General features: G+C 42.4%; 1 protein-coding gene across 1 annotated transcript; it reads right to left on the reverse strand.

Annotated features, from left to right (window-relative positions):
- Positions 1–688: 688 nt before the first annotated feature.
- On the reverse strand, positions 689–59,738 carry LOC111154950 (tripartite motif containing 2). The gene is made up of 12 exons (XM_022514917.1): positions 59,525–59,738; positions 50,558–50,742; positions 46,661–46,898; positions 33,423–33,574; positions 32,055–32,235; positions 30,217–30,940; positions 16,966–17,069; positions 16,578–16,745; positions 10,901–11,069; positions 9,729–9,799; positions 5,545–5,685; positions 689–1,790 (listed from the first exon to the last, which is right to left on the reverse strand). Exons 1-12 carry the CDS (start codon positions 59,525–59,527, stop codon positions 1,638–1,640), a joined length of 2,289 nt encoding a protein of 762 aa, XP_022370625.1. The 5' UTR covers positions 59,528–59,738; the 3' UTR covers positions 689–1,637.
- Positions 59,739–72,089: the final 12,351 nt, after the last annotated feature.

Below are 72,089 nucleotides of genomic sequence, written 5' to 3' on the forward strand. Positions count from 1 at the left end.
AAAATTAAACAGTGGAAACAGACCACATCTTATGTTACAGTATCAGTGACAGATTAACAACTGACTAAATTCTTCACATCTCTCCAAATGCATGTATACTTAAATGTAACTCAATTCATCGTTTCTTTTTCTTTTGACCTGTTTTTGTTTTGTTTTGTTTTTGAAAGCACAGAAGGCTGTTTTCTGGCTATAAAAGTTAGCCGGTATCATCATTACTGGAAAATGGTGAAAATTAAACCTGTTTTCAGGCTTACTCTATGAGGACGGCTTTAAATTGCGTGGTAAAGGAATGTGCTGGACAATGCTTCTGTCTTTCAGAGTGCTGCCTATTTCAATACACCAAAGATTCAGCCATATATATATATATATATATGTGTGTGAGTATGTATGTATGTGTATATATGTGTGTGTGTGTGTGTGTGTGTGTGTGTATATATATATATATATATATATATATATATATATATGATACATTCTACCTTACCCTAATCATGTATACATAGTCCTTTAATGCCTCTACTATTCATTAGACAATGATAAATAACCATAACATGCCCTTACCTGTAATGCTTTTGGGATAACACAACTTTGGTAACACTTGCTTTCTAAGGGGAAACCATTAATCATTCACATGCCTTTGGTCGACACCATCAGTCCTCCAAAGGGCTACTTATGGCTCTCTGTCCTAGGATACTGGTGTCCTACTACATGTGCTGACATTTTGCAGGAGGTAAAGCTTTCGCTTTCAGGAAGTGGAAGAGGAGAGACACGTGAGAACATTGGCACATAAAATGTGGCTAATTTTTTCTTGATTACATTCTAGTGCATTAGTCTGGAGTTGAGGGGGCTGTTTGTTTACTAAAAGGTAGCATTTGCTATTGTAATATGCTTTTCAAAGCATTGGGAATTTCAGGTTTCCCTGAAAATGGACTTTGTTTTTTGATACAAGGTGAGTGGGAGAAAAAGGTGAAAAGAACACACAAAAAGGATCTTGGATCTAACCCAAAAAGGATGGGAAATTTGCAGTGGTTTTTAAGTGCTAAACTCAAGAGGACTGCCTAATCACAGCTGGGAGGATTCTGCAAGACAGTCTTGTTTTCCTCCTAATGTATGTGTAATTATCAATAACCCAAAAAATGTCACAGGAGTAATACCTACTGTAAAAGGGAAGTTAGAAGATCCCCCGGGTCTTGTAACCAAAGTTAAATAAAGTATGTAACTACAATAGATTTTGTTTTGTTTTTGGAAGCTCTGCACAAAAGCTACCATTCACAGGATTAATGAATACCTTTAAATAGTCCAGGTTTTTTTTGTTTTGTGTTTTAGTGTCTGTTCGATTTGCAAAATCAGTTCAACTACATAAATCCCTGTCCAATAAGCCATAGTTCACAGGTGTAAAACTTTGCCATTTCCATAGATTCAGTAGAAGGAATTTTTTTTCTTTAAACCCTAAAAGGTAAATACAGAAATCAGATATGCAGTTTTTAAGGAAATAGTTACATTCAGAAATAACCTTGAAAAGTTCACCAATGATTCCTTCTAGCAAGGAAAGTCTAGTGTAATCTGGTCCCGCGTCGAGAAATCCATTCCAGTTTATAGTGCAAGACCTTTGTAAGGGGCTGTCCGGCTGCCCATCATTACTGTAAGTACCGGTATACCTTGAAACAGTGGTTTCCAGAGTCTGCAACCACGACATGGCCATCTGAAGTTAGGGCCAGGCCTTGGGGGCCGTAGAGTGGGTCAGCAGATGTGTTAATATAGGACAAAAATGATCCGCTTCCATCAAAAACCTATAAAAAAATAAAAAGCCAGAGTGCTATAGAAGTTATAGTAATATGATGAAATAGAGGAGTTAGAAAACCCTTGATGCTAATCTTTTCAGTATAAAAGCATGTGTGTAAGAGGCAGGTCAGTTAGGCATCTAAATCTTGGTTTCGGCTCAGGTGGTAATCTCAGGGTCGTGAGATCCAGCCCCTTGTGGAGCTCCGCACACAGCACAGCTGCTTAAGACTCTCTCTCCCTCTGCCCCTCCCTCACTCTCCAAAATAAATAAAAATAAATCTTTAGAAAAACTATGCATGTAAGCCCACAGGTTTGTTTAGGTCACTATCACATATCCACTCTTTCCCTCTACTTAACCTTGCTTTTTCTCCTCTAATTCTCTATGCCCCAGAGTCACTGACAAGGAGGATGCCACTGGCCAACAGATTTCACTTACATTCTTACAGTGGTCAGTTTGAGGGGAATAGCCTTCATTGGTACCTGAAAATGAATGACCCTTGTTTCTTTCTCAGTTTTCACTTTCCCTCCTTCCAGCCTCACATCCCTTTTTTATTCCCAATCATAACAGAAAAAACAGCAACAGAGGTATGGTTGCCATAGTATACTATGAGAAGATCATTTATTTTCCTTTTCAGAAAAGAGGAGTTTTAAGAAGTCAATGGTTTACTATGTACATTTGTGGGGTTGTTTTTTTTTTTAAGATTTTATTTTTAAGTAATCTCTACACGCAACATAGAGCTCAAACTCACAACCCCAAGATCAAGAGTCACATGCTCTAACCACAGCCAGCGGGACATCCCACAACATGTACATTTGTTTCGCTTTGTTTAGTTTTAGGGGGAGAGAGGCAGAAGGAGAGGGAGAGAGAGAATCTTAAACAGGCTTCATGCCCAGTGCGGAGGTCCATATGGGGCTTGATTTCACAACCCTGAGATAATGAGTGGAGCCGAAATCAAGCATCATAAGCTTAACCGACCGAGCCACTCAGGCGCCCCATGTATATCTGGACATGAAGTAGTCTTCTTTTGGTCTGTAAGCTTCTGCCATGATGAAATAAAAGGAACCCTTCTCTTTTGTAAGGCCCAGGCTTGTTTCTTTTGATCATTCTGTTAGGCCCATAGGTGTTTTAAAAGGCAGTGTGATGAGGCAGGTGCTTATGAGGGCCACAATCCAAACAGCTTACTATCTGTGGTCTTATACTGAACTGCTTTGTGAACGTAGTTCCCTGTCTGGCTTCTGGCTTTCCATCACATACAGAATGCCTCTTTCAAATGTAGATGTCAGCTGGCATAATTAAGCAAGGTAAATATAATAATATAATAGAGAAATAAAAACATTTAGAGTTTCATTTATAGCCTCAATCTTTCTTCTTCCTTCTTTTTTTAAGATTTTTTTTTTTTTTTAAGTAAACTCTAAACCTAATGCGGGGCTGGAACTCACAACCCCGAGATCAAGAGTTGCATGCTCTAGTGGCTGAGTCAGCCAGGTGCCCCTCAATCCTTTTTCTGGGAGGTAAATACCTATACCAGATTCAAACTGCTGACTACTGCTGTCTTCACAAAGACATCTGGATGCTACTAGATTTAACCAGTGCATTCTGAGGTCCCAGGAGCTCTGCACAGGGCCACATTAGCAAGGATAAATAGGCCCGTCTGCAGACGTATGTTTGGATTCATGGAGGTGTTTACACAGAGAAATGGGGGGAAAGAATAATCTTTCTTTAGTCTGAGGATTCAAAATCTTTGTTCTTAATTTTTAAAAAAATCATACATTTTTTTGTCTAGCAAAGACAACAGACCCCGTCTGAAAATAGTGTTTTACTATTTTTTTCTAGAATGTAACCACTTTTATTATTCTTTTATACCCAAATAAAATGCCAAATGCCATTTACGGCACCATTATTGCTCAACCATGACAATGTATTTAAATTCATTATTATTTTTAAAGTTTATTTTTGTTAACTTTTATTTTTTTAAGATTTTATTTATTTGAGAGAGAGAGAGAGAGAGAGAAAGAGAGAAGGGAATAAGACGGGGGAGGGCAGCAGCAAGGGAGGAGACTCCTCACTGAAAAGGGAGCCTGACTTGGGACTTGATGCTCCAGGATCATGACCTGAGCCACACAGGTGCCCCGTTTTTGTTAACTTTTAATTTTGAAAAAATTATAGGAATCTGCACTGATAGTACAGAGAAATCCTGTGTACCTTTCATCTGGTTTAGTAGAATACTCCAGTAAAACCATCTGAGTCTGGAGATTTCTTCTTGGGGAGTTTTAAAATTATGAAATAAAATTTCCTTAGTAGTTTTTGGGGTATTCAAAGTATTTTATATTGGGTGAGTTGTGGGATTTGTACTTTTTGAGGAATTTAAATTGTCAAATTTATGCCTGTAGAGTTGTTCACAGAATTTCTGTATGACTGCAGAGTCTGTAATGGTATTAGTGTCCTGTGTCTTTCCTTTATCAATCTTGCCAGAGGTTTTCAATTTTATTGCTCTTTTCAGTGAACCAACTTTCTGTTTCACTGATTTTCCATATTGTTTGCCTTACATTTCATTGATTTCTATTCCTATCTTCACCATTTCCTTCCCTCGGCTTGCTTTTAGCTTGTTTTGCTCCTTGCTTTCCAGCTTCTTGAGGTAGGAGCTCAGAATATTGATTTCTGACTTTCTAATGTAAGCATTTAGTGCTGTTAATTTCCCTCACATGTAGAATGATGGTTACCAGAGCTGAGGAGTGAGGGAAATGGGGAGAAATTGATCAAAGGGTATAAACTTCCAGTTAGAAGATGATTAAGTTCTGGGGATCTAACGCACAGTGGGGGAATTATAGTTAATAAAACTGTCTTAGGTACTTGAAAGTTGCTGAGAGGAGATCTTTATGCTGTCACCACAAAAAAAGAAATGCTAACAATGGGATGGTGATGGAGGTGTTAACTAAAGCGATAGTGGTAATCGTTTTGCGGTATTTATCAAATCAACATGTTGTACACCTTTAACTTACACAGTGTTGTATGTCAATTATATCTCAATAAAGCCAGGGGAAAAAAATCTCCCTCTCAGGATTGTCTTAGCTGCACTCCACAAACCTCGATATGCTGTTATCTGTGTTTTCCTTCAGTTCGATGTATTTTTAAGTTTTCCTTGAGGCTTCCCCTTTGATTCAGGTTATTCAGCAGAATAATGTTTTTAAATGATTAAAACAAAATACATGGGGTTATAAAGGAAAACCATTATATTAAAATATAGTTATCAAAATTTTACAAAATGGCAATATAGTAATATGTGTACTTTCTTAACACAATAAGGTAACAAGAAATAGTGATATGTCTAATATTGACTATTTTCAAAGAGTGATGAGCACAAATGGTAATTTGAGATCTTGCAACTGTAATATGGAAATTTCTGTGATTCCTCGTGGTGACAAAGTTATAGATATTACTAAAACTCCTGTGACTGTTGCCTATATTCATTGTTAAAGAAAATGATAGTTTTTAGTTAGAAGCTAGTAGAACTAGTAATATAATATTTTGGTTCAATGGACCTCTTGAGTTCTATCCACTACACACTTTAGGATTCACTCTGGTAACCTGTTGATGTTTTTCCTACTCTACCTTCCTTATTTCAGCACTTCTGGTGAGATCAAGTGGTCTATGGAGAATCTAACCCATGAAGAATGGAACACATTCCGGTTGGGAGACAGGCAATTCTTCACTTTCAACAAATAACAATTTCTCTCCACAGATACATTAGCATTTCCAGTTACCTGGATCCTGCTGTTTCCCCAGTCCGCCACAATGATGTTTCCATTTGAATCCACTGCTACACCTGTTGGAGCATTAAACTGCCCATTTCCTTCTCCATTTGAGCCGAACTTCAACATGAATTCTCCCTCCTGATTAAACACCTGTATGAGATATTTTTAAATGGTTTTATTTTAAATCGAGAACAGCTGAACCAACATTATGAGTTATAAAAATACGTATAGAGCAGGTTTTTTATAATAAGCCCTATGATTTAAGACATTCTTAAAAAAAAATCTACAAAGTAGACCCCCACATCATTTATGCTTCCCCAATTTGCTATATAAATTTGATTTATTATTTATTAAATCACTTATTTCTAACTTAACATCTGGTTTTTGAATACTTATATGAAAAATGCTTTTGTTATAAATTATAAAATATATACAAGTATAGGGTAGGATGAGAAAGTGGAGCTGTAATTTTCAACCATATAATTCTTTCTGCCTTTAAGTAAATAGTTAGTCTCAAGGACAGGCATCGTGTTTCTAAAGGATGGGTGATCAACACTGGATCAGGACCTAGGAGTTTTCGTTAGGCCAGATGCTCAGATTTTATTACCATTTTGCAAAGTCGATGTGAGAAAAGAGTAGGCCGGACTTCACACCTACAGCAGGGGAAATGTACAGGTGTGCACATGCGTGTGTGTGTCTGTGCTTAATGGCAAAGGTGAGGAATCAAAAGAAAGGCTTTTAATATATTTTTTCAAAATATATACTTAGCTAAAATAAAGAGTTTATATGACCATAAGGCTTTGCTGGATGGAGTATACCAAGGGGAGGCGGGTTGACAGAAGTGGGCAAAACCCAGAATTCTTTGGCAAATTCTCTAGTATCTGATATGGAAAAGCAATGGGTTGTTGTGGTTAATTAAAAATGCGTAAAAATACTCATTAGCAAATGAAAAAGTATTACATGCAAAGCACCATGGAGAGTAACGGTTCCTAAAATGTGGAACTGAGGGATTTCACTACACCTGAGTGCAGATCTAATTGGAAAATGATCTCAGGGTCTTTTACAGATTCTCCTGTTGCCACCTCTGTGATCATGAAAGATGAAAACGACTCTTCCTTTTAGTTATATGTACTGGGAAAGTGAAGTGAGACACTTCCATCTCTAAAGGCTAAACTTCATTTAAGATGAAAAAGAAGCATGATTGCTTCTTGAATTGCCTAACTTGCCAAGTAAGCAAGCCACCTCTTTGGTTCTTTGCAAAGAATAAAACAAGAACCAGCTTTTACTAAGATGTTATAGCTTAAAAATCTTTCCTGACTACTTTTCTCATTTCACACAAAACATTCTTGTTTTAAAGACCAATGAGAGTGTTTGCTGGCGAGGACACAATCTATTATTCTCTCATCTTTACAATTATCTTCTACCAATAATCTTTTTGTTTGTTTGTACTGATCTCTCTGAGTAAGTATGTTTTCCTCGGTATGATCCAAATGGCTCAAACACCTCTGCTCTATTTTGAAATGATAGAGAATGCCAAATTTAGTCTTACTTGTTTTGCAATGAAAAGAGAATGCATGCTGAAGGTAGCTAAAGAACTAGACCATTTGTCAGCCCTGACCTATAGGCACAGTTTTCATACTGACCACCAGAGAAGGGCCTGGAATCCAGAACCACTTCTAACTGCCACGTGTTACATGGGAAACTAAAGCCCAACTATTCCATAAAAGCTACATGGCAACAGCTATCAAAGAGAAGAGAAAAAACAAAATAGACTGGTTTTCTTAAATACGAGGAAAACTGAATTTAAATTACTAAAATAGTCTACCTCTACTGTACTGAAAACCTGACGTATTATCAGAATCTTAGGAATTATAAATTTCTCATAGTTTATTTTTCCCGCCTAAGACATCATTTAATTGCTTATAAATTATTCAGATGAAAACATATTAAGAGGCAGATGTGTGAGCTGAAATAGTTTTCACAGCGGTGATATAATGGCCAAGTTTTTTGATAACTTTCATAATCCTTTCCTGATTTCAAAATCCTACTCACCTTAAATACCACCTCCACTTGGAAGTCTTCCCTGGTAAGTCTTAGTTACAGAAATCTGCTCTTTGTTTTCTTCTGGATACTTAGAGACCTTTATATGTACCTCTTTTAAAGAAATCGCTCAGTGCTACCTGCCTTGCATGTTGATTACTTACATCTGTTTTATTTCCTTCTACATTGTCAGCCAGGGCTGGTAAATAGGAGTCCTCCCACATACCAATGCCAGTTGGTTCATAGAGGCTGCCTGGAGCACTGGGACGGAAAGGCTCTGAGGCCACAGTTGCGCTTAGTAGAAAAGAGCAACTTGATTAATAGGACTGTCTTCGGGGGTGGTGGGCAGCATCTATGCCAGGCGTTTGCTGGCCTTTGCTCATCTACACTGGTTACCTTCGGCTTAAATGCCCTCTAGTTAATGATTCCTCTACAAAGAGAGGGAAGGCTGGAAGCGTGTTACCAGACTGTGACTCCTCTCGTTACTCTTCTCACACAGGACTGTTACAGCCCTCTGGGAGGCCAGCCTAGAGCCCAGTCCCTATGGCCCCTTTGAGGTCTCCCTCCTGCCCACCACTACTTTTCTCACAGTCCTCTTGCTTTCACGGAGACAGGTCCTATAGAGAGAGAGACTGAGGGCGGTGAGGGGAGTGTGGATAGAGGTCTACCACTGTGGCAGCAACTCGGGAGAGACAACACACAGGAGGCAGCCTGAGAAGTAAGCAATGGTGGGGGTCCCTTCTCCTCCTCCAGCCCCATCACCACAGCCCACCCTGCTCTAGTCTTTACACAGGGACTTGGTAGCCACCAAAAAAAGCTCAAAACCTTTCCATCTTACTCAGGTTAAAGATGCCTTCAGGGCAAACTGGGGAAATGGAGCAGTGAAGGACTCAGAAGATGGGTGTTGAAATCTCATCCCTACGTTATTATCCCTACACTATTCCAGTTATCAACAAGAACAAACTATTTTTTGCTTTGGTTGCCCAATGGTTGTCTCTAAATACAAACTTCAGTCACTGGCCTGTATCACCTCTGCTGTTTCCTTATTATCCTTCCTTTAAAAATGCCTCACTTTAGGGGTGCCTGGGTAGCTAGGTGGCTTAAGCGTTTGCCTTCAGCTCAGGGCATGATCCCAGAGTCCTGGGATCGAGTCCCACAATGGGCTCCTTGCTCAGCGGGGAGCCTGTTTCTCCCTGGATCTGTCCCTCCCCCTGCTTATGCTCGAGTGCGCGCTCTCTCTCCCCCAGACAAATAAATAAATAAAAGCTTTAAAAGAAAAAAAAAGCCTCACTTAAAAAAAATGTAAATGAATTTACTTACAAGGGAAACTTTCTATCATTTCTGTAAGAGTAAAGCAGTACCACTTGATGTAAATAGAAGGTAACCCTAAAAATAAACATATAACTCTCCAAATAAAAATGCCTGCCAGTGCTTGGTCCGTGCCCACTGGCGTCCCTTCAGGGGAACATGCACCACACCTTGAGAATTGTGGTCTAGAATGTGACAAAACATTTCCTCTTTTCAGTAAAATGACAAATCTGTTCTGATTCATTTTTATACGTCCTGACTGGATCATAAACATCAAATTTTCCCTCCCCCCTCCATACCTAGTAAGGAAAATGTACCACACTGTTCCAGGGAGCTGAACGGGCACTGTATTCTGGGGAACACCCACACTGTGTGAGGGCATTCTAAGTATGAAATAGCTGTAGGAATGTATACTAGGGCTATCTCCCTCCTCAACTCTGGTTGTAGCAGAATTCTAATATCTAATTTTGTTTGAAAGGCATTATGGTGCAGATAATAAAAAAATGATCTAGTTTTAATTTATCGAATAGCCAAAAATATGAAGCTTCAGAAAGTTCTGCCTAAGTTTAAGCGACTGCTTTTTCAAATTTCATTCTGTAGTCATCACCATTTACGCCCGTTTCAAATTAAGAAACTCACCAACCACCCTATTTTGTTCAATTTTCTGACTCTCCAAAGTCTGTATGTCCAAATTAAAACCTGCACCTCAGGGAGAAGCAAAATCTACTCTTTGAGGTTAACTCCTTTAGTTCCTGTGCATATATATCATTATTATATTATCTTCTCTGATTGATTTCCCAATAAAAGCAGTTAAAAGGTAACAATAATTGATGTGCTGATAGTACCTTGACAGAATGATTATGGAAATCCGTAACAATAATCTCATTATTGCTATTTACAGCTGCAAAATGGGGACCTGCAATAAAGGTGAAAAAAGTAAGTGACGACTGTAATGATAAAAATGATTATAGCAACACAGCAGTGACACAATTTAACCTATTTGATACTTAAGAAAGCACAAAGAATCACAGTCTCCGTTCTTCAAAGATCATTCAGCCAGAATTCTGGCTCGAGATCCCCTGGGTCCTCTACCCTTCTACACTTGGGACTATCCACTCTGGCTTCTTTTAGAGCAAGCTGAGAGCACCAGCAGCCCTAATGAAGTGGAATGACCAGTAAGCATCAGAATTCATCCTCCAAGCCACCATCTGAAAGTCACATCTGCCAGCTTCCCTGAGGACACTTTAATCCTTTCAGGGCCCTCAGGTCCCCCTGAGGAAAGATGTGGTGATTCTCGGTCCTGAGAAAAAGACTCCAATATTTAATATTTTTTAAAAAGTAGAGCAGAAATCCATACTCGGTAATTTGGGGTGACATTCAGAACCTGGCAGCACTGGAGACAAAGCACAAAAAAAAAAAAAAAAAAGATGATGCAAATTGTTGTCAAATGCCAAAAGCATCCTCTCAAAAAGAAAACATAATAAACTGCTTTCAGCCTCTTCTTGCAGATTTGAAAAACTAAGCAACTTGTGCTTGCAAAAGGGCTACGCCAAAAAGAGAGGTAATAGAACTGCCCTTCCTGAACATTCTAAAGTCCTGCTCTCCTATCATCACCTATCATCACCTAGGAAAGTGAAAAAAATTCTCATCCAGAAGCTCTTTAGACAAAGCTACAGCTAGAGAGAATTAGGAGGAACACTACTATTCGTCAAACATCTTTATTTTTAAAATATTTACCTTAAAATTTATGTTTTACTTAATAATAATATTCAAAGATCAGACTTCTGAGTTGCACGCGGCTGCCAACAGAAATCGCACGTGGCCTGCAGCCCAACTTACTGCCGGTAGAGTCACTGAGAAGCATCCCACCATGCTTTCCTTTAGATTTCATCCCCAGTGTCTTTCCCAAAGCCGGCAAACACTGGGGATTGAGGCAACTTCCACATGCTCCAACATCATGCAAATGTGAGCAGAAGAAGCATAAAAAAGGGGGTTTACATATTACCATTGAGTGTACCTGCAAACTGCCTGTCCCCATTTCCTCGGCTACCAAACCTGGTGACTATCTTCCCATTTGGCTGGAAGATAAACACGCAGCACGCCTTGTTGTCCACCACGATGATGTGCCCGTTGCGGTCCACAGAGACTCCCTTGGGCCCCATCAACTTTCCGGATCCAATTTTTGTCTGTTAGAAACAAGTACAGAGAAGGAGGTTTAAAACACTACGGAACATGAAGGCAGACATCTGTTTTAGTGCAAATGTACCTGAATATTCAAACGGGGGTGGACAACTACTCAGAGGTCATGGGCTTCTGTTTTTGTCACGTCCATTAACTGCTACTAAGATTTATGCGAAATCCTTACTTTTTAAGGGGATCACCACCAAAAATGTTCTTGAATCCCCCTGGCTGAGGTCACCGTTCCCTTGTAGAGATGCAGTGTGGTCTAGCAAAAGATCACAGGATCAGGAGGAGGGAGACATTCTACACCTGTCGCTTGCTTTAGACACACCTAGAATAGCACAAGTACATTTGATTTCCTCAAGCTTTGGATTCCTTATACATCAAAAAGTGTATTAAAAAAAAAAAGACTTTAGTAACTACCAGTGGCATTTTTGGAATATGTACAAGTAAAACAATGTCAAAAGGTATTTAGTGTATAATATAGCCCGTATTAGGCAGTCGTTAAAGGGAAGCTATCATTGTCATTATTGGGATCATAATTAATATCAAAATCACCAAGCCTCTGGCATTGGACTTCACCAGTGTTAAGTTCCATGAAGGCAGGAATCATGTCCGTTTTATCCACTACCGTGTACTTAGAGCCTAGTGTACTTCCTGGTGCCCAATAGGGACTCAACAAATATTTGCTGAATATATTGACTTCAAGAGCCTAGTATTATTTAGGGTAACCATGATGATTGAATAGTTCCGGTTTTCAGTATTTTAAGATGGGAGAAAAGCATTTGATTTCTCTCAAACACATACCATATTCATTTTAAATCTTATTCATTTTTCTGAGTAGACTATATAAATGCCTGTTTATATACTTTTATAGCAACATTATAAAGAAATATTTTACTCGTGCTCCCATTTATTTACTTATGCTTTATAGCATAAGTAAATGGAGCACCAACTCTGTGGCTGAGGGTTGCAGGCATTGAGTAGGCAATGCCAAGACCAGCCCCTACCCTGGAGATGTCTCTGTCACATTACAGAGAAAAATACGGTCACTGGGTCCTTTTTAAAGTGCCTGGTATTGAGTGTCTGATTTGGGAGACTGGGAGATTTGGGAGAATTCAAACAGGCGATGTCAGAAGCCAAAGAGAACAAAAACTTATTACCTATTAAAAACTTAATAGGATGAGTCACTACAGAAAGGAAGGAGAGGGAGCACCCAAGGGGAGGGAGCAGCCAGGCCGAGTGCCCAGTGACGGAGGAGGCAAGAGCCGCCGCTCCCCTAGGCACTGAGGCTTAGAGGGTAGAGTAGATCTCTGTGTGTTTTTATAAATGCTTCCTCAAACATATTATTAAACAAACCAAGGTCCTGAACAATGGGTATAGTCTGAGCCCACCTGATTTAAATGGGTTTATGTCTGTATATGTATTCCTGGAAGAGAAGGTAAGAAGCCAGCGGTATTACTGCTGGCAGAAGAAACTCTAACTTTTCATTTGATGCTCATCTGTAGGGTTATTTTAAAAACCTATCTGCATGTATTACTTTTTAAATTAAAATTTTTAATCCCCCCAAATTTACATTTCCATAGGTTCTGTTTTAGTCCTCTTATTTTCTCTCTCTGCCTGGTAGAAATATAACATAAGCCATATCTGTAATTAAGATTTTTCTAGTAACCAACATCGGAAAAACTAAGAAAAAAAAGGGAAAAGTATGTAAATCATATATTGTATTTGACCTAACATATGATAAACAGTTATTTCAGAAGGTAATCAATATTAAAATTAACGATGATATATTTTACTTTTTTTTTTTTTACTAAGTCTTTAAAATCCAGTGTGTATTTCACACGCATAGCACAGCTCAGTTCAGACCAGTCCCATTTCAAGAACTCAGCATCCACTGTGGCTAGTGGCTACCAAACTGGACAGCGTAACTCTCTACACTTCTTCTAAGACCTCATTTATGCAATGGCATCAACCTTCACCTCTGTGTGTAAGAATCTCAAATCTGTATCTTTAGTCCTGACCTATTTTACAAGTTATTACCCTAAACTCAACCAGTATTAAGCCAAATTTATCTCCTTTCCAGCACTTAAAAAAAAAATTAGCACCTCCTGATTTCCTAGTTTCTTTTATGATACCACAGTTCATCCAAACTCAGGATCAAAATTTCAGAGCCAAATTTACTCTTTTACCAGTTGGAACCTCAGTTTTCTCACCTGTAAAATGGTAGCTATTGCATTTACCTCCTGGGTCATGCAGATTCTGAAGGACAGTGCGCCAAGCACAGCAGATGGCACAAAATCTCCTTCTCTCCACCCATTCCATTGCTGTCATACCTGCCACTCAAGTGTTAACAGAGACATGCAGGTATGTGCAGAAAGAGGGTATGGAGAGAGGGATAGGGACTTCTTCATAGTGGGAGTTCAGACAGTGTGGGATTTTTCATTCTTACAAGCTTATAGATGAGATTCAAATTTGTTGTCTTGAGTACGAACAGACACATTTACTTAGGAAGGAAACAATGGGATTCTTCCAAGGGAATCTGTTATATAAATTTGATTCTGACTTTGTAAATTAGCTCAGAGATCAAAGAGGCTGTACCATAACGATCTATAAAGATACTGTATTCTTTCATGTTGTAACGGAAGATATGTCAGTAGAGATCAAAAGGAAGTGAGGACCCTCTGATTATTACAGCAAGAATATTATTACCACGTAACACTATGAACACTAGCTGTACTTTAGAATGCCTCAGTCATATAATACCAAATAGATGGCAATTACATAGAACAAAGACAGAAAATAAAGGACTGTTGCCATTCCATCATGCAGTAAGAGCTACAGCAGGTCTTAAAAAAAAAAAAGGGCAGAAAACCTGAGATGTTGAGTGCAAACCTCTTTTTCTTCTACTTTCATCACTCCCAGCATAGCTGCACCAGATTTTACCATGTTAGTGTGAATGTGAAAGTAACATTCGCATGTTAATGTGAAACTAAGAGTCACTGCACTTGGCCTGACGTGTTCCCTGTCTTAAACCCAATAGTGAGCAGAGGTATTTTAGACCCTGACTTTGAAACAGGTAAATAGAAGTATTTAACTCAACAAGTAGATCCTTAGATTGAAGAAGGAAGAGATGAGATATTTTAGGATATGCTGGGGCCTCTGTGTCTGTTCTAGGGTTACAAAAGCCTTCTGGGATGGGCTGAAAGATGTAAATCGACAGAAAAGATGGCAAGGAAAAAATCAGAAGCAGAGAGGAATGAAAATTAGGGCTAAGAATTTGGTGAGTAGAAGAAAGAAAAGGGGATAAGCGGTTATGTCTCTAGAACTAACTAGGAACAAACACAAAGAATTCACCTTTGTGTTGAGGGTTTGTCTTTCTGAGCATGTGTTTAATTTTACTTAACACCATGAAAAGAAAATAAGTATCTTTCAGTAAATGGTCGAGCAAATGGTAAGTCGGATGAGCTCCCATTACAGTATTAAAGCATTTTTACTTGCTATCCTTTCACTCCCAATCAACGCCTACTGAAAATAAAAGGGTATGCTGAAACTCTACCTTATCTGTCCTCTAGAGGGCACAAGTGTTATTGTTTATTCCAATTACTACAACAGTATTCCAGCTGTGAGGATCTGGATCTCCCAGGTTAGTGTCTATTACATACAGACTATCGAAAAATTGAATGAAAAATGCGTAATTCAGGAAGGCCTTCTCTCCTAAATATAAAACTTCAGTTTCAAAATGTCTTAATATAGTAGATATAAAATATTTCAGTATATTAGACATAAAACTGCTGCCTTTATACTTGTTTTAGCATCCGTTTATGAAGTTAGAGACAGGTCATGATTTTGCTAGAGTATGTAACACAAGGAAATGGGTTGTCTCCAAATTAGACGGATGTCGCTGAACAGTCTTCCTTCTGTTCATGTTAAAGCTGTTGTATTTGAGTATGTCTTACTACAAATACAATTACAAAAACATAAAAAGAAGGGGAGGAAGGTAGAGATCTAGAAAGGCAAGAGACCTTTCTGTGTATGTGGCCATCATATGGAGTCATCAAATTTGTGGTGGAACAAGAAAAAAAAACCTCAAGGGCAGTTGAAGAATTGTGTGGCATTTGAATTGAAGAATGTGGCGGAATTAGAAACTACAGCTTTTGAGTCTCCTAGATTGAAAAGATGCTGCCCCACATAAAACAGAGGCTCCCATCTGAGGGTTAGTAATAATGGAAGTAACTTGTTTTAATAAAAATGAGGGGGTGACTGTAGTGATCCAACAACTTTAAAAAGGGAAATATAAATTCCTCCAAAAAGAAACTACTGAGTGAACTTCATGTAATCTTCAGGATTCCAAAATAGATTATGAAGAGCATCAATCTCTCAACAGATGGAAAAGGAAGTTCTGACCAAGTGCTGGCAAGTCCTGGAGTCCAAATTACAGCTGATCAAACAGACTTCATTTCTTGGACAGGGTTACTGGACGCAGATGCCTTTTTCATACAAGGCAATATAAAATCCAAAAATAAATCTGTAATCCTTACCCAAATCCCATAAAATATATATTTTTTTAATCCAACTTTGACATAGGAGACTATTGAGGCTCAGGGAACTTATATCAGTAGTTCATAAGTTGCAGACCTGGGATTCCCAAGGGTTGATTTGTCTGAGTGAAAGTACATGAGAAGCCTCTAGCAGGCTGGACAGGGCAATACAGGAGGCACAGTGCTGACAGACTTCGAAAACATGTTTGACAAAGTGTCTCAATCTTCGTGAGAACAACAGAGAACAGGCTGCATGATAATATTCTTTGAGGACACCTTACAAGAGATTCCTGGTACCCCTAGCAGGCTCTCTACTCTTCAGTGACTTGCTGAAGAAAGAGATGATGCTGGGGACAATAGCAAATATGTCAAGTGATGGAACCCCCCCCCCAAAGTACAACTAAACTCCCCTTTTCTCTGTGCTGCCAGCCACCATTTTCTTTTCCTCCCAATTCCTATTTACACATTTCACCAGTAGGTTTTCAGATTGCACCAAACAATGTATGACTGATTCGAGGCTGACACAAATTGTTTTGTGTCATTCTGGTGTCGTTTTTCCTCAAGAGGCTTGTAGGTTTTTCAAACCAGGTCTTACAATTCTGGTTCTCCCATATCATCCTCTATCACAGGCCTGAGACAATAGAAGGCAACTTCATACATGCCAATCTGTGGGTTAAGTGGGGAGATACCAGTGGCCCCTTCGATACCCTTTTCTAACAGCTATTCTTCATTGCATTTAGGTAAATATGATCATACGTAAAAAGAAAGTGACTGAGCAACCTAGCAGCTTGACAAAATGAAGCCGCTATTTCCTATATATAAGATTTAGGACAATATCACTGTTCCTCTCCATAAAGGTTAGATGGAACAATGTGAACAGGTCTTTGTATATGAGAACTTGTCGAAGTTCATCTTTATAGTTCCTATTTCTTCTCTCTACTGTTTAGCAGCCCCCTGGCAGCTTAATCTTACCTTAAACTTGCCATCAGAAGAGAAAATGCTAACCCACTTATTATCATAGTCTGCGATGATTATGTCCCCGCTGGGATGCACAGCCACTCCTGTGGGCCGCTGCAGCTGCCCAGGAGAGCGCCCTCGTATGCCAAACCGACTTTTGAACTGGCCGTCATTGGAAAATATCTGCAAAACAGATGACATTCCTTGGAACGTGAACTTGCACAGAAATGAGTGAGGGAGAAACAGTCAAGAACACGCCCATCATATGTACTACAGGCCAGGACAAGCAAATCCCATTTGAAGAAAAGCCTCTCCACAATTGTAGGCTTCTCTTTCTTTGTACTGTAGATCTGAAGTCTTAAGAAGGAATATGCACAGAAAGGTATATAACAAGGGGCCATACCTGTACACATTGGTTGTTGCTATCTGCAATTAGTATCTTTCCACTTGTAGACGCAGCCACCCCTTGGAGATTTGTAAATTCTCCTTTATTTCTTCCTTTGGTACCTAGAAACAAATTATAAAACCACAGAGATTAAGCAACAGAGAATTAGATCTTCCCGTTTCTTCAAGAGAATTAGCCAGGCTTCCATAGGGAACCTGAGAATGTACTTTTTTAAATTATACTTGAAAAAAAAAGCACCTCTCCCACCATGACCTAATGCATAGGCTCCTAAACATCTCTTCCAGACCAATGAAGTTTTTGTAAAAATCACTTTTTTTAGGCAAATGCAATCTTGTCTTAAGCTGTAGCTATATAGTATTTTAATATTATATTAATAATCATATTAAAATATATGTAAGATTTCACAAACAATAAAAAACCTAATACTACAATCAATGATACGCAACAGTAGAGGGCCTTATTTTAGAGTTTTGCTGAAACCCCACCCTCTCACTCAGCAGCTTCTGGAAGAAACCGGACTTGAAGAAGCTTCTAAGCAGCAGCTTTCAGTACATTTAACAAACCACAGGGCCTCAGATGTTATAAAACTAGCAGGCTGATGGTCATGTAATGATTAACTTACGCATTATTTTCAAAGACTCAGTATCTCATAGCGCTTTCTGGATTAAATAAATACAAAAGGGGAAGGAAAGTTAATTAATCCAATAATACGCTCATCCATACTAGGCTTTTCAATGAGAGATGAGGCAGGAGGGAAGAAAAAACGAGGGCGTCTGTGGGTTAACAGATGTCTCTTTTTGTTTTAAAACAAGTATTTGTAACTTATTTCAATAGGACCGTGTAACTATTAAGGGACAGAAACAGACTGAACTTTGCTCAGAAAGGACCAGGAAGGAGGTTTCGATTTTCACAATTAGACAAAGCTACATCTCAGCTTTTCGGGGGGGCACTTTTTATCATTTCATTTCACCCTATCATTTCATTTTTTATCCTACTCCAAAGAGCAATGTGATCTTTTGGCTCTAGGCATGAACGCGGTGCCATAGGCACGCGGATGGTGGCTGGCGTCAGACACGGGCTTATGCACTGCTCAGAAATGGTTAGACTCTTCTGAAACAGATCTGTGGGCTTAGGAAGTGACAGTGGCAATGGAGTTCAGCTCCGAATAAACTTGACAGCAGAACTGCCGGGCAAAAACATCTTACTTGGATCACCTGGTCCTCACCATGTAACGGAACCCAAGTTCATTTGCCTGATGTACAGCAAAGACAGACTCCGAGACATGGGGTAAGCCACAAGGAAAGGGCTTACTCTAGAGGCAGCCATTGGAGGGGACGGGGAGGACAAGCCTCCAATCTGCCTCCCTGAAGGAGGAGAGGCAAGGAAATTTAAAGGCAAACAAAGGAGGTCTGGGGAAAAGTTGCAGCTACACTTCTTAGTCTGCAGCTTGGATCAGTCTGGTGAATGCTTTGGTTACTGGCTTCAACCCAATCCACAGGGCAGTTTGCTGTTTTACCGAAATCCAGGATTCTGCCAAGTTTACTCACCACCTCTATGTCTCATCCACTCTTACTAACACAAAAGAAAAGTTTGAGATCCAGATTCTCAAAAGAACATCTTCCACGTTGTGGAAGAATGAGTTCTGTTTGATATCAAACGTATCAGAAGAGATGATCTTTTATACTTGACCTTCGGAGAATCCCTACAGTAAGCATGTTTATGATAACAGCTAACGCTCTCTTAAAATGACACGTTGCTGTCTGTTGTTGGCAGGGGAGGGGGTGTTTAACTCTTAAGGGAGGCATGTGCCAACATGGTATTTATTAGCTCCTGGGCATTCCTGCTGATGTCTGAATTCAGTTTATATATATTTAAAAATTTTATTTATTTTTCAGAGAGAGAGAGAGAGAGAGAGAGAGCAGGCGTGCACAAGCAGGGGGAGTGGCAGGCAGGAGAAGCAGGCTCCTTGCCCTGGGACTCGATCTCATGACCCTGGGATCATGACCTGAGCGCCAGAAGACGGACACCTAACGACTAAGCCACCCAGGTGCCCCATATACATACTTTTTAAAAGGTATTGGGGGCAAGGTCAAGAGTTTCTCAAGAATGAGACTTAATTTGTCAGGAATATTTGATAAAAAACAAATGTTTTTATGAGCAAGAGGAAGAACTAAGGACCAAGTAAAGAAACACAATAAAAAAGCGAGGTCCTACAGCTCAGATTGGAACATAAACAAAAGAAGTGCCTCCATAAGGAAACTCCAGGCTGTTCTAGGTCCTTCCTTATGTAAAATGGGAAGGGCACCCATGGCTTGGAGGACACACTGGGAGGGGAAAGAAATACTGAAAATGGGGAGGGGAATAAGAAACACCTGAACAGGGTAGATGGACTCTGGTGCTGTCCTTCTGGCCCAGGCAGGGACAGAAACCTGCCTGTTGCCCTCTTTCATCTAACCGTTTGTCTGACCTGCTCAGGACCAAGCCTATTCTACTCAGAGAAGGTTCTGCAGGCAGCAGGTTCATGTTTGAAAGGAAGGGAAAAACCATGGGAGAATAGAGCTTTAGCAGAAGCTAAGGGGTGCCTTAGTCAAAAAGATTTCATTTTACTTCTGCAAATGCTGAAGGAGAGAATGTACATGAGCAAAAAATACTAACACTTTCATCTTTGCAGAAGTGAACATACATTTCTGAGCGTAGGTGAAACTTGGGAAGACATTTCTTTGGGCTCCACGTCAATACCGTCTGGAACAAGGAGAAGGAAGACTCTGCCCAGTGTGAAATGAATGGAGATGCTCAGTGCCTACCAATACCGGGTCGTGAGAGCAACGGAAACTTGTTGCCAAAGACCACGCTGCTGGAAAGACTCTACAGCCTCTACGAAGCTCCAGGCCCACGTGCTGGCCCAGCTCTTATTCTCAGTCTCAAGTTAACTAGAGCTTGAGTCTGCTGTCCCACAAATAAAATCACAGGGTCGGAAGAACATCTATTAGTCCAGGTGTGTGTGTGTGTATTTTTAAAGATTTTATCTAATTATTTGAGAGAGAGGGGGAGATGGCACAAGCAAAGGGGAGGGGGAGAAGGAGAGGGAGAAGCAGGGAGCCCAACTTGGGGCTCCATCCCAGGATCATCCCTGAGATCATGACCTGAGCCAATAGCAGACACTCACCCAACTGAGCCACCTAAACACCCCTTGACTATATATTTTTGAAAAAGCTAGATAGAGCAGACACTGCCATTTCAATTTTATATTTATTTTTAAAAATCTTTTTAAGCCACATGGCTTAGTATTCAAACAGCTGGGGTTGGCATGACTGATAATACCTTCTGATTCTTAAGGGTATCTTTCATCTTGTCAGAAAGTATTGATCATTTTTCTAAAAAATCTATTTGAGTTTTTAAGCATAGCAGGATCACAGTGTTATTCCTGAAGATCAAACAAAACTACCAGCATATTCTTGAGGGATCGCTAATGCTATCTTCACTAGCAGTTAATTAAGCTTCAAAAATATTGAGGGTGTGTAATAATGTGGAAATACAGCATATTATCATGCTGAAATGCCCACAATCCAGCTGTTTATAAAGTATGTTGGGACCAAAATAAAATAAATTCCAGAAGTTAGAAATAATTTGGGATCATGCTTTACTCTTCAAGATTTTTAGTATATTCTGTTCGGACTACAGAAAATCCCCCCTCCAAACTATTCTACATAACGAAAACTAGTTCTTTTGTAATGAATATAAATGTAACATAAACACACATAGTACTTATAAAATCTTTTCCTGACTACGTTGATGTACAAGATTTCATTTGGTGGTTATGTTTTGGCTAGTAAAATGAGTAACACCAGTCTTAAAAGTAATTATAAACAATTTGGCAACAATTCCGTAAGATAATTAAACTGGTTTTTCCCAGATGTTAAACTAGCCCATGAACCATGAAATGAATATTTAAGCCAACGGCTTCTCATCTGTGCTTCTCCGGGGAACCTCCACCCATGCCCCCGGGAAGATCACTCAAGGAAAGCCCCTGGACTGAAATAGGGATCAAGAACTGCGAATTTCCTCCCACCCCCACTCCAACTTAATAGGAGAATTAACGCTAAACAAATCTAGATACTCTGAATGGGATAATGCAAGAGGATGAACTCAAGCAAAAAACAGGGTCTAACACAGGCTCTTCAAACAAGTAGGTGCTTAGCAAATATTTGTGGAATGAGTGAGTGCACGGACGAATTATTAGCAACGGAGTAAATTACACCCCACGTTACATCATGGAAAAACAAAATGTTCAGTAATATTTACAGCATTTTCATAGTATATTCTCTAATGCACTTCCTGGAACAACCCCAAGAGTTAGCAGGACAAAAATTACTGTTCCATTTTATAGATGAGAAAATGAAGCTAGACACATCACAAAGGTAGTAAAGACAGAGAAAAGAATAAAACTCAGGTCTCCCGCTCTTATACACATCCTTTTTTTTTTTTTTTTTAATTTTAAGTGATCTCTATACCCAACATGGGGCTTGAACTCATGACCCCAAGATCAAGATCAAGACTTGTATGTTTTACTGACTGGGTCAGTCAGGACTCTCCCCCGTTTGCCTTTTTAAAGACTTATTATTTTAGAGAGAGTGACAGAGAGACAGAAAGAGCAAGGTGGGGGGAAGGGGCAGAGGGAAAGGGACAAACAAACTTAAGGAGACTCCCTGCTGAGCAAGAACTCCTATGCAGGGCTTGATCTCAGGACCCTGAGATCACAATCTGAGCTAAAGCCAAGCATCAGCCGCTCAATGGACTGAGCACCCCAGGTGCCCTAGCGCCCCTGCTTTTTTCTAAGTAGACTTTAGCATACCAGGTTCTAATTAGACTTTAGAATACCAGGTTCCTGATTACCTCTGGGCTCATATGGCTCATGCTTTCGCTCTAAGACCCTTAGGAACTCCATCCCCTAGCACATGGCATTTTAACTGTTTAACTGTCTCTCTCTAAACATTAGTTCTCCGAGGGCAGGGGCAACATCTGTCCTGTTTGCTGCTGCACCCCATACCCCAGCACAGTGCCTAGCACTCAGGACATCCCTCTTACATTATAAGCAAGCCCACTAGAATACAAAGAGTACAAAGGAGTGTTTCATTCCATTCTTCTCACTGACACATTAAGGTATGGTGTATGAATTACATAATTTGAAACAATTCAGCTGTGATTCTTTCACTCCCTCCCACATCTTCTGGCTTCCCTTCTGTTTAATGATTTTCTTTAGTAGCTGACAAAACCAGCTTACCGCTTCTAGTCAGCAAACTCTAACAGTGCAGGGGAAAATAATCCCGGTGTCTCATCAACAGATGCTCTAAGCTACCTCCCTAAACTCATTCAGGATTGTTTTCCAGCACAGTATCAGAGTTAGCACAGTAACTCATTCACAGTGGGCATATAATTCAGTTTTCAGGCATGGGAGGTATCAAATCTCTCAACTTTGGAAAACCATGGTAGTTAAAAGACATTTAAGATGAAGAGGAATCGTCATACGATTAAAAAGGCAGGGGTTGGGGCGCCTGGGTGGCTCAGTGGGTTAAGCCTCTGCCTTCAGCACAGGTCATGATCTCAGGGTCCTGGGATCGAGCCCCTCATTGGGCTCCCTGCTGAGCAGGAAGACTGCTTCCCCTGCTCTCTCTGACTGCCTCTCTGCCTACTTGTGATCTCTCTCTCTCTGTCAAATAAATAAAATCTTATAAATAAATAAATAAATAAATAAATAAAGGCAGGGGCATCAGAGGCCCAGGTGTCTTGGGTCCTGCCCTAAAGCTTTTGGAGCCCCCATTTCTTCAGGAGGAGGGATAATTATATGTTGTGGTAATCTGGCTCTTGAGGGGCGGGAACCATGGGAAGAGCTCTGACTTGTAGCTCTCGCCCACTTCTGTAGTGTAAATGCTCCCCTCAAGGTTGATGTCCGGCTTGCTAACATGAAATCACGGAGCTCAGAGTTAGGAGGTGGTGTGCACGGAAGCATGTGCCTCTTATGTTGTGGTAGGTATTCTCTGCTGTGGGGGCATTAGGAGCTGGAAGGGTGTCTTCCCTACCAAAGATTTAAAGTAAGATTTTTAGTAAGACACCACACAGAAATGGACTGCACAAAGCCTGGCTCAGAGAATGCTTAGTCCTTCCTTCTCTTCTGCTCCCCATCCATCCCTCCTGAACCACACTGAAGCTCATGATTTAAAGTAACTTCCTTATACATTTCACTCCCAAATGGATCTCTAGCCCTGGTTTCTTTGCTGAGCTCCAAACCTACGCTCTAAAGTGCCTAGGGTACACTTCAGCCTGGTTGATCAAAACTGAAATCCGCCCCTTTCCTGACTATCCTTACCTGGGTGGATGAGGATAATAGTAACAACAAAAGCCAACATTTATTGAGTCCTTACTATGCACCTGTACTCTTTGAATACATTTTACATATGTTATTTTAATCCTTTCCAGATCAAGTACACCTTAATACCATCCCTATTTTATAGATAAAGGAACTGAGGCACAGAAGGTTACATAATTTCCCCTAAATCATATAGCTAATAAATAGCAGGCTGGGATTTAAATGAGGGAGTCAGTCTTTTCAGTTCTTGACTGCTCTTCAAGACTTAGGTTAACTCTTACTTCTATACGACAGCTACGAATAAAATGTCAATTAGTATTACCTCCCTTTGCCTCTCTAAAGTGGACTGCGGGTCATTCAGTACCAGTCGTTATGCGAAGTCCCTAGGAGGCGGGTGGTTCTTCTCCTACCCATTTTATGGAGGACACTGAGGCACTGAGAGAAGAAACTTAGCCAGGACCGCACAGATGAGGAAGTGGCAGTGCTGGGGCTGGGACCCAGGACAGCTGGCTTCAGAGTGCACAGCCTTAACTGCCACTCACTCTACCCGCTCACGTCCCTACAGCACGCAAGTCACACACCGAGAATTCAGTCTGGTCCCGGAGCCTTGCCCTCTCTGTCCTGAGCATGCGTGTATTTATTTGTTGGCTTATTTATTTATTTATTTTTAAGATTTTGTTTACTTGAGAGAGAGAGAATGAGAGAGAGCACAGTGGGTGGGGGAAAAGGTCAGAGGGAGAACCAGACTCCCTGCTGAGCAGGGAGTCTGCTGCAGGACTCCATCCTGACACTCCCGGATCATGACCCAGGATCATGACAAGAGCTGAAGGCAGTCACTTAAGGAAGGATCTGAGCCCTCAGGCACTCCTTCCTGAGCCTTTATAAATTGGCCATTTCCTCTCCACTGCACTGAAACACTCTGAACCCTGGCACTTGTATTAGCTCAAGCGGACTACTGCTTCCTGGGGGAGACTTTACATGACCTAGAATGCCTCCAGGCTCTCTGGAAATAAACAACTTAGTAAGCCACCACACTACATCACCCAGTTCAGGGCCTCCCCAGAGACCCAGCTATGGGTCTCAAACTCCAGTGAGCATAAGCATCACTGTGGCTTACAGAAACCATCTCCCTGGCCCTCCCCAGAGACTGAGACCAAAGTTCAAGCTCCTTATCAAGGAAAACACAACCTTCTCTCTGCTTCTATTTCATTTGAGGCTCCAAGAGGATGGCATCGTTTACGGTCCTTGAACCGCTCAGTTTCTCACCTTCCTGCCTTTGCGCCCGCTCGCCCTTCATCTGAAGCACCCTTTTTTCCCTTACATCTGACACTCCCTTTCAGAGCCAGCTTAGGCTTAGAGGCTATCTCTGGGGACCTCCCGGGACTCCTTGCCACTCCAGCAACTGTGTCTTGATTGAAGCTGAAGGTACATTTCTGTACACAACTGTCTCCTTTGGACGGTCGCCTCCTCTAAGTCACAGTCAGAATCTCATCCCTCTTTGTACCACGACCCAGCCAAGTATCTGGCACATAGTAAGTGCTCAACAGCAGAAGTCCATCTAACTTGGGGGCTGGATAATTGGTGAGGAGGGTGAAAATGGGAGTCAGATTTAGCCCTGAAAAATCCCTTCCATCACCCAGAAAGTGAGGATTCACTCTGAGTACACAGAATCAGCACATTATTTATGGTTGTTGAATGAACCCTCATACATGTATTATGAAAACTATACATCCTGAAGCACAAATTGAGTGCCTTGAGTATGTGTGAGACCAATTGAGGGACCGTGGTTACCCTGCAGGTGTAGAGCTGAATTTCAGTGAATTTTGGGTTACATGTGGCAGGCTTCACCACAGCACAGAGGGACTGGTCAAACTGTGCGTGTTTTTTTGTTTTTGTTTTTTAAATAACATTTTAAAGGTGTATTTTATCTTTTTTTTTTTTTTTTGAAGATTTATTTCTTTGAGAAAGAGAGAGACCGTAACTGGGGGGAAGAGCAGAGGGAGAGAGGCAGACTCCCAGCTGAGTGTGGAACCCAAAGCAGGGCTCCATCCCTTGACCCAGAGATCTTAACCTAGCCAAAGAGTCCTAGGCTGTATGCTTAACCGACGGAGCCAACCCAGGCGTCCCCCAAACTGTGCATGTTCTATTGTTATGCACCTAAAAGCTGAATTGTACAGAGAAACTTAAAGTTCGGAAACAAAATTATAGGGATGCCTGGGAGGCTCAGTCAGTTAAGTGTCTGCCTTTGGGTCAGGTCATGATCCTTGCTCAATGAGGACTCTGTTTCTCTCTGCCAGCCGCTCCCCTTGCTTGTGCATACTCTCTCTCTGGCAAATAAGTGAATAAAATCTTTTAAAAAAAATAATAGTTACAATTGTAAAAAAAAAAAGTTGAAAGTCTTCTAATTATTAATATAAACTCTACCTGCCGTAGCCTACAGTACAGACGTCAAGAAGACAAGTTCTTAGAAGGCCAGCACTGTTTGCCTGACATTGCGTAGCACAGTTCCAGACATGGGGATACATGTGAATGACTAGCCTTGGGCTTAGCGCCGGGTTGTCTGGTCTGTGTGTTCTTGGACAACACTGAGGCCTGACAGTGGTGAGAGGGAAGTTAAATCATGTGGAAGGTCACAACTGGATCCTATTCAAACAAATAAAGTACTTATGCCAAGTATTCTTTGGGGTATTGTTGGACATCATCTTTGACCTCAAGCAATTTGTAATCTTATTGGGAAATGAGGCCCATGCATGAAGAGTAATCATCACAGCAGACTCCAAACAAGAAGGTGGAACTTGGGGAAAAGATAAAATTGGGGGAAGAATTCAGAGATCAGGTGCCTGGTATGGAAGCCCAGAGGGTGTTCAGGGAGCAGTGGGCGCCGACACTGACTTGTCCAGCCTCATCTCCAGTCAGTGCCTTCCCCACGTTCCATGGCGCCTTTGCGCCCCTGCATCTTCTCACAGGATGTGTTGCTCAGAAACCTCACTCAAGTTCACTCCTCTTCACCAAGCCTTTCCTCCTTGCTCTGGTCCTTCGACTTGGAGTGCTACTTCCACCTGTCAACCCGGATAACTCCTCCTCTTTGCTTGTGTCCTTCTTTAAATTCTTTCTCCTTTTCCTAGCTTTCCACCCCCTAACCCATGGTATTAAGGGTAGAGCCTGCCTTTAGGCAACAGGCTTGAGCGGTGGAAGGCTGAAAGGGCCCCAGTGAGCACCTGTTGAATACAGACACGCCCCTCAGACGACCCACTTCAAAATAGCCTCAAAACACCTGGAGGCCCTAATTGACCAATGGGCTACTTACAACTCGGCCTGGCTCCCCCAAAAAGGAAGAATTCATACATCCCTGTACCTCAGCTTTCCTCTTTAAAAACGAATCCCACCCACTGCCTCAGTCTCTCCTCTGCTGTTCTGCCCACTACTCCAAAAACTTCTATCTCCCTTGTTCTGCCTCAGGTGAATTCTCTCACCTCCTGCTCATCTGATGGAGAGACTGGAGCGACACCACATTTAGTCAAGCAGTCATGCATCTATCACCCAGACTGTAAACTCCTTGAGAGAGATCTCGTTTCTTCCATCTCTAGATTCTCATCACCTGGCATAGTGCGCAGAGGGCACCAGGTGCTCTAGAAACGCTTTTTGAGCCAAATTATTGCACCGTGAGTGGTGTCTTTTGGCTAACTCTGGATTAAAACATAAAGTTAAGGAGAAACAGGCCTGAAAGACCTGCTTTCCTTTCTGCCCTTACATCTGGGCCGAACCCCCAAAACTCATGTCCCAACCTCCAGTACCTCAGAATGTAACTGCATTTGGAGAGAAGGTCTTAAAAGACGTGATTAAGTTAAAATAAGGCTATTACGGTGAGGCCCTAATCTCTCACCAGAAGAGAAAAAAACACCAGGAGTTCTGCATACACAGAGGGACAACCCTGTAAGGACAAAGCAGCAAAAAGACCGCCACCTAGAAGACCAGGAGAAACGCCTCATAGGAAACCAACTCTGGCACCACCTTGATCTTGGACTTCCAGTCTCCAGAATTGTGAGAAAATAAATTTCCCTTGTTTAAGTCACCTAGTCTATGGAGTTTTGTTACGACAGCCCTAGCAAATTAAGACAGCATCTTTACTTCATGAATAAGCTCGGACGCAGTGCCGTATGCCAGGCACTCTTCTAAGGTCTTGACGGATGTTTAAACATTTAAACACCTTTCCACCTGTGCCAGTGAGTCACCAGTGAATTCGCAAGGGACAGGAGGGAAAAGCGTACACCCCCTTCTCTGGTGGAAGCTGGGGATTCAAAATCAATATGGTGGAGGGAAACACCCGAAGAGGTACGTCAGGTGAGAATCACCGGTGGTGATGATGGAGATTAAAATGAACAGCAATAGGAAAATAACAGCTACCAGTAACTGAGCACTGGGTTCAGAAAAGGTAAGCTACTTGCCCAGCTGTTAAGGAGAATTAGAATTCAGACCCAGATCTTTGTCCTTTTCCACTTGGCATACTGCCTGGAGAAACAGGCTGGGATCACTTGGCTGGGGGAGGAGGTCAGGGGAGGAGGTGGAGGAAAGGATTGAGCAGGAGACCCACTGAGCTTGTTCTCAATGCAGGAGATCAGTGGGGAGCAGGAAGGGTAAAAAAAAAAAAAAAATTAGAAGAAAAGGAAGTAGGGAAAATCTAAGGACCATCACTGCCTGAGCAAACCAATAGTTCTCATTTATTTAACTCCTACAGCATACCAGGCATTAAGCTTGAAACTCACGATGGCTCTGTGAGAACAGAAGGCTGGCTGAGGACAAAGCAAAAGGCTGACACCCTGCAACCTTCCCCCACCCCCACTCCTGAGTAGGACATGTGACATTCTTTAGGACTCTCCCAACTATCTTAATAGCTTGCTAAAAACAGCAAAACGACCTTGGCAAAGGCAAGGCCTCTGGTATCTGGTAGGTCCTCTTTAGCATATGAAAGTTCTACTGAAACCTCCCTTTTCCTTCCCCCACCCCCATGGTACATAACCTGCCACCCCTCACAACCCCGGGGCAGCAGCTCTTCCTGCCCACGAGTCTTGCCCCCATGCTTTAATAAACCACCATTTTGCACCAAAGATGTCTCAAGAATTCTTTCTTGGTCATCGGCTCTAGACCTCACCCCACCGGACCTCACCTATGTTCTAGAACTTCATCAGCTCCGCGAGACAGGTATTTCTTCTATTCTCATTTTATGGACATGGAAACTGGAGCTCAGAGAAGCTGAGAGACCTGCCTAAAGTTCAAGTTAAGTGGCAGAACCGGAGCAGCAGACCTGGGAGGCTCCCACTCCTGCACCTGCCCAGGTCCTTGCCCAGTTCCTCCATCCCTCTTCAGCAGGCAGGTCTAACTTCTGCACTCATGTGGCACATATGGCCAGTGAAGGGAGAAGGGCCTCCGGGCTGTGAGTGGACAAGTTACATGTCCCATCGTGGCCTTTACAAGATGCAGTATTAACACAAGAGCAGCAGCTGACCAAGGAGGTTCCAAGGAGCCTTTGTTTCCCAGGATGTGCCACGGAAAAAGTTCTCTGCTTAGGAAAGCTTTGTGGAAGTGCTGCCTGTTATCCCTTCTCCTGTCTTGGAGACTTACAGGGCACACTGGCAGATTCTAAAGGTTCCAGGGTTAAAACAACAACAACAACAACAACAACAACAACAACTTTCCTTAACTGAAGCTAAGGTCTCCCCAATCTATTTGAACCCCAGGCTTCACACAGTGCCCTTTCAGAGATTCTGCAACACAGGACTTAAGAGGCAGAAAGATAAGCAGGATAAAGATAAAGGTTCTTTTGGAAACATTAACCAAAATGCAGGCTTTTTCCTGAAGAATGACAAAGTCCAGTGATACTTACCTTTAGTTTGCTTTCTACTGAGAGAATAAACAGTTAAAATCAGAGGCAATAAAGCAGACAAGGGAATTTGAGATTTGCATTCTCCAATCTATAGGCTCATCGCCTGGTTTCCGCCTCAGCCCCATTCCATTCTCCATATTTTCCACCCACCCTCCCCACTTTGGGGCTGCTCTCCAGCTACACACACCTGGAAGTGACCACGACTTGGACTGCTCCGTGTCCCCCATCCCCAGCCCTATGGTACAGAAGCAGTGACAGGGAGGCATTAGGCCCTCCGCCCACAGTGCAGCCGCAGCTGGGATTCAGAGAAACAATGGAGTGATCTCAAGTAACAATCGCTCTGCCTTCAGCTACTGCTAAAGACATTCCTTTGGCGGGAGTGGGGGGTCAGGGGGCCGTGAGTTGGTCAACATGTCCTTCAAAATTTCGGGTTGAGTGCTGTGATTTTTTTCTATTTTCTTTTTTTGCTTATTTTCCGTTTCTAATTTTCTACAATGAATATGCGCACTAGCGTTACAAAGGAGGAGGTGGGGAAGGAGCAGCGAGGAAAGGGGGAGAGAGGAGAGCACAAGGAGAAGGGGGGGAGGGAAGGGGGAGAAAGAAGGGAACAGAGGGAGGGAGGGATGGGAACCAGAGAGGAGGACAGAGAGGGGGAAATTGGAGAGATGGGGGGCGGAGGGTGGAGAGGACTTAGGGGTAAGGAGGAGGACAAAGGGGAGGGAGGCTGACGGGCGAAGATGAAGGGAGGTAACAGGAGAAGGAAAAAGGATGAGGAGGGAGAGAGGAAAGAGGGAGGAGGAGGAGGGAGGAAAGGGGGGAAATAAATCCTAAAATCTCCGGAGAAGACTGCCTAAACTCACCTAATAAAATATCCCAGTGTCCCGCAGCGCCTACAGGTCCAAGTCCCGACCCGCAAGGTTCCCATTTGCCACAACCCTTTCCCCGGCGCCCCTTAACCAGAGCAGCGCTGAGACAATGGGGCGCGGCGGCGCCTTCTCCTTACCCACTCGAAAGATCAGATCGTCTTCGATGGGATTCTCTTTTCGCTTCCCAGTGCTGTACATGCTGGCGGGTCTCTTCACCGCTTTCTGCTTTACATGGCCGCTCCCCGGGGATTTCACGCGCCTCTTCACGCCCTCGGTGGTGGGAGACACGTCGGCCGACCGGATCACTTTCAGCTTGAACGGGCTGCCTCGGATGTGCTGGTCATAGAGCCGCAGCGACAGGGTGAAGTCCCCTTCCTTCTGGACAGTGTACAAAAACTCGTAAGTGCCGTTCTTGTTGTCCAGGATCTCCCCGTCCGCCACGCTGCCGTCGGGCGTGCTCAGCTCGGCGGTGATGTAGGCGTTGCCGGTCTTGCACAGCTCGCCGTCTTTGTCCTTCGTCGTTATGGTAACGGACATGGGCTGCCCGATGATGGTCTGCCGCAGCCCCTCGCCCGTGGCCACAGTCTCGGAGGCGACCGCGTTGGTGGTTAAAATCGTCCCGAGGTTGTGGATGGACTTCTTGAGCCCCTCGGTCTCCACGATAAAATCCAGCTGATCGTTTTCACGCGGGTGCAGCGGGAAGTCCTGGTCGGCCAGTTCGTTCAGCTTCTCGCTCATCTGCTTCTTCACGAGCAGCACCTCCGTCTCCGTGCCATGGTTGAGGGCCTGCGCCGTGAAGTTGCTGCAGCTCTTTATACTTTCCTGCCCCTCGAGCAGAGTATCCAGCTGCGACTGAAGGACCTGCGGGGGTGGGGGTGGGGGGTTGGGGGGAATCGAGGTCGGGTGAGCGCTCGCCTCGGTGCACGAGCTCAGCCCATCAAACGCTGCGCGCCGGCGCGCGGGGGCACTGCCCTCCGCGGGCCGCCGCCGGGTCCTGCACCTGCCCACGCCGCTGGCTCTCCGCGGGGTTGGGTGGGGGGGTACTTAATCCGGCCCAGCGAACCCGCTTCAAAAGCCTGATTCTGAATTGCGTTCCCGGTACCACCTCTTTCCCTTCCTCCTCGCCCAGACTCTCCCACACACATATTTCTTGGGTCATGTGTTTTTGTTGGGGCGAGCGGAAACGTCACCACTAGGAGCCGGGAAAACAAATTGCTATGCCCGGCATCCGAAATATTCATTATTCAGTATCTCTCCGTAAAGTCGCCAAATCCCCTGTTGCCACCTAAAGGAACAGAAACCAGACTAATGAAAACCCACCACACCCTAATAGCAGAAGCTTTTGATCCCTGGCTTTGTGATTGGACATGTTAAAGGCCGCAGTCAGGGTTCTCTTGGAAGTTGACTAACAGGTTGGTGTGGATGAGAGAGCAATTAAGAGACTATTAGACGTTATAATCAAGGAAGGAAAATAATCCAGCTTAAACCTAAATCCTGAAAATATGACTTTATATTCAATCTTGTCTTGTGTCAAATTATAAATTGGACCTTATGGTTACAGAATCATAGAACTTTGCTGAAAAGAGGAAGGAAAAAATAGCTGGATGTGCCATTAAATGAAAACTACTGTTGAAGCACCTGGGTGGCTCAGTTGTTTAAGTATCTGCCTTCAGCTGGGGTCATGATCCTGGGATCCCAGGACCAAGCTGGCATCAGGCTCCCTGCTCAACACAGAGCCTGCTTCTCCTTCTCTCCTTCTCTCTCTGTCCCTCCCCCGCTCTACTCGTTCTCTCGCTCTCTACAATAAGTAAGTAAATTGTTTAAAAAAGAAAACTACTGTTTACTATGCAACAGTGACATTAAGGACCCATCTGAGTCCCCTTTGCTATTATTAGAACACAGTAAGCTAGTGCAGAGAGGTGCCCGGGATACCATGTCTCTTACTGTGTATCTATGAGAATGGCTGGAATCTTACTTTATGTTTGAGGCCATAGTTGACTTCCAGTTCCATAAGCAGCACACTTTTGCGCACGTTCAGAGTCTTCTGGAGCTCGTCAAAGGTAGAATGGATGTCATCCACAATGCTGGTCTTTTGGTTGGTTAACTGATGAATGATTTCTGAGATGAACTGAAGGGCAGAATCTATTTCTGGGAGCCTGGAGGACAGTCATTAAAGATTATTATTTAACATCAACCCAGAAACAGAGAAACATCTATCTAAACACTATGTTTTGTCAAAAAACATTTTCTTTGCCTTTCATCATCTTCAAAAAAGTAATAGTGGAAGAACAGAATAAATAAGACGTGACATAATTAACTGCTTTTGAGAGAATAGACTTTGAGGGTCCACGTCTACTTCATCTAATCAATCATCTAATTTTAATAATTGATGGTACAAAGTCTTGAGGCTCTCTAAACACCATGGCTTCTCCTCACTCTGAAGCAAGACTTCTCCAACTTGACCCTGTAACATTGTAGGCCGCATGCTTCTTTGTTGCAGGGGACTATCCTGTGTGTTATAAGACGTTTAACAGCATCCTGTCTTCTGCCAGAGGCCAACAGCACCCCCACACGCAGTTGTGACACCAAACTGTCTCCAGGTCATTGCCAAATGCCTCCAAGGGTATAACTGCCCACAATCGAGAACCATTGTTCTAAATATATAGCTGTATCTTTTCACCTAATCGTATGAAAAACTTATCCAGACTCTGAGTTCCCTCAGAGAAGGAACATTTGCAAGTTTCCAAGTTCCTTTAATTATTATAGAATAACCATACTTTTCTCACTACAACTGTTGGTGATGAGGATTTTCAGCTGGTTGTTTACTTCCTTTCTCTGGTCTTTCTCATGTATCGCACAACTACCCTGTCCCCTCATTTCCATGCCAAAGAGTAAGGCTAGAAGCAGGGAAACATAAGGAAAATTGAACAGTCACTGGTTGGTACTATTTTGCTGGGCTCAAACAGAGACAAGCTAGTGACAGTCAACACAATGGTTCAGTATACCAGTATATGTCAGAAAAAGCAACTAAGAAAAACTCCCAGAGCCTGGTTTCAGGCACGGATTTCAGGGATCTCCCGGGAGCATTTTCCCTAAAAGTATTTTATTCATTTAGTCATTAAAAGGTACTAAAACAAAAATGCCACCACTCATAACATAAGGAGGTTGGAATTTTACCAAGGGGCAGAGGATGACCCTTATCACTCACTAGTTTATGACTACAGATCCACCATCAAAGGAGAATTTATTTAGGTAGCGTGAACCTATTATCCCACTGAGGCCGGAGATCCAGAGGGCAAGCCTCATGCTCAGCCAGTCGGGAGTCCGGGGGAGGCGTGCGCACCTTTTGTTGACGGCGTCCAGCTGGACCTGGAGCGAGGCCTTGTGCTGCTCCACCACGTCCTTGAGGGGGACTGTGGGGTGTTCCGCATGCTCCCCCTCAGTGCACTCCCGACACATGGCGGTCTCGCAAGACTGGCAGTAAAAGTCCATCACCTGTGGGTAGCGCAAAAACAAGGTCTGGTTCAATACCACTAATTGGGTGCTTACTATACGCTAGGCCTTTAGCCGGCCTTCTCATGGAATGCTCATGGCTTTCCCAGGATGTAGGAAGTATGTCCGATGTCACAGAAGTAAAGGAAGGGTAAACTGTGCGGGTCTCAAACAGAGGTGGACCAGACTCCAAAGCTGCTGCTGTCCTCACAAAACCAGCTCTTCCGTGGCTATTACCTAAGAGCTGAACAGCGTGGGACTGTGATGCTCAAACTCTGTGATCTTAGGACACTTTCCCACTCTCTATAAATGCCTGAGGACTCCAAAGTGCTTTTATGTATGTGAATTGTATCTATAGATATTTATCTGAAAAACTGAAACAAAAATTTTTAATATTTATTAATTTATTAAAAGCAATAATAAGCCCCCTAAATGTTAACATGAACAATACAATTCATGAAAGATAACTCTATTTGGCAAAACAAAAAAATGTTGTGAGAAGAGTGGTATTGTTTCCCACTTGCAAAATTTCCTTCAGTGTCTGGCTTAATAGAAGACAACTGGATTCTCATATCTGCTTCTGCATTCAATCTGTTGTGACAGCACAGATCATATTGTCTCTGGAAGATTGCACTGTACACTCCTGAGAGAATGAGAGTGAAAAAGGCGTATAATGCCTTAGTATTATTATAAATATAATTTTGATCTGTGGACTTGCCCTCCCCACAAAGGATCTTGGGTCCCAAAGGGTTCCTGAACCATACTTTGAGAACTGATACTCTTTCTATAAGAGAGAAGCTGTATGGAGCAATTTGTACTCTGGCTCTACCACTTAGGTAACTTCACTGTGTCTCAAGTTTTCCTCTGTCAAATAAAGACAATAATAGTAACCTACTTCCTAGGGCTCCTTTGAGAATTCAGTAGGTTAATATGCACGAAGAAGTAGATGATGCTTGGTACTGGCATGATGAAGCAGCAGCAAATGACAATATGATGATGATGATGATGAAGATGATGGCATCATCCGCTTCCATGAAAATAAAGCCACTTATCCTGATTATGACAAACTCTCAGTAACAATATAACATAAAGCCTTTCAAAAGTCAGTTTCCGGGTGAAGGCATTCCCCTATTCTCTCAGCTGAAAATAACTTCTTCCAATTTTGAATCCCCGAAGTGCTTCTTGGAGGGGACTTTTTCTTAAAGTATAAGACACATATAGAAAAGGGCAAAAGTCTTCCTAAAGATTGGTGGATTTTCACAAAGTGAAAGTTCCCACCAAAGCAACTTTATTTATACCCCATTTTATGAACTATTTATAAGATATTAAGTTCCTGAACACAGGAAGTCTCTTACCCACAAGAGCCTAAGTAATTGCTTGCACAAAGTAAGTATTCAAAAATTGCTCTTTGAATGAACTGTATGCTGTCTATAAGAGTCTCATTTTAGAGTCAAAGACACAAACAGATTGAAATTAAAAGGGTGAAAAAATATTCCATGCAAAGAGTAATCAGAGGAGAGCAGGAGTGGGGTGCCTGGGTGGTTCAGTTAAGCGCGGGATGCTTGATTTCAGCTCAGGTCATGAACTCAGGGTTGTGAGATGGAGTCCTGGGTCGGCGAGCTCCACCCTAGGTGTGGAGGCTGCTGAGGAATTCTCAATCTCTTCCTCTCCTTCTGCCTCTCCCTGCTTCCCCCTCCCCCAAAAAGAAACAGAGAGAAAGAGAGAGGGAACTGGAGTGGCTATTCTAATATCAGACAAAATAAACTTTAAGACAAAAGCTGTTACAACAGATAAAGAAGGACATTATATTACGATTAGATGATAAATTTATCAAGAAGATATGACAATTACAAGCAAATGTGTACCCAAAAACAGAGCCCCAAAATATATGAAGTAAAAACGGACAGAACTGAAGGGAGAAATGAACAGGCCAAAAATAGCTGGAGATTTCAATACCCCACTTTCATTAATGATCTAACACATAGACGGAAGATCAATAAAGCAACTAGGCCTAACAGCCATCTATAGAACACTCTATTCAATAATAGAATACACATTTTTGTCAAGTACACATGGAAAGTTCTCCAGAATAGACCATATATTAGGTCACAAAAGTCTTGATAAATTTAAAAAGATTAAAATCACACAGGTATCTTCTCTGGCCACAATGGAATTAAATTAGAAATCTGTAACAGAAGGAAACCTGGAAGATTAAATAAATTACTCTTGAACAATGAGTCAGAGAAGAAATCACAAGGGAAATTAGAATATACTTTGAGATGAGTAAAAATGAAAACCCAATATACTGAAACTTATGAGACAGCACTCAGAGCAAAATGTTAGTTATAAATGCCTACTTTAAAAAAAAGAAAGATCTCAAATCAATAATCTAAATTTAAACATTAAAGAACTAGAAAAGAAGAACAAATTAAAACCAAAGCAAGAAGGGGCGCCTGGGTGGCTCAGTGGGTTAAAGCCTCTGCCTTTGGCTCAGGTCATGATCCCAGGGTCCTGGGATTGAGCCCCGCGTTGGGCTCTCTGCTCTGCAGAGAGCCTGCTTCCTCCTCTCTCTCTGTCTGCCTCTCTGCCTACTTGTGATCTCTGTCTGTCAAATAAATAAAATCTTTAAAAAAAAAAAAAGCAAAAAACCAAAGCAAGAAGAAGAAAGAAAATAATAAAGATGAAAGTGGAGATAAACAAAACAGAAAATGGAAATACAATAGAGAGAATCAATGAAACCAAAAGTTGGTTCTTTGTGAGGATCAACAACATTGACAAACAGGATACTAGGGACAGTTGTATGCCAACGAATTGAATAATATCGATAAAATGGATAAATTCTTAGAAACACACAAACTACCAAAACTGACCCAAAGAAGAAATAGAAAACCTGAACAGACCTATAATCGGATATTGAATCAGTATTCAGAAAACTTCCAACAAAGAAAAGTCCAGGACCAGATGGCTTCACTGATGAATTCTACCAAACATTTAAAGAAGAATTAATACCAATCCTTCCAAACTCTTCAAAAAATAGAAGATGAGAGAACATACCCTAACTTATTCTATTAGGCCAACAACCCCAACACCAAAGCAAAAGACATCACAAGAAAAGTTCATATCCCTTATGAATATAGAGGCAAAAATCCTTAACAAAATACCAGTAAACTGAATCAAGCTATATATTAAAAGGATTATACAGTATGAACAAGTGGAGTTTAAGCCAGGACTGCAAAAGTGGTTCACATACAAAAATTAGTATATGTAATACACCACACTAATAGAATAAAGTCGGGGCTCAATTGATGCAGAAAAAAAAAATTTGACAGTATCTAATACCATTTCATGATAAAAACACTTATCAAACTAGAAATAGAAGAATACTCCCTCAACTTGATAAGAGGTTTCTACAAAAATCCTACAACTAACATCATACCTTATGGTGATCCCCTAAGATAAGGAACAAGACAAGGATGACCACTCTTGCCATTTCTACTCAGCAATGTACTGAAAGTTCGAGCCAGGGCATTTAGGCAAGAAAAAGCAATAAAATGCATACACTTTGGAAAGAAAGAAGTAAGAATTTCTCTATTCCGAGATGATATGATCTTCTATTATAGAAAGCCCTAAAGAATACACCCTCCACCCGGGCCTCCCTCCCCAACAAAACTATTAGGACTAACACATGAATTCAGCAAAGCTGTAGGATACAAGATCAACAAACAAAAATCAGTTGTATTTCTAAATACTTTGCAATGAACAATCCAAAAATGAAATCAAGAAAATAATTCCATTTAGGGGTGTCTGGGTGGCTCAGTGGGTTAAAGCCTCTGCCTTCGGCTCGGGTCATGATCCCAGGGTCCTGGGATCAAGCCCCGCATCAGGCTCTCTGCTCAGCTGGGAGCCTGCTTCCCCCTCTCTCTGCCTGCCTCTCTCCTACTTGTGATCTCTCTCTCTCTGTCAAATAAATAAATTTTAAAAAAAAGAAAGAAAATAATTCCATTTATACTAGCATCAAAGGAATAGAAAATACTTAAGAATAAATTCAACCAAGAAGGTTTAAGACTTGTACACTGAAAACTACAAAACATTGTTGAAAGAATGAAAGAATACCTAAATAATGGAAATTAATGTAAAAATAATTCCTGCTCATGAACTCAAAGACTTAAAATTGTTAAGAGGGCAACATGACCAAAATTGATCTATTGATTTAGTGAAATATCTATCAAAATTCAAGCATCCCTCTTCACAGAAGTGAACAAGCTATTCCTAAAATTTAGATGGAATTACATGGGACCCTGAACAGCCAAAACAATCTTGGGGAAAAAAATTGGAATATTCAGACTTCCCAATTTCAAAACTTAGTACCAACCTAGAATAATCAAAATACTATGTTACTGACATAAGGCTAGACATATTGAACAATGGAGTAGAACTGTGAGTCCAGAAATAAAACCATATGTTTGTGGTCAACTGATTCTTGACAAGGATGCCAAGACCACATGATGGAGAAAAAAAATAGCCTTTTCCGCAAATGATGCCAAGACCACTGGATATCCACATGTAAAAGAATGAAGTGGAACTTTTACTTTGCTCTATCTACAAAAATTACCTCAAAATAGATTAATGGCCTAAACATATAAGCTAAAACTATAAAACTCCTAGGAAAAAAATAGGAGTAAATCTTTACGACTTATGATTTCGCAGTGGTTTCCTAGATATGACACCAACAGCATAAGTAACAACAACAAAAAACTGATAAATTGTACCTCATCAAAAAATTCTGTGCATCACATTGGGGAGGGATGTGCTATGGTAAGTGCTGTGAAATGTGTAAGCCTGATGATCTGATGATTCACAGACCTGTACCCCAAGGGGCTAATAATACATTATATGTTAATAAAAAAAAATCTGGTGCATCAAGGGCACAATCAAGATATGATCAAAAAAGTAAAAAGAGGGGCACCTGGCTGGCTCAGTCAAGAGAAGATGTGACGGGGCACCTGGGTGGCTCAGTGGGTTAAGCCGCTGCCTTCGGCTCAGGTCATGATCTCAGGTTCCTGGGATCGAGTCCCGCATCGGGCTCTCTGCTCAGCGGGGAGCCTGCTTCCCTCCCTCTCTCTGCCTGCCTCTCTGTCTACTTGTGATCTCTCTCTGTCAAATAAATAAATAAAATATTAAAAAAAAAAAAAAAAGAGAAGATGTGACTCTCCATCTCGAACTTGTGAGTTTGAGTGCCACATTGGGTACAGAGATTGCTTAAAAATAAAAGCTTTAAAAAAGAGAGAGAGTGAAAAGAATAGGAAAAAATATTTGCTTGCCATATATCTGATAGGATGAAGTACCCAGAACACATAAAGAATCACTACAACTCAAGAACCCAATTCAAAAATTGGCAAAGGACTTGGAGAGACATTTCTCCAAAGAAAATATACAAATGGCCAATTTGCACAAAAAATATGCTCAACATTATTAATCATTATGGAAATCCAAATCAAAACCACGAAGAGATACTCCACACCGACTAGGATGGCTAGACTCAAAAAGTCAGATAATAACAAGTGTTGGTGAAAATGTGGAAAAATCAGAACTCTCCTACTTTGCTGGCAGGAATGTAAAATGGAGAAGTCACTGTGAAAACAATTTGGTGCCTCCTCAAAAGCTAAGAACAGAATGATTATGTGACCCAGGAATTCCACTTCTAGGTATATACCCAAGAAAACTGAAAACATACATCCACACGAAAACTTGTACACAAAATGTCCATAGTGTTAGTCACAATAGCCCAAAAGTGGGAAAAACCCTAATCTCCAACAACTGATGAATGGACAAATGAATTGTGGTATATCCAGATGATGAAATATTATTTATCCATAAAAAAGGCACAACGTTCTATATACTACAATGTAGAGAACTTTGGAAACATTACGCTAAGTGACAGAATCCAGATTCAAAACGGCCCCTAATTTATGACTGATTTATATCAAATGTCTATAACGGACACATCTATAGAGATAGAACTCACACTGGTGGTTGCCAGGCGTTAGGGGAAAGAGAGAATGGGGAGTGACATGATGAAAAAGTTTTGGAATTAGTGGTGATATTTGCACAACCTGTTGAATATACAAAAACCACTGAACTGTATATTTTAATTTTTTTAATTATTATTTTTTTATAGAGGGAGAGTAAGCAGGCAGGAGGGGGGCAGGGAGAAGAGGCAGAGGGAGAGAGAGAATCTTAAGCAGTCTCCATGTCCACTGAAGATCCTGACGTGGGTGGGGCTCGATCTCAGGACCCTGAGATCATGACCTGAGCCAAAATCAAGAGACTGCCTGAGTTGTATAACTTGAAATGGCTGTTTAATTTTATGCTATGTGAATTTTCCCTTAATTAAAAAAGAAACGCATCTTCGAAGAGATAGCAGGGTACCTGGGTAATTGTCCCCGGTTTGGTCTCCTAAGTGTTTCTTGGAAACAAAGGCCCTAGAATCATTCTGAAATGTGAACAACCAGTCATTCTCAAATGCTTGTGCTCAGGTTCTGACCTCTTTGACTGAGAGGTCACTGTTCGAAGTGTGAGACTCAGTGGAGCTCATCCAGTGTGAGTGACTTGATGCTGGTGTTCCCAGGGTGGATGGGCCAGAGGCTAGGACTAGCTTATTTTTGTTGACAGGTAGTTCCCATTTGTGAAAATGACAAGGCAAGAAGTATGCATTACTAACATAGTGGGAAGGGTGGTCAGGGCCTTGTGGCCACGCTGGGGCTTGTGGAAGTGGGGACTTGTTAGTGGTAGGGCATTCTTTTTTTTTTTTTTTTTTAATTTTATTTATTTATTTGACAGAGAGATAGAGATCACAAGCAGGCAGAGAGAGAGGAGGAAGCAGGCTCCCTGCTGAGTAGAGAGCCCAACGTGGGGCTCGATCCCAGGACCCCAAGATCTTGACCCGAGCCAAAGGCAGATGCTTAACCCACTGAGCCACTCAGGCACCCCAGCGGTAGGGCATTCTTAATAAGGCCCTCTCCTTTGCACCTCTTAACATCCTCGTTAGTAAGGTGCCTAAGCAAGCCATAACAGGGTTTAATGATCATTTGTGTTCCAGGGACCACGAGCATGAGCGCAAATGTCTGCTTTACATGCAAAGAACCTCTTAAACCCCTGACCACTATTCCCATTCTTCTTTGTATTGGACAATACAGCCATGACAGTTTAATTAGAAGACAGATAGTATCACAGCACTTAAAGCAAATGACAGGCTTTCATCCACGTGCGCTAATCAGCACGAGGCAGTTATGAGGACAACATCCTGCTTTATTGTTAATTACCTGATTTTATTAACCTTCAGATGCTTGAATTGTTTTTAAAGATTTACCCATGGCAATAACTGCAGCAATTTATCTGCAGTACTGCATGTATTTGACTTGAATATGCAATGAGGACCCCTGTTTCAAAGCAGTAGCAGTAAAATCCTACAATCTTTGATGAAACAATAGAATGATTCAAGACACATGCTGTTAATTTCCAAGGCCTCTTGCTGGTTTATAAATTATATGATTCCAGCACAGAGAAAGCACCCAAACAATGCTTTATTTATTTTTTAAACTTTTTAAAAAGGATTTTATTTATTTATTTGAGAGAGAGAGAATGAGAGAGCACGTGAGAGGGGAGAGGGTCAGAGGGAGAATCAGACTCCCTGTGGAGCTGGGAGTCTGATGGGACTTGATTTTGGGACCCTGGGATCTTGACCTGAGCCAAAAGCTAAAGGCAGACGCTTAACCAGCTAAGCCACCCAGGCGCTGCCCAAAACATTCTTTAAATAGCATCGTCTACCTCAAGGAGGTTCAAACTCTAGATAGATTTAATTTTTAGTGGATTTGATGCGATGTGTTTTTTGTAGAGGGACAAGACAAAGTTTTAACCTAAAGGATTCTTTAACTTTGCTGGAATCACCATCTCTAAAAGTGATTCTGCTTAGCAGCTTGCGGGATCCAAGGGTCTCATTTGCTGAGCTGTGCTCAGGAAATACATCTTTAGAAATTCTGTTTGTACCTCAGGCGGCACAGAATATCCTTCTCCCTTATATACTGCATATACAGGGTGCTCTTACTAATTAAAAACAAAGGTCTATATAAACACAGAAGCATACTCACATATTGGAAAAATGTCACTTGTTACCATAACATCAATTTCAGTGGCTACCCAATAATCAGTTATAGGGACTTAACCATAGCATAACCATTTCCCTAATATTGCACGTTCAGATTATTTCCAATTTTGCTATCACATAAAATTTTCAATTGACATTTTTCTATCTTCATTCTCTTCTCCAGCAGTTTCCTCAGAAATATTTCTATTCGTGGAATTACTGAATGAAAGGCTAGGAAGTTGCATAAAACGCTCATTGCAGTTTGACAAATTGACACAAACTTTCTGTAGAGCAATTCACGCTCCTGCCCACGGCATAGGAAAATGTCGCCCCTATCCTCATCAGCACTACCTATTATCTTTAAAAACCTGTACCTAATTTGAAAAGATGTGATTATTTGTGAAGTTTGACATTTTTTCTCATGTGATAATTAGCCATTTTATATCATCTGTGAATTTTCTGAGTTCTTTGCCCATTTTCTCTCGTGATATTCATAATTTTCTTTAATTATTAATGCTTACATAATACAAATTTGCTGGGGCATTTTAATTAAGAATTTTACAGTTACTGTTGGGGTGCCTGGGAGGCTCAGGTCATGATCTCAGGGTGCTGGGTCAAGCCCCAACTCCGGCTTCCCACTTAGCAGGGAGTCTGCTTGTCCCTCTCGCTCTGCCCTTCCTTCTTCTCATGTACTAGCTCTCTCTCTCTCAAATAAATAAATAACTCTTCTTAAAAAATCCTTTTAGCTGTACTGATATCTCTTTATAAGTCCTAATTTGATATAGGCACATTTCCCTTTTGTTGGTTTATCAGGTGTCAAATTATTTCATTAATTAAAAAAAATCAGCTCATAGATTTATTAACTCAATTGTTTTATTATCTTCAAACTAAGTTTATCTTTATTATTTTCTTGCTCTTGGGTTCCATATACTTACTTTGTTTTCCCTAACTCTTTGAATTGAACTTTTTAAATAAAGGAAAATAAACCTATAAAATTTCCTGAGTACAGATTGGACTTTACCCTATACATTTAATAGATAAGGTTTTCACTTTCACTATGTTGTAAATCATCTAATTTGCAGGGTTTTTTGATTAAATAATTATGAGCTTTTAATAAAGGTCTGGGGTTTTTCTATAATGTATGTTACTAATGCAACTTCAGTGCATTGTGGTATATGAACTTGGTCTACACAAGGGAAAAAATACTGACGGATTTTGGTGACCTAGTTTATGACCAATTTTAATGGCTCTAATTCTCATAGTCTTAACAGCTTAGTTGAACAGATTTTAGCATATGACGTTTTATTTGTGGGAGGCAGATTCTCAAGTAAAAGAGTACTCTCTTCCCTGAAATTCATCCTCTCTTCTCCAGGTCCATTGATGTCATTCTCCCACTCCTTAGCATCTCTTATCTGGATCACTCAATAAACTCAAAATTGATGTTGCAGCCTTGCATCTCTGCTACTCCCTAAGTCCAGGAAAATATCCATCTCCTACTTAAAAGGTTTTCATGTTTCCCTATTGCATATGAAATTTAGGTCAAACATTTTCTCCATGATATTCATAGCTTTCACAATCTCTCCCCAGTTGTCTTTCTAGGCTCCTCCCAGTATCCTTCAACTCACCTATGCTCCCACAGCCAGTGCCCATCTCCATGCTCTCACTGCAAGGAGCTACAGGCTGTTGCCTGAATTCATGACCCTCTTACTTTCACTTATTTTTATTATTATTTTTTTACTTATTTGACAGAGAGAGAGAGAGAGAGAGAGAGCGCAAGTAGGCAGAGAGGCAGGCAGAGGGGGTGGGGGAAGCAAGCTCCCTGCTGAGCAGAGCCCGATGCGGGGCTTGATCCCAAGACCCTGAGATCATGACCTGAGCAGAAGGCAGAGACGTAACCCACTGAGCCACCCAGGCGCCCCTACCTTCATTTATTGATGTAATCTTTACAGTTGTCAATATTGCTCATTCTATACAATTGCTCTCTACATCCCAAATTTATACCAGTGTCTAGAGTAGATCTCCTAATATTCCTAAAACTTCACTCCTCTATCAAAGCAGATTTCCAGAGAGCTCCATGCCTGGACTAACTTCAAGACAACTCTTGTACCTGGTAGAAATGCCCTCACAGTCTAGTATTTAGAATGTGAGCTCTAGGAGGAGACGGCTTCAGCAGGAGCCATTGTGAGAGACACTCATAAGAAGAAAACTTAAACAGGGGCACCTGGGTGGCTCAGTCGTTAAGCTTCTGCCTTTAACTCAGGTCATGATCCCGGACTCCTGGGATTGAGCCCTGCATTGGGCTCCCTGCTCCAAGGGAAGCCTGCTTCTCCCCTCTCCCACTCCCCTTGCTTGTGTTCCTTCTCTCTTTCTCTCTGTCAAATAAATAAATAAATAAAATCTTAAAAAATAAACTAATTGAAGTCACCTTTAAAGTTCCTTTTACAAAACTTACATGGTAATTCTCCCTTGGAGAACATTGCATAGAAAACCACGGTTATTGACAGCCTGATGTGCTTTCAATTAAATAATGAAAGATATGGAATCCGCAACGTCTCTCTTATTTTGGCTACCTAAAAGCTCAGGATTTTATTGCTTCCTGGTCTAGCTTTTATGATGTGTCAATCAGCTTTGGGACTTAAAACTGTTCAAACTTCAGTTTCTTGGTCTACAAAATGGAGGTAACTAAAAAGAAATAAATAGACAAGACAACCAGATAAATAAATAAATAAAATGAAGGTATCTAATACCTACTTTGCAGAGTGGTGTGCACAAAGTCAAGCATGGTATATGGTGCATTCATTCAACAAATATGTACCGACTGACTTCTAAGAGACTGAATTCACAAATGGACGAAGGCCAGATCATATATAAAAATAGAACCCTAACCCACGTCCTGTCCAGGAAAGCAACCCCTTTACCTTCAATAAACAAGCCGGGAAGCCAGCCTGCTACTTCCTACAGAATACTATCTCTACTAACAATCCAAAAAGCTAAACAATAACATCTATGGCAGTTGGCCCCAAATGGCTAGGAATGGATTATGGAGAGCTTCTGTAAATTTATCCCCACTTCCACTTAATATCAACCAGAGAAAACCAAATATATACCACTAACCAGTCACATGCAATGCCCCACTTCTAATTAGCCTGCCTCCAGCTTCCCCATGCCAACAGAGTCCAGTCAGAGCAACCCTAAAGCCTTCCCTTTTGTCTACTGTAGAGCTTTTCCATTCCTCTGCCTGCCTTTGAGTCTCTGCCAAAACATAAGCAGTGGTGGCTGACTCTTTGCTATAGCAAGTTCAAAATACATGGCCTCTGTTTATTTCTATATTTCCATGTATAAGACACTGCGCTTAGTGCTAGGAATATAATGGTGAACATGGTCCCTGCCCTTCTGGAGTTCACTTTCTTTTTTTAAGATTTTAATGATTTATTTGACAGAGAGCTTTTTTTCAAGATTTTAATTATTTATTTGAGAGAGAGAGAGAGACAGTGTAGGTGGAGAAGAGAGGGAGAAGCAGGCTCCCCACTGAGCAGGGAGCCCGATGCGGGACTCGATTCCAGGACCCTGACATCAAGACCTGAGCTGAAAGCAGGCACCTAACTGACTGAGCAACCCAGGCGCCCCTGGAGTTCACTTTCTAAAAGTAACACCAGTGGATCAACTGCCAGCAAATACACAGATATAGGCAAGCAGAGCCCAGTGAATGGCATGAAGGAAATCAAGAAAGTGATGTAAGGCCCAGGAACTGGGTGTCAGAGGTGGTCTGCCTCAGACAGGCAGGCAGAGAAGACTGCTCTGTGTGGAAGAAATCGGAGCTGAAATATGAAGGATGAGAGTGAGCTAGCCACATAGAGAGGGAACATGGAGCACTGTAGGCAGAAGGCTTAGAGAACAGTCAAGCCCCAAGGTGGGAAACTACATGGCAAGTTCTAGGCCAGTGAGGCTGGGGTGTAGTGGGCAGACAGAGTGGTATGAAACGAAGTAAAGAAGTAATAGTTATGGCTACTAATTATTGCTCTGCTCTAACAATAATAATTGATAGCTTGCTTGATGGTGATTTTATTATCTTTAGGCCTTCTATTATAAGCAGTTTCTAATACTTTTGAAGCGGCCATTATAAAGAAAAAAAAGGAATAAAGTCATTGATAAGAAATAATTTCAATAGCTAATATTTATCAAGAGCTTACTATGACGCTTTCTGTGCCTTAAACATCTAATTCTCGAAGTAATCCCATGCAGTAAATACTATTACTACTTCTTTTTTGCAGATGAGGACGTGAGACACAGAATTTAATAAACCCGGCAGAGCTGACACCTGGAAGTTGAAGAGCGGGATTTGAACCAGGCAATCAGAATCCAAAGCCAGTGCTTAGGCAATGCAGTCTCTTCAAGGGGCTGAGCTATTGTGAATCAGTGATTTGATGGTACACATGGGTCCTCCTAGGTTTCTAATAGTTATGCTTGCTACTAGCAGGAAATATGTTTGAAATTCATCATCTATAACCTATTATCAAGGATTCACACGTCTTCAGATTCTATATATTATGAAGGATTAGGGCTTCATGGAGCATGGGAAACATTTCCCTCATAAGAAAAACAAAGAACTCTAATTAATTAACATTTTAATCATCATTCTCAATTTGGAGAATTTATCTATTATTGAGTCTTTATCCATAATTTACTCTACAGATGTTTATGTGGGTCTAAGAATACCCACTTTGCAAATATGGGTCTGTCTCCTGGGTGCTATTAGACCCAACGAAGACTGATTTTATTATTTACATGCATTTGATCAGAGCATGTTAGCAGGCAAAACAGTCTGAGCATTGCGGGAATACCTTTTAACTGCCCATTTCCGGGATGGAGTTCTGAGCGCCTAACCTCTGACTGCCTGAAGCCCACCCAGCTGGAAGCCAGGCCATGCCCCCGCTGCACTCACTTACTTTCCCATCGTGGTTTGGGCAAGAGAGAGGCTTTCCCGCAGCCACCGCGGTGACCGTCTCCAGGATGGAGGACTCCTCAGCGTCACTGCCCGGCGTTCGCTGCAGCACGTCCATCAGGTTCGTGATGAAGAAGTTGTTCTGGAGCGCGGCCACCCCCTTCTCGGGCAGGATGGAGGTCTGGCGGCACACGGGGCAGGAGAGGGTGAGGCTGTGGGCGGGAATGTAGTTCTGCAGGCACCTGTCACGGGGGCAGAAGCAGGGGGACTGTCAGCGCAAGGGGCTCACGGGCTATAACGGGACCAGCTCCTTTCACAGGTGGCACGCATGTCCTCTGCACCTGTATGGGCTCCTTTGTAGAAACGCCCACTCGAGTCTCCTTTTCTAGGAAAATAAGACTTCCGGAACCAAGAGGTAAGGTGTACTCACATGGGCACTGTCAGCTGATGGGATTAATGATGAAGCTCAAGGAGAAGGATAATATCATTGACTCTGGTGGTGTTCCATGGAGCCTCGCCATGCTCAAGCAGCACTGGCCTCTCCAGGGAGTTTGGAAGAAGTGCAGAATCTCAGGTGCTACTCCGGGCCTGCTTGAATCAGCTCCCCGGGGGACTTTATGCACAATGAAAGGTTGGAAAGCACTGTTCAAGAATATCCAGTGTCGTGTTCACAGACTTGTGGACTTTTACAATGGGGAGAAACGGGTCAAAGTTTTCCATTGGTGTTGAAATGTTTTTTTTACGTACAAATGCATAAGCAGATCTCAGATGTTAAAAACATATCCCGAGGGGTGCCTGGGTGGCTCGGTTGGTTAAGTGACTGCCTTCTGCTCAGGTCATGATCTTGGAGTCCCAGGATCGCGTCCTGCATCAGGCTCCCTGCTCAGCGGGGAGTCTGCTTCTCCTTCTGACCTCTCCCCTTTCATGCTCTTCCTCACTCTCTCAAATAAATAAATAAATAAATAATCTTAAAAAAAAAAAAAAAGAAAGAAAGAAAGAAAAGAAAAGAAAACCATATCCCAGGGAAAATATTGTGTTTGAAGCAGGGATAGGACACCCAGAGACACATCAACATGATCTTTTCTCGCCTCTACTCAACAGGCAATTGATTAACTCAATCATATAATCAGCAAAATGCATTGTTAATAATGACTTACATATGTGTTGCTCGCTAGATTCAAAGTACTTGTAATAACCCCATGAAGTAGGTACTTTAGACACATGAAGGAACATAGGCAGAGGGAAGAAAAGTCACTCTCAGAACTCCGGTGGAAAAGGGCACTGGGCAAACCCAGTGCAAATCCAGGCAACTGGGCGTTAGAACCTACGGTCTCCATAACTACTGTGCACAGTGTTTGTTTCCCTGTTGCTCCACCAAGTGGAATTTGAAAACCTCTGATCTAGTCTCATTCCTCTTACTATGTACATAAGGAAACTGACATCAAGGAGGTTAATTGACTTTCCTGTGTCCCAGAAGTAGCTATCTCTGAATCAATACCAGAAACAAAACAGCTTTTGCTAAGGTCACTGAGAGCATCTGCATCCAGACAACAGACATTTTTTTGCTCCTTTCTCAGTAGCACTCATCAAACTTGACCACTGCCTCCGAGCTGTTCTCTTTTGAAACTTTATCTTCCCTTGTTTGTGATAATTCACGTACTTGGTTCTCTGATGTGCTCTGTCTTTTCTGCTGAGCCACACTGTGTTTGTCTCCTGGGGACATCATATCCACATGCATGGCCATACGTACAACACTCCCATATTTCTATTTCTTCCACAGATGTCTCCTCTGAGCCCCTGATCTCTACACCAATAGCTTTCTTGGCATTTCCCCTTAGATGTCTCACAGGTCCTAAAACTTTGTATGTCCAAACCCAAAGCTATGTTCTACCCCCAAACCAGGTCCTCTTCTCTCTCAATGAGCAGTACCTCCATCCATTCATCTAGGCAAAGCAGGTACTGGGAGCCGTGCTGAAAACAGTCATTTCCTTAGTGTCCATTTCCACATCCAACCCACCACTGAAGGCTGGAAATGCCTAAATACCTTCCAATGTTTCCAGTTCTTGTTATCTGATTTACACCATCCTTTCCTGGGTTTTTGGAATAGCTCTGTATACTATCACCCACCCTCAAATCCTCTAACCTTTCTCCATATCGCAACCAGAGTGACCTTCTCAAAACTCATTCCACGTGAAAATCTCCACCACCGGCCATCAGATGGAGGAACCAAAGTGGATGGGGCTAGACCCAACCAAGGGGGCTGGGAGCAGACCCAGGACAGCCCGGAAGTGTTGCTTCTTTTTTCTCTTTTTTTTTTTAAGATTTTATTTATTTATTTGTCAGAGAGAGAGAGAGAGAGCGCGAACACACACAAGCAGGCAGAGGCCGAGAGAGAAGCAGGCTCCCTGCAAAGCAGGGAGCCCGATGTGGGACTCAATCCCAGGACCCTGGGATCATGGCCTGAGACAAAGGCAGCGGCTTAACCGACTGAGCCACCCAGGCGTTCCAGAAGTGTTGCTTCTTACCTCTCAGAGCAAGTAAATGGGAGTCAAACAACTGCCTGGCTGGGCACTGAGCAAGGGCAGCTCAGCCAAGCTCAGAATGAGTGGCCCTCAGTGCTGTATAGAAAGAGGCCGACTACTGCACATCAAATAATGATCGTACCATGTAAGCCCAGGGGCAGAGGGACATTTAGCTGGTGTTCATGTTTTAGATACACATGGGGAGTGTGTTAGTGGGGAGGAGAAAAATCACTCTCCATTTAGTCATTTTGGAATATAATTACAACATACATACATCAAAGTATAAAATGAATAAAGTAAAAGGTGCTAGTGCCCTAAATAACACCACTAAAACAAACAAAACTCTACACACACACACACACACACACACACAGACATACACACACCCCAAAATAACCCTCTAAAAAGCAAACAGTCAAAAACCCACAATGACCAGTAACAAATCCACCTTCTCCCTCTATCCATGGCCTGGAAGGTATGGTTATTCTGTTGCAACTGACATCTTCCAAAGTAAATCACCTTTAACAAATGTATATGAAATTGATGGCAAATGTAATTAGCAGTGATTTAAAGCCATTGGAAATACCAATTTCCTCTTCTATAATAAGAATTAACACATTTTAATTATGTCTGTTTAATAATAATAGAAAATGTATTTAACAAGATGCTATAAACCTAATTACCATATTTGTTTTTAAGGAAAAAAAATATAACCTTATTACCTACAAACTTTATATGCTTAATTGCTTACATGCTAAATTAAATAAGAAGGTAAAGATGTATTTTGATAACTGATTAACTCAATGGAAAAAACTATTCAAGAAAGATAAAGAAATGTGTTTTCATACATAGCAAATTGCATATTCAGGTAATTTACAATTATTTCATACACACCGTCTTTTCTTCATCTGAAACATCCTATGTTCCTTAGTATACATCTTCTGAAGTATCTTTGAGAGGAAGCACTCCCTTTTAACTAACTCCTCAATACCTAGGTATCTTACTGATGTGTTCTTTGGAAGGAAATAACAGATTTTTAACTGGTCCTCACCAAAGATCCTCTGTGAGGGAACTGTGGTCAGCAAAAATTGTTTGACAAAGAACAAAGGAAAAATCTTAAATTTTTAAATTTTAAAATATTTAATGCTCCAAGTCCTGGGGAGATGAATCTATAGCTACTGGATTGCTTTCTCTCACTTATAATGATTTAAAATAGAATAAATTATTGGCAATTCATGATTATGTTTCTAGATGTCTATCATAAGCACAAAAGACTTACTGTGCCCCCAGGTAAAAGGAGAATTCTGGAAAGAACCCTTTAGTGGGTTATAAGAGATCGATCTGTGAACCTCTCTTCTCTGGGGACAAAGGAGGCTTACCTCTCGCAGAAAGTGTGCAGACAGGGGAGAACCTTGGGATTCTTGTACCGTTCCAGGCATATACTGCAGATCAGAAACTGCTTGTCAATCTGGCGCACCACAGGACTTGGGATGTTGGTGGCTTCACTGGCCATCCTAGACCACTGACATGGGAGGCCGGCTGTCTTTGACCCTGCACGCTGCTGCTGTCAGACAGGAAAGATACATAATAACTTGTAAGTACGCATCAATCACTGGTCCATTCCCTACAGGCGTTGTGTTATGAATACAGGAGAAGTCCATGCCAGTGACCTCAAAATGACCATAACCAACCCTCAATGCCTGTTGATTTTGTAAATCAGTAAAATGGTGACATGCTCACAATGCAAATGAAACAAATTAGAAGAAGTGTGTTGTCTAAAGAGGTATGTTTGCTGGTTTTCAAAGCAGACACACTTGAGGGGATAAATACTTATATAGCTCTGCCGGTTCATGTCTTCATTCATGACTATATTTGACTATATGCCTATAGTCTTATTAAAATATAGTCTTTGAGGCACCTGGGTGGCTCAGTTGATTAAGCGGCTGCCTTCGGCTCAGGTCATGGTCCCGGGCTCCTGGGATGGAGCCCAACGTCGATCTCTTTGCTCAGTGGGGAGCCTGGGTTCTCCCCTGCCTGCCACCTCCCTGCTTGTGCTTGCTCTCTCCCTCTGTGTATGTGTGTGTGTATGTGTGTGTGTCAAATAAATAAATAAGGTCATATCTTGGGATCCAGTCCCACTTGGATTCCCACATCAGGCTCCCTGCTAAGCAGGGAGCCTGCTTCTCCCTCTCCTCTGCCTGCCGTTCCCCTTGCTTGTGCTTGCTCACTCTCCCACTCTCCCAGATAAATAAATAAATAAAATGTTAAAAAAATATATGGTCTATATTAAATAGTATTAGTCTCATTAAGATAAAATGTTTTCCCGACTATTGTGCTTGGAGAGGATCAAAATGTCACTCCGGAACACGCCATCTTGACATAAGGATTATTTTGAGCTGAGAGCGACTGGAAATCAGGAGACATGGTGGGGACATGATGGGGTGGCCAGAGGGGTTGGCAGGAGGGGGAAAGGGGGTGTGGGTACTCTGCCTCTCCCATCTTCCTAAAAACAGAGCATAGACTTCCCATTTGTAAAGAAGCCCCACTCTCGCAAATGAAAAAGAGGAGACTTAATCATCCCAAGAGAGAGCACGGGAGGGGAGTCTGCGAAACAAACCTTACTAAACCACCCTTATGTACCATACATTTCCTGGTCGCTATCCCACAATGTACTGCTCCTAAACCCCCCTTCCCTTTGTCTGGCCACTTCTCCACAATTTGTCATCCTTTGTTAAAATAGTACATAAGCTCCCAGGTCGAACTGCCTCTTTGGGTTTTCACTTCCTTTCTGTGAAGCCCACATGCATGTGACATTAAAAATATTAAATTAATAAACATCCATAGAATACAATATATATACTATTTTGGAAAAATGAACTACCAATAAAATGTGTACACCTTTCTCTCCTGATAGTCTTTTTGTCAGTTTAATTCACAGGCTTCAGTGATAGAATTTAAGTGTGGTCTGGACCCTGTGTTTAAAGCTGGGCAATCCATCAATTACATTTACAGAATCAACAATTCTACACTTTTTTTTTTTTTAACAATTCTACACTTTTTAATGGAAACTCTTTTCAAACGTGAATGATAGTTCTTTCTCCCCACCAAATCACCAAAATTTTTAAAAGCATGTCAACTTTTATTAAGAAAATTCTATTTGTATGTATTTGAGTATAATTACATATGTGACACATCCATTTTCCAACTCTATGTTTCTAGATAAGCTCATTAAAGAGCATGATTAATAAACAGATAGAACCTTGTGAAATCACCTGCTATACAAGAGTGTCACGTTCAAGTAGAACTCTCTGCATTTGTTAAAAGTGTGTGACATATCTAATTGGCCCGCATTATCTGCTAGCTCTTTCATAAACTGTCTCCCCAAAGAACTAGTATAGAGAATGATATTCATTGATTGGATTAAATGTGGCTCATCTCTCAGGAGCTCAAAATGTTGACACATCATCTGCTTTTCTTTAACCACATCCCTATGACATCAGAATAGGGAAGGGAGGGCGCCTGGATGACACGGGCATTAAGCGTCTGCCTTTTGCTCAGGTCATGATCCTGGGATCCTGAGATAGAGCCCCACATCCGGCTCCCTGCTCAGAGGGAAGCCTACTCCACCCTTTCCCACTCCCCCTGCTTGTGTTCCCTCTCTCTCTCGCTGTGTCTCTGTCAAATAAGTAAATAAAAATCTTAAAAAAAAAAAATAGGAAAGGGAAGGAATGGATTTATCTGTCTTTAAGATAAGGAAACCCATGCTGAGGGTTTAAATGACTAACCCAAGGTCATCCAGTAAAATCAGTGAATCCAGAAGCTCAGATTTCAAGTCTTATGCCTTATCTGATACCTAATCTTAAACAAGTTTAACACTTTCCAGTATGGTGTGTGTGTGTGTGTGTGTATGTGAGAGAGAGAGAGAGAAAGATAAAAATTATGGGGTGCTCACTGCAGTAGCACTAAAATTGGAATGATACAGAAGATTGACTTGGCCCCTGAGCAAGGATGATGCCCAAATTTGTGAAGTATTTCACATTAAAAAAAAAAAAAAAAAAGCATATGAACTTTTCAGTTAAAATCAATTAAAAATAATTTTAATTTTAATAGCTTTTGAAAAGTTTCATATTGCCCTTTGAGTTTCATATTGCCCTTTGAAATAATCAGTCATGCTGAGTATTGAAAAAAGAGAGAAAACATCATATTGGTTTTAGTCTTTTTTTAATCTTAGAATTTTAGGGTTTGAGCAAGAAAAAAAAAAACACATTTGTTTTAATAACATGATATACATCGGCTAAATGAAATTTCCTGAGGTGACATTTCTATCCTCAACACTGAAATAAAAACATTTCATTCTAATTTTTATCCTAATTTTTTTTAAAGATTTTATTTATTTATTTGTCAGAGAGAGCGAGCACAGGCAGACAGAGTGGCAGGCAGAGGCAGAGGGAGAAGCAGGCTCCCTGCCGAGCAAGGAGCCCGATGTGGGACTCGATCCCAGGACGCTGGGATCATGACCTGAGCCGAAGGCAGCCGCTTAACCAACTGAGCCAGCCAGACGTCCCTAATTTTTATCCTAATTTTATGATCATTATTGTAGTGGGTGAGAGTAAGTCTTTGTTAGTATTGTTAATTTATATGGTAAATTAAGTTTAGTCCTGAACACTGATTTAAAATCATGACAATATTACTGATCTGTCACAAGTGACTTGTTGAAGACATCTGGATTTGCAGGATTCTCAGAATCAACACAAAAGCTTTCCAACCCCGAAAGATTCCCCAAACTGAGACTTTGCCAGGGTAATGATCATTCCCTGAGTATAACTGGATACCCACAACAGAAAGCCACTTTGACTGCTCCTAAAGGAATAATGTGCTGAGGAAAATGGAGGCACAGAATATGCCAATAAGCACCGTGGGAAGCTCTCCACCAGTCTGAATACGCCGCAAGGAATACACATAAAATGTATGACAGCCTTTAATCACAGAGTTTGGGCCCTACCAGTTTCTGGTCGTTTTGATTAGAAAAGCAATAAATAGTCGTCTAGATTCTCGGCTGTTCTCCTTTCCCCCATGTTGGTTTCTGAAGTGTCAGAGATCCTTCTTACTCACAAGGCCAGCAGAAATAAGCACGTGCTAGAGAGATCAGAACACTGAACAACTCTTCTCTTGGAGGCCCGCAAAATCAGTTTCTGGAGGGGCGCACCCCAAATATGCCACAGGTGGACTTCTGTCTCTGAAGGAACCTGAGTCCTTTCGGATGTAGGAACTAGCACACACATACTGACAAAAGGCCAATAGAAAAGAAGTGGCAGAGGAGGGGAGGCAAGCAGAGCCATTTTTAAACTACATAAACAGCCCACATAGTGTGCTGTTGATATTAACCAGCCATGAGAGCTCTCCCTGAGTGGGGAGACTGGCTGAGTTTCCTTCTCAGGGGAAAACCAACAGCAATACTGCTTACAGAGGGGTTCGGGCCTCCTCTCAATAGCAGCTTCTCAATCAGACCATTCTGTTTAAAATTGAAACTTGCCCCCCTCACCCCCGCATCCCCTGGAACTTGCTACCTCCTGTCCTTGCTCTATGTCTATCTGTAGCACTGGTCACTTTCCGCTATAGTACGTAATATGTTTATCTGGCACACTGGCTCCTCCCCACGTCTCCAGGATGTAAGATTCACGAAGGCAGGGATTTTTGTCTGACTGCTCACTGCAGGAGTCCCAGCACCTAGAACTGTTCCTGGAACGTGATAGACACTCCTTTCTTTGAAGGAACTGAACAAGTCAAGTGTCCCATGGGAACGGACTCAGTCCCAGTAGCAGAAAAGAGTGGCATGAGCTGACTTACACAACAAAGAGCATGGTTGTCACCAGTCACGTGAATGTTTTCATTTGACATCAGACATTACCTGCCTTCCAGGGTGATCATCTAATCTCTAGCAAGATAAGCCATCAGCCAGAGGGTAAATATTCAGGGACATACTTTAACACACTCACAAACGCAGAAAAGAAACTGAGAACCACTGAGGACACCTCTGCGTGGAAATACAAAGTCTAAGAAGGTTGACACATAAATTCCTCATTAGTGGGGTGTGCCAACTCAACAGCTTTTGAGGGTAACGGCAATGCAAGGAGCGTGTAACAGAATCCTGGGGCATAGAAAAACCCTATCCCAGCATTTCTTGCCTCATGTCATCTCTGGTTTTTTTCCTGGCACACGTTCTCAAATCTCCTAGAACTTGATGGAAACTACAACCAAGTGGAAAAGCAGAACTTGAGAGGAGGGAAGGAAACAAAAGGAAAATGCCTGTGTCCATAATTCTAGGGTTGAGACCACAATTCCCACCCCAGATTATACCATTTAGATCAGAAAATGATCCCAATGTTTTATTGCTGACACCAAAGTGAGGAAGAGCAGGAAGGGAGGGTGGAAGACAAATGACAATCTGAAAGCCCTCGTCTTGAGAAGGGGAGAGAGTTGGTGACAACTTGTTGGCTGGGCTAGGAAACATGGTTGGGAAACAGGTCAAGATTCCTTTAGAAAATAAAGTTTGAACATGTGATTTGCGGGTAGGAGGCAGCATATTTGATTATATACCATCGTAAAGGCACTGGATTCCATTTCTATTTAATTTTATGGCATTTGTGGGTGACTGCTTCTCTTTGTCGCCACTTAGCCGGCTTTATCTATTAGCAATGTTACATTTTTGCTATTCTTGGACCAATGACAATGGTGCAGACACACTAAAATCAGCTTCCCAAGAAGTTAAAAATCTGACGGTGGATTTGTAGAAAGAAAATCTCAAACTATTAGGATTATCTGTAACTCACAATGTTCTATCTTTTACCTGCCAGGACAGGCAGTACCTAGAACTCAAAGCACCGGTGAAAACATGACTAGAGAAACAAGTATTCTTAGATTTCAAAATTTATGAACATATTATTATTCACCTGCAACTGAATTTGCATTGTTACAGAGGACTTGACTAGAAGAAAGAAAGGAGGACAATCTTCAGTGAATTTAAAACAGGGTGACCTATTTCTAGTTAAATCAAGCATCTATCCCAAATGGGCCACTTCGTAAATTAGAAGGCCAGATGCAATATCTTTTCTGATAGTATGTGCATAACATGTGTGTCTGGGGATAAGTGGCTGTATATTCAGGAGGCCTTCCGCTTTAACTTCTGTCTCCAGGCAAGGCGGTGCCCGAGCTTTCCAAGGGTTCCTCTTGTTTCTAGGATCAGATGTATGACAGCTTCCTCAGGTTGCTGGGTCTTACCATAGGGAAGCTGAATTTTGCCAAGCCCCCAACTTGTCTTTAGGAGATTTATACCTATTTCCTCCACCTCTTAGTATAGATAACTGTTTCCCATTGCCTTCTTCATAGAAGTCCTCACCTTTTACAACATCATGAAGTCAGTTCTTAAGATCTGCTTTGGGTTTTCTAAGTTGCAGAAGGCAGGATCTGTGTGATGGAGTGTTAAGTGGTCGAGCTAATTGACATTCGTTTTACAGTGCCCTGGGACAGTCAAGACCGTGGGATCTCCTCTCTCCTTGCCACGCCTCCTCCCTTGCTCGCCTTTGGGTCTACAAGGAGGCTGCATAATCTAGGACCACAAAAGAGGCAGAGGACAACCAAGGCCCTAAACTCTGGGAGTTGGGTGAGGTTAGCAAGAAGGGGAAGAGAAATGTATTCCACATCAGAACCTCACAAGGCATAGTCCCACACAACAGCAAACCCCCTTTTCCCCCTGGTGGATAGGAAGTACATTATTTAATTCTATTGCTGATTAGAATAAATGTTTACCTTAATACGTTTTCAAGAAGAAGAATAAAAAGCATTTAATGGAGAAATGGAGGCGACTGCAAACATGAAGGCAGGCGAGGGTAAAGTAAAAGAGAGTAGAAAGACTAGCACTCAGATAGCAGTAATAAAGCTATCCTCCACGGTGCACTTTGAATAATTACACTGGGCTCATTTTTACCTCAGTCTCTGGTTTAATCTAAACCCCCACATTCGAGGAAGAAACCTGATCTGATCATTTCAGATAATCCTCACAATAATAATATTCAGAGAACTCCAATAGCCAACCCTAATATAGAACAAATTCTGTTCTGACACTAAAACCCTTACATAAGTAATAAAGGGCACAGATGGCATCAGACATTTAAAAAAAAAAAGCGATCACAGGTGTGTGCAAATTATAATTATGCCACAATTAGAAGTAATTCAGTCACATTTTTTAAACAAAAGAAGAACTATGAGAGTAAATAATTTGGCAGCAATTTTTTTAAAGTTTGAAAGTATTTCTCTTCAAAAATACATACAAATATTTTGTTAAAGTCTTAGTTTTAATCGAGAGATAAGGAAGAGAAGCACAAGGGAGTCTTAAAGATTAAACCTAGGTTAAATTTTTTAAAATTGCTACATAGACAGCAATTTTTTTGACTTAAAGATAGAAGAAGGTCATAAGTCTGGAGAAATTAATGTCTCCAATATCCAAATGAAGGACATTTTCAATTCTTAGTAAGACAAAGAATGAATATTTTTACTTATTTCACAAGCAACAAAATCCACGAAGCTTTTATCATATAAGTTAAAAAAAATAAGTCCTCTCAGGATTATAATATTAACTATGGTGAAAAATATGTATGATTTTACTCTCCATTATTAAAATATGTGGAACATATATCATGCATTCCTACTTCTTGAAATAGGCACATTCTATCAGAGAACGTTTGTAGATTCAGTCCTATTTTAACCTTTCCAATGCAAATCACTTGGGTCTTTCTAGGAGAAAACTGGAAAGAAATACTTAGAGGTTTAGGAAAGGCCACTACTCACGTCTCTGTAACAAAAAGCTGCTTTCACAGCACACATGAAACTTCTCATTGTGTGCTTGCTCGGGAGGGGCGTGCATTATTTAACATTACAGCGGGTTAGGACCTATGCTGCTAAAGCATGTGCCCGAAAATAATGAAAGGCACCAGAAAATAGGTTCACACTAAGCAGAACTGAATCCTAGTACTTAAGAAATCATTTTAAGAATCTGGACAAACAATGCTTCTCCTTACGTATTCTAGTCTAAAAATAAATAAATAAACAAAACCGTTAACAATTTATTCACAAGGAATAAAACCACAGTATTCCGATTGAAGCCAAAGAAACAAACTAATAATTTTTAAAATGCTTCATTCTGAATCTAGGTCTGCTCCTTAAAGCAGTGACATTGAATCTATCTTAAGACAGAAACATCATTTTACCTTTTGGTTCAGAAATCCGCTTATTAACATTCAATATTTAGCTTAAAATAAATAGCCTTTCTACTTGCTTTCCTATCCTCCCAAAATAAGGAATAACGACAGGGTGGGGCACACTGGTAGAGAAAGCTGTCAGAAAAATCACATCCAGTGTTTCAGGAAGCAAACCTAAGGTCCAACCCGAGGATTTTTTTTTTTTTTTTCCTCTTGTGTAAAGCTACCATTGAACTCCACCCAGATTTGAGCCTACTTTAGCAGCAGGAAAAAAATGTCAAAAAAAAAAAAAAAAAAAAAAACCCAAAAAACCCCCCAAACAAAAACAAATCATCTTCTGCATATTTGCTGAACATCAATGGCATTCAGAATTCAGAGGGTCAGAGTCATGCATTATGAATGAATGGGTTTCCAATGGTAACTGGGAACCGAAGCCCTCAACCCCAGGGTTCTCCGACGGAGGGCCGGGTGGGGGAAGGGTCGAATCGCACATTTTCCTCCACCCTGGGGTATGGAGGAAGGAATCCTGTAACTAAAATATTTCATCCCCATCTTCCCATCCAACGGAGAAATGCTAGGGATTGGGGGGAATCTTCTATTTAAAATAAGCTGAATACACATTAAAATGGAAGACAAGTAAAAATAAAAATCTAGTCAGATCACACTAGGAACTCGAGAAGAAAATCTTGCACGACTTTCTCCCTGTTCTCAATTTGGTGCCTTTGTTTAAGCAAAGAGTGGTCTCCCTCTGTCTGATAGTTACAGAGCATGCAGCATCGCCGAGAGAGAAGGGCGGAGAAAAAAAAAAGAAGGGAAAGAAAGAAAAAGAAAAGGATGGGGAGGGAAAAAAAAAAAAAACAAAACAGGATAGAGAGAGCCGGAGAAATCAGTTATCCACCTGGCAATATACTCAGCAATCGGAACATTTAGGACCTACCCATTTCTGCAGACATACTAATCAACGAGGCAAAGAATTAAATCCTCCCAAAGCCTGTCGCGGCAGCTCCGCAGCCATCCACAAGAACAATGCACATTCTGCTAACCTCCCAAGTTTGGAAGCACCATGCAAAGAGACTGGTTAAAATTCCCTACCATGCAGTGCAGCCATCATCAGAAGCCCGGCATATCTTCTGCTCTATGGAGTGATGTGCCAGCTGATGAACAGAACAGAGGAGAAGAAAAATGGAGGAAAAGAGAGAAGGCTCAGGGAAGTCGGCAGGAATGTTTCTGGGTCATTAACAAGTGGGAGACCCCTTTCGGTCTTGAAACCAATCAATCTTTATCTTACAGGACATCTTTTTCTCACTCAGCGTCTGTTGAAAAGACTGCAGCAAACCAAGCAAGGGATTGTGGGATAGGGATGCAGCAGCGAGCTGCAGTGAGATTCGCGGGTGGTTTGCTTTCCCCTCTGAGTCAGCAGTCAGCTGTTTCCACGCTCTCGCGCCGGGCCGCCCAGGTCCATCGCCGAGCATGGAGCTGCACACTAACCCCGGGAGAAGCACCCCCGCACGTTTGCCGGCGCCACGCAGCAAGGACAGGCACCCGAGTTGCAAATCAAAGAGGGGGTGCCGATGAGCAAAAAGGGGGATGCAGCGAGAACGCATTCTAGAAGGAAAACCAGGTAAATGAGAACCTCAGTTCCAATTTAGAGGTGTGTTTTGTGAGTGTGTGCGAACACACACTTACTTCCCTGAGTTAGGAGAAACGCATCATCTGTTTCCTCCGGCTTTATGTAGCTTGAAACACAAATGGAAATGGATAGAAATGCAAAACAGCCCAGTTCAACAAGCATCTACTATCTTTTCCCCTCTTGGTATGTACCCAGAAACGGGTCTATAAAATACAGTTCCCCAACATGGAATAATGCAAATGACATTCTTCTGCTTTTTGTGGTTCTAATTATTTGACAAAAATCAAGCGGTACATTAATTTGCTTCAGGGGGTAAACAGAACCAGTTGTTTTGCTGTTGATGGGAAGGTTTTTCAGTTAAGCGTTCAGAAACTTGACAAACCTTACATACACACATAACTTGCTTTCCTAGCAGGTGACTGAACTTATTTTTTAAAAGGTTTTACTAAAATAAAAATGATAAAGTAGCCATGTAAAAACAATTAGATCCTCATATTACAAATAATACTTTAGAATTTAAAAAGCTTACATATCAGAATGGAACTTAACAATAGTTCCCTTTTCTAGAGCAATGGAGGCAGAGAACCATATTGTATTCTATACGTTGTTTAGTTACTAGCTTAAAAGTGGACACTCAACATTTTATCTAATAATAAAATCACTGGGGCACCTAGGTGGCTCAGTTTATTAAACAGCTGCCTTTGGCTCAGGTCATGATCCCAGGGTTCTAGGATCGCGCCTGGTGTAGGGCTCCCTGCTCAGCGGAGAGTCTGCTTCTTCCTCTCCCTCTGGCCCTCCCCCTGTTTGTGCTCTCTCTCTCAAGTAAATAAAATCTTTAAAAAATAATAATAATAAAATTGTTAATTCTCATATTTGATTACATTAATATTCATCACATTCTTTCCATGCAGTCGGGCACGGCATTGAGCCCTGTGATGGGGCAGTCAGCTCTGCAGAGCAGTTACAGTTTCCCTCCGGGGAGCAGGTCATAGAGAATCCAGTGAAATCGACAGACCCAGGACATGCCAATTTTGCCATGCTATTTCAGATGGTACCCAGTTCTCAAAAGCCTGGGTTAACACCCTGTTTTAAGTTATGTTCTGTGGGACGCCTGGGTGGCTCAATCAGTTAAGAGTGACTCTTGATTTCCGCTCAGGTCATGATCTCAGGGCTGTGGGTTCGAGCCCCATATCAGGGCTCCCCTCTGAGTGGGGAGTCAGCTTGAGATTCTTTCCCTCTGCCCTTCCCCTCACTGATGCGTGAGCTTTCTCTCAAATAAATAAATCTTTAAAAAAGGAAGTTTTGTTTTGTTTTTTGATAACTTTACTGGGATATAATTCACATACATACAATTAACCATTTAAATTGTACAAGTCAATAGCTTTTAGTATATTGACAGACGCAAGCAACCATCACCACAGCCAGTTTTAGAACATTTTTAACATCTCAAAAGAACTCTATGCCCTTTAGCTATCACCTCTACCTTCCCACCGTCCCACAGTCTTAAGCAACCATGAATCTTCTCTCTGTCTCTAAGTCCCCTCTATAGATTCTGGACATGAATTTAGAATCCTATAGTGGTCTTGGGTGTCTGGCCTTTTTCACTTAGCATAATGTTTTCAATGTTCATCCATATTGTAGCTATCAGGATTTCGTTCCTTTTTATGGTTGAAAAATATTCCATTGTACAGATTTAGCCTGTTTTGTTTATCCATCTATCAGCTGATGGTCACTTGGGTTGTTTCCGCTTTTTTGGTTATTGTGCATAATGCTGCTATAAATATTCCTGTACAGGTGTCGGGTGGACATATGTTCTGTTGTAAAAGTTTACAATTTAAGTAGCACTGACTCCTAAAACTCCAAGCAGGCTACCCCTGCTCCATTTTACCATCCTTGTCCTAAGACAGTCCAGCACAAAGGAGCCTGACCTGCATGATGGGAATGTCCCTCTTCTTTCCACTTGTGCTGCCGCTGGCCCTTTCTGAAGCCAAACTCATTGAATGCTGACCTCTCCCCCAGAACATCCTCTTGGCCTCTCTCCTCCTCTCTTTCCATTCAACCCAAACTCTGGGGCACACACCTGGAGAGCGTCTCTCTTCTGAGAAGATAGCGGGAAAGCGGAAGAGATCCTTGGTCTTGTGGCTGGGCTTGTATTCACAAAAGGTTCACTTACTCATGTGGTCATTCATTCCAATGAATATTTATTTATTTATTTATTTATTTATTTATTTATTTTAAAGATTTTATTTATTTATTTGACAGACAGAGATCACAAGTAGGCAGAGAGACAGGCAGAGAGAGAGAGGAGGAAGCAGGCTCCTCGCCGAGCAGGGAGCCCGATGTGGGGCTCGATCCCAGGACCCTGGGATCATGACCTGAGCTGAAGGCAGAGGCTTAACCCACTGAGCCACCCAGGCGCCCCCAATGAATATTTATTAAACGTCCAGTGTGTGCCAGGCGCTGAGCAGTCATTGAGCATCTCAGCCCTCAAGAAGGTGGATATCTGGTGCGGAAGGCTGATCAGCAAGCAGGCAATTGCTACGCGGAGTGGTGAGCGCTTTGATAGGAAGAAGTGGAGGCTCTGGAAGCCCACAGGAGGGACACCCTGGGGCAGGGAGGTGTGGGGTACATTTCAGGCATAGAGCACAGACAGGCAAACACTTGGAGGCAAGAGATGGCTTGCTGGACTTGACAGCAATAGTTCAGTGTGGCTAGAGCCTTAGGTGAAGGTAGAATAAATGGTGGTCAAATGTGTTTCTGATCTTTTACCCGGAACTGGGAATATCTCTTTCTCGGAAACAGCGTTATCTAGGACAGTTGGGTTCCAAATACCTTCAGCACTATGGCTTCACTACTGTATGGGTAAATGGGTTTGGAGGGCTCAGTCTGCAACCTAACAAATATAACATTGTTTACTATAGGAAGATGCAGCCTCATTTTTAGTGCATGTCTTGGCAAAGGACTGTAACTATTTATAAACTGGGCCTTGGGTTACCACGGGCTGTGTCAGCAGACCACAGCATCTTCTCCTTGGCACTCCCTGGCAACAGGTGGATGTTGGTGGTCGTGGCTGTTGGGATACCACGGCTCTCAGGTTCTTTCTGAGATGGAGCTTGCTTAACTGAGGCCTCACACAGCTAGACTGGAAGGCTGCAAGGGCAGAGAAGCGTCCCAGATCCTTGGGATGGAAGCTGCCACACACCTCCCTTACTTCTTGGAGCTGTCTTGCCCCTCCCCACTGTTTCCCTCCCATTGAACAGATATTAGTGAGTTAACTGTCATCAGCCACTTTGACCGTGATGTACACTCAGGAAGTACACAGAGAGTGAATATGAAACGAACAGAACATGTGTCAACTAAATTGGGCTTGGCAAGATTCTGGGAGACAGAGATCCAAAATGTACTGACCATGTATTATGGGCCAGGTTCCACCCAAAGCCCTTTATATACAGCCTACCTACCCCTGATCAAGGAATTTTTTTCTAGAAAGTAAACTCCTTAGGATGGCATACAAGGTCATTTAGGATCTGGACTCTGCCCTCCCCAGTCATACTCCAGCTCCAAGACATGCATGCCACCACGCTTTCTTTAGTAGTGGCTCTCAACCAGAAAATGATACCTCCCTTTCACGAGGTGGTAGGGTACGCATTTGGAAATGTGAAGGGGCATTCTGCGTTGTCATGTTGATTGTGGGCTCAGGGAGTGGGCTGGTACTCCCAACATTTAGTAACTGGGGCAGGGATGCCAAACATCTTCCAATACATGGGAGAGCCTCATACAAGTACATTTGTGCCCTCCAATTACCAATAGCCCTCCCTTTAAGAAATGCTAATCTCTTGGGGCGCCTAGGTGGCTCAGTCATTGGGCGTCTGCCTTTGGCTCAGGTCATGATCCCAGGGTCCTCGGATCGAGTCCCGAGTTGGGACTCCTACTGGGTTGGAGGCCTGCTTCTCCCTCTCCCACTCCCCCTGCTTGGGTTCCCTCTCTCGCTGCGTCTCTCTCTGTCAAATAAATAAATAAAATCTTAAAAAAGAAACGCTAGTACTGGGAATGCTCTTATCCTTTCCTGACTCCTTTCCCTGTTTAACGCCACTGAATTCTTCAGAACTCAGCAAAGACACCATTCACTTTAAGAAAAAATTCCCTGACTCCTTCTCCAATTCCAAATCCTCCCACCCCCAGTCTAGACTGGGATGACAATGGCCAGCAATTGACAGTCTTACGTGCTCCATAGCATTCTCTGCTAAACACTATTGATGGCTTCATATTTCACCCCTAACTCCCCAGCCCCTAGTGTAGTGCTCGTCACACAGTACGTGCCCAGTAAATAGATATAGAACGATAAAAGTCCTAGAAACAAATGAGTAACATAATATGTTACAAAGGTAAAATTCATCTCCGAACTGGGAAATAGTTGGAGCATTAGGGAGAAGCAGTTCTTCATATCTGACTGGTGGTTTATAATTTATTTTTAAAAAATATTTATTTATTTATTTTAGAGAGAGACAAAGAGTGCGAGCAGGGGGAGGGGCAGAGGGAGAGGAAGACAGAGAAAGAATCCCTAAGCAGATACCTGCTAGGCGTGGAGCCTGATGCAGGATCTGATCCCAGGACCAGGAGAGATCATGACCTGAGCTGAAATCAAAAGTTCGGTGATCAACTGACTAAGCCACCCAGGAGTCCCTGATTGATAGTTTATAATTCCGAAATCGCCTTCATAATACCTTTCCTCTTTGATCTGCAAAGCTACTCTAGAAACAGAGGAGGCATTATCATTACTATAGGGGAAACTGAGATTCAGAAATGTTACATGGGGCACCTGGTTGACTCCACTGGTTAAGCGACCTACTCTTGATTTTGGCTCAGGTCATGGTCTCAGGGTGGTAAGATGGGGATCCATGCTGGTTGTGGAGCCTGCTTAAGATTCTCTCTCTCCCTGTGCCCCTCCCAGCCGACACAGTGCCGACCCACTCTCAGAAAAAAAGAAAGAAGAAATGAAAAGAAAGAAAGGTTACATGACCAGGCCACGGTGGAATAGCAGTTGTGTGTAAATGTGAACTGGAGTTCGGCAGGGTCAAGCTCCCTCCAAAGACTCTAGCGGGGGATCCTTCCTTGTCTCTTCCAGCTTCTGGTAGTCCCAGGCACTCCTTGGCTTGTAGGGGCATCACTCCAGTCTCTACCACCGTTGTTACATGTCTGCCTTCTCCTTGTGTGTCTCTGTGTCTTCACATGGTGCTTCCCTCCCTTGTCTCTCTCTTTTCTTCTTAAAGGACCCCTGTCTTATGGGATTAGGACCCACTCACATTAAGTATGACCTCATCGTAACTTGGTTGCATCTGCAAAGACTTTATTTCCAAGTAAGGTCACATTTACAGAGACAGTGTTCGGGACTTCAGCCTACCTTTCTGAGGGACGTAATTCAACTCACAACACCTACCATGGGTGAAAGGTTAACATGAGGCCTGGGCTGATGCAGGCCTGCCCAAGAATAATCTGGTTTTCCCACAGCAGTGTTCCTTTGAGAGCAGTAGAGTTAAGATAAATGGGGAATGTTATGTGTGCTTCCTTTGTGGGGTGCGCCAGTAAGACTGTGAAGTGGCTACAAAACTCGAATGATATAAAAGACTGGTGGGGGAAGGGGGTATGACCCCCATATACATTGGCTCTCATCCCTGGTACATACCCTAAGTGGGTAAGGGGGCAAAGGAAGCTGCTTCGTCTCCAGTGGGATAAACATGCCATATGTCCTGGTCTGTATTTGATGCCAGTGTTTCCTAACCATAAAAATTATATTAAAACTGCGCCTTTGAGTCTGATTGGCAGCTGGAACCCACAACCACAGCTGCCTGCTGGTCAACCCAGTCTGAGTTCCTTCCCATTGATCTTCCCAAGCCCCTTCTCAGCCTGAAGATGTCCCTTACAGAGCAGCCTGACAAAAAAACGCAAGGCTCTGCCATCCATGGATATATCAGACTACCCAGCGCCACACTCCCCCTTCTTATTCTTTGTCTTGCTCCTACAATAGCAAAAATAAAAAGCAAAAGCAAGCAAACAAAGTACTCTTTTTCTGCCATTGTCTGACCTGGATAATTCAAAGTTGACTCTATCTGCCCTGAGTTTGTCTGGAAGATAACCTCCCAGTCTCCACTGGACATTACATTAATGTCCACACTGATGGGCATATCAGCATCAAGTGCTGTTTTTCCCTTCAGCGGACTTTCATGATCACACTTTTCATTCTGACAATTAAATTCAAGGCGGTGCCAAATTCCTGCGGGCTTGGGTGGTTTACCGTGTTTAATTAATCAGTGCAGGGGCTCAGACTAGCAGGTTGGGATTGAGCCAGAGTCGGGGATTCTAGACCGCAGATGTTCCTCGCTGGCTGAGGCCAGGCCCAGACCTGAGCCAGGCGGGACCGAGCCCCGAGGACCGCGCGCGGGGAGCCCGCTGGTGGACGTGGGCGCGCCGCTACGCATGCCTCGCTAGGCGCTGCCTCCCCTTTCCCTACATGGTTTCTTCTCTACCCCCATAAAACGGACTATATGCAAACCAGCAGGTAGTTCAGAGGGAATCTGGGAAATGTTCCTATCTGTCGACTGGATGGTGTCGACTGGATAGGTAGCACCCTATTCCAAGGTAATTGTCACAGACACGGGACAGTCTCACTCGGCCAGCTGGGCTTCCCAGGCCCCGCAGAGCCCCGAGAGCATTCAACGCAGGGCGGGGCGCCGCCTGCGGTGGTTTCCAGGGTAACAGGCTCCTCCCCCAGGGAGCCGAACCCCGCCCCCGCCGAAGAACGGCGTCTGGCTTTCCCCACTCTGGCGTCCAAAGCTCTGCTTGTATTATGAATCTCTCTTTCCCCCCTTTCTCTGTAGGTTTCCTTCCCCCCCCCTTTTTTTTTAAAGATTTTATTTATTTATTTGACACAGAGAGGGATAGCGAGAGAGGGAGAGGCAGGTTTCCTGTCCAGCGGGGAGCCCGATAGGGACTCCATCCCCAGGACCCTGGGATCATGACCTGAGCCAAAGGCAGACACCCAAGGACTGAGCCACCCAGGCGCCCTGCAGGTTTTCTTTTGTAACCTTATTTCTCACCGGGGAAGAGGACCACTCTGTAACTGGTTCAAGTGCTGGCAAAAGGAAAGTCTGGGGAGGGGAGGGAGGCAACCCGGGGGTGACAGTAATAAAAGCTGTGAGCTGGGGGATCGCCCTGGCCTGGCCACCCCCTGCATGTGGGTGCCCCAGCTGTGGCCCTTTCCCATTTCCTGGGACTGCGGCTCTCCTGCCTTCCAGCCCCCCTGCGCTAACATGGCCTTGGTGCTACAGAGTTCACATGGAACTTTCTCCTGTCAACACGCTTGCATGCCAACATTTAAGAGGACTTCTAGGGGCGCCTGGGTGGCTCAGTGGGTTAAAGCCTTTGCCTTCGGCTCGGGTCATGATCTCGGGGTCTTGGGATCGAGCCCCACATCGGGCTCTCTGCTCAGCAGGGAGCCTGCTTCCTCCTCTCTCTCTGCCTGCCTCTCTGCCTACTTGTGATCTCTGTATGTCAAATAAATAAATAAAATCTTAAAAAAAAAAAAAAAAAAAAAAGAGGACTTCTAGAGCTCAGTGCTTTAACCCGGATACTAAAGTAGGAGTCTGGGCACCTCGGTGAAGAAAGGTAATATGAGGATAGAGGAACCTGACATCACCGGCCAAAGGCTGCCTCCGCCATACATGGTGGAATCAGGCGAGACTAGGATTAGAATCAAACTACCGTCATACTGTAATTCAGGCACAGACTCTGGAGACACATCTGTATCTGCTCTAGCTGTAGGTTGCTCATTGCCTCTGTAAGCTCTGTAAAATATGATCTCATGAGGTTGTCCTGATGGTTAAATAGTATCCAAAGGTCTTAGCACTGTGCGTAACACACAGCAGTCTCAGGTGCTGTAATCGGAAGCTGTGTGGTGTGGTGTAGACTAGGGGCCCCAGTGACCAGCTGGGTTTGAATCCTGGCTCTGCCACTTATGACTTTGAATAAGTAAATTAACCTCACTGGGCCTCAATTTCCTCATCCATATAGTGGGAACAATAACCTACTTCACAGTGTCATTGTGAGAAATAAATGGTTTCATCTATGGAGAGGACCTACCATAGTGCCTGATATATAGTAAGCAGTCAATACACATCTGACTATAGTAGCAGCCCTAGGAGTATTGCCACTACGAGATTTCTGAGTTCTTTTAGAAATGCCTAACAATTTACTTTTGTATTTCTAGAACCCGGCTCATGTAGGGGTTCAATAAGCATTAATTAATTAATTAATTTTTAGATGAATGAATAGGCTAGTTAATACACTACTCCCCATTAATTCTTTTCTTCTGCCCAATAAAATAAATCAATCAATGAGAGTGGACAGAGTCATGCAAAACCAGAAAAAATATATCTATACACTAGGTTATCACCCTCGACTGGACACAGCCTCCCTTGGCCTTCTTACCCACTTAGTGCTGGCTTGACACAGTTGAGTGAGAGGCTGGAGCGCTACTTTGTTGCTCTTGGTGAGTCCTTACCCTAACTCGAAATCCAGGCCAGCCCCAGGACCTGCTGCTTGTTCTTTTTTTTTTTTTTTTCCCCCAAAGATTTCATTTATTTATTTGACAGAGAGAAAGAAAGAGAGCACAAGTAAGCAGAGAGGCAGGCAGAGCGGAGAAAGAAGCAGGCTCTCCGCTGAGCAGAAAGCCCGAAGCAGGGCTTGATCCCAAGACCCCAGAATCGTGACCTGAGCCAAAGGCAACCACCCAGCCAACTGAGCCACCCAGGCGCCTCTGCCGCTTGTTCTTACGAGAAACAAGCTCTGCTACTTTGCGCCCCGCCTCTGCCCGTGGAGGTGAGCCCTCCCTCAGCAGCCAGCTTCTTGCCTTTAGAGTGGGTGGCCTCCTTGGAAAGATAGGACAAGAATCGATTCCTTATGGTACCTTTCCGGAGTCAAAGTTTTCCTCTCTGATGACAGTCATCATCTCTGGACGTGAGAATGGGAGGCCTTGCTTTCTTGTCCTCCTCTGAATGGACATGTTCTAATACAGATACTAACTTGCCTAGCTCTCTATCTTGGCTTGGCAGTGTGTCTAGGCTAGATGTCAGGAAGCTATGGGACCACTGGAGGCAAGGAGAGCAGGAGCAGAATAGTAGAGGTAGGCAGGGGCAGAGGGCAGGGGAGGTATGCACATGGGTCAAGTTGGGCCTACCAGGCCTAGGGTATCCTACTGACACCTGTGGGCCCTGGTATGTGGTGAGCCAAGTGTAGCCATCCATGGACGGGAGGGCCAATGATGGGGGCACCCCAACTCTTCCTTGATAATATTTTCCCCCTTTCTCTCTCTTCTTTTCCATTTCTCCTGCCCTCTCTCTACTCCCTGCCCACTTACTCTGCTCAGCAAGCTTTTAATTTAGCATCTATTATGAGCTGGGCACTGCACTGGCATTAGGTCACTATCATTAATGAACGTATGCACACTCGTGAGAGAGACATAAACATAAATCTCAAATAATAAATTGACAAAAAATAAGTTTGATCTTAAATAAACAATTTTCATCTGCGGCCACCACCTCAGACCTGCCTCATGGGTGTTGCTCCCCAATGGGATGGTTTTCTGTGGTGGGGATATTTGGACTCTGGAATCAGACAAATGTGGGTAAAAAAAAATTCCAGCTCTGACACTGACCAACAGTGTGATTTGGGGAAAACGACACAACCTCTTGACTCTCCTTGTCCTCATCTGTAAAATGACAGTGAGAGTACACATCCTAAGGTCACTCTGAGGATTACATAGGACAATGCCTCAAAGCTTCTTAGCACAGTGCCTTGCTCAAAAAAGTCAACTACTGTTGTTCTAAATACTCAAACCCATTGGCCAGCAAACTTTCTCCGTATATGGCCCCCATTTCCATTTCAGGTTTTGTGGGCCAAACAGCCTCTGTGACAAACGTTCAACAATGCCGTTGTGTGAAGGCAGCCGTAAACAGTATAGAAAGGAATGTAGCTGTGTTCCAATAAAACTGCGTTCACAGAAACACATAAATTTTTTATAAATGTCACATGTAATAGAATATCATTTCCCTTTCACTTTTTCACCAAACATTTAAAAATGTAGAAACTGGGGCACCTGGGTGGCTCAATCGGTTAAGCATCTGACTCCTGATTTCAGCTCAGGTCTTGATCTCAGGTTCATGTGTTCTAGCCCCGTATTGGGCTCCACCCATGCTGGACCTGCAGCCTACTTAAAAATAGATAGATAGATAGATAGATAGATAGATAGATAGATAGATAGGTAAATAAAATTCAGACATAGAAAGTGTTCTTAACTAACAGGCTATAGAAAAAAAAGACAAGGGGCGCTGGGTGGCTCAGTGGGTTAAAGCCTCTGCCTTTAACTCAGGTCATGATCCCAGGGTCCTGGGATCAAGCCCCACATCAGGCTCTCTGCTCTGTAGGCAGCCTGCTTCCCTTCCTCTCTCTCTGCCTGCCTCTCTGCCTACTTGTGATCTCTGTCAAATAAATTAAAAAAAAAAAATCTTTAAAACATTTTTAAAAAAAGAAAAAAAAAAAAGTCAGTTGGGCAGATTTGAGACACAAGGCATAGTCTGCCCACCCTGATCAAACCTAATGAAGTGGCTGGCACTGCTTTTTATGGATTTTGCTTCAAGGGAATGGGTCCATAATACCCTAATCCAGAGTCTGACACAGCCTGACAAACTTCGACAAGCTTACAAACTAACCCAAGGACAGCAAAAATCTCATAAAAGAAAAATAATAACTGTAATTTATTTGTGCATAAACAAAGACAATTAGGTAACCAATACCAAAATATCTGTGATTTATTTGTGCACAGGAAATGGAAAAGATGATCATTTCCTCAGATGCACCACCCCCTTATGTTCTGTGGATGGAGGCGAGCTCTTCCCCACAGGTGTAAGGACTGTCTACCTCACTTCTCAGTGCTGTGCACCGAGAAATTCAGGTGTAAAAAACATCACGGAAGAGCCCCTAAGTTTTATACTTGGAGGATGAGAGAAGACACAAGGTATAGTGGGCAAAGACCGGGGAAATTTTAGGAGGGCAGGAAGAAACTACCAGAAAAGAGGCCAAGTCCCATTGCTGTGGAAATCAGAAAGCAAGTGACTGGGTTGGAAGACAGTCACTTCCATAACAAATAATGCCATATAATTCCTAATTCCTTCTCTCCTCGTCTCTACTCCTACATTCTAACTATCTATGAACGGAAATAGGGACATTTTGCTTTACTTCCCATGGCAAATCAGGAAGATTTTTACTCTCTAGTTCATATCAAATTCCTCACAGGCTAGAAATCCTTTCTCTAATGCTATAAAAAGGCCATATTCCAGACACATTGCAATGAATAATTAAACTTACTTCCCTTGACTTAAAGGAAGTGCAACGGCTATCTTATAAAACTACTCCAAGAATCAATTCTACTCTTGTACCTCTTTAAAAAAACTATCCATGTCTTGCTTTCATTGCCAGATAATGAACCTGCTAATCCAACCTCATTGGAATGTTGAGCAGGCCACAAAATCAGATGTCCTTATAATGCCCTCTAATTTGGTGGGAATTCTCCTTCTGGAAAGAACACAGCCCAGACACAGGTGTATATATAGCTCGAGTCATAGAGATAATCTGCCGGCTCCCTACAGAATCACCTCTTTGTTTTAAGTGCTATCTGATGTGGAAAGAAAGCAGGACTTTTTGAGAAAGGAAAAAGTGAGGAGCTGCGATCTGTCAAGGGACCTTGGCCAGGATATACGCAACAGCACCCAATGTTCCTTCCCTACCCATCAAGAAACACAAGCTTAAATTCGAAGAACGTGGTACTGTCTTTCATCTTGACCCAACCACGTGGCATGACATTTGTACTCTCCAAAGGAATATGAGCCACCAGTCATATGGCTCTTTAGTCTCAGACCAACAACCGGAATCAAGAGCACAAACTCCATCATTTTCTAATCCCATGGGAGACTCAGT

Source organism: Enhydra lutris, unplaced genomic scaffold (genome assembly GCF_002288905.1).
Source record: "Enhydra lutris kenyoni isolate GAN:26980312 unplaced genomic scaffold, ASM228890v2 scaffoldscaffold3, whole genome shotgun sequence".
Taxonomy (NCBI): Eukaryota; Metazoa; Chordata; class Mammalia; order Carnivora; family Mustelidae; genus Enhydra; species Enhydra lutris.

Bases quoted from the DNA above. Each gene is read 5' to 3' on its own strand.
- LOC111154950 (XM_022514917.1), bottom strand. The intron at 33,575-46,660 runs GTAAGTGAGTGC...CGCTACCCACAG, and splicing joins GCCCAAACCACGATGGGAAA to GTGATGGACTTTTACTGCCA. The intron at 16,746-16,965 runs GTATGGCCCCTT...TCTGTTTTGCAG, and splicing joins GCAACAACCAATGTGTACAG to ATATTTTCCAATGACGGCCA.